This window comes from Corylus avellana, chromosome 3 (genome assembly GCF_965113065.1).
Source record: "Corylus avellana chromosome 3, dhCorAvel1.hap1.2, whole genome shotgun sequence".
Taxonomy (NCBI): Eukaryota; Viridiplantae; Streptophyta; class Magnoliopsida; order Fagales; family Betulaceae; genus Corylus; species Corylus avellana.
The window spans coordinates 32436998-32495737 of record NC_142492.1 but is presented as its reverse complement, the minus strand read 5'-3'; the positions used below and the strand labels follow the sequence as shown (position 1 = coordinate 32495737).

The 58740-nt window shown below is 36.6% G+C and overlaps 6 protein-coding genes and 2 pseudogenes across 7 annotated transcripts; 3 read left to right on the top strand and 5 right to left on the bottom strand.

The window, feature by feature from the left end:
• Positions 1-900: 900 nt before the first annotated feature.
• Positions 901-5424, bottom strand: LOC132174830 (DEAD-box ATP-dependent RNA helicase 30). Its single transcript, XM_059586522.2, has 10 exons — positions 5084-5424; positions 4292-4962; positions 4007-4186; positions 3748-3909; positions 3490-3644; positions 2921-3013; positions 2697-2782; positions 2390-2616; positions 1400-1633; positions 901-1289 (listed from the first exon to the last, which is right to left on the bottom strand). The coding sequence occupies exons 1-10, from the start codon at positions 5137-5139 to the stop codon at positions 1183-1185; spliced, it is 1971 nt and encodes a 656-aa protein (XP_059442505.1). The 5' UTR covers positions 5140-5424; the 3' UTR covers positions 901-1182.
• A 3900-nt stretch (positions 5425-9324) lies between these two features.
• LOC132176195 (U-box domain-containing protein 52) lies at positions 9325-12314 on the bottom strand. Its single transcript, XM_059588332.2, has 4 exons — positions 11887-12314; positions 10988-11106; positions 10715-10833; positions 9325-9645 (listed from the first exon to the last, which is right to left on the bottom strand). The coding sequence occupies exons 1-4, from the start codon at positions 12113-12115 to the stop codon at positions 9414-9416; spliced, it is 699 nt and encodes a 232-aa protein (XP_059444315.1). The 5' UTR covers positions 12116-12314; the 3' UTR covers positions 9325-9413.
• An 8103-nt stretch (positions 12315-20417) lies between these two features.
• Positions 20418-24144, top strand: LOC132175162 (ferric reduction oxidase 8, mitochondrial). Its single transcript, XM_059587009.2, has 8 exons — positions 20418-20669; positions 20825-20918; positions 20993-21181; positions 21263-21500; positions 21813-22140; positions 22235-22493; positions 22913-23592; positions 23677-24144. Exons 1-8 carry the CDS (start codon positions 20516-20518, stop codon positions 23856-23858), a joined length of 2124 nt encoding a protein of 707 aa, XP_059442992.2. The 5' UTR covers positions 20418-20515; the 3' UTR covers positions 23859-24144.
• Positions 24145-31994: 7850 nt separating this feature from the next.
• Positions 31995-34727, bottom strand: LOC132173588 (bark storage protein A). The gene is made up of 5 exons (XM_088514793.1): positions 34485-34727; positions 34308-34375; positions 34067-34222; positions 33583-33834; positions 31995-32477 (listed from the first exon to the last, which is right to left on the bottom strand). The coding sequence occupies exons 1-5, from the start codon at positions 34711-34713 to the stop codon at positions 32133-32135; spliced, it is 1050 nt and encodes a 349-aa protein (XP_088370919.1). The 5' UTR covers positions 34714-34727; the 3' UTR covers positions 31995-32132.
• A 549-nt stretch (positions 34728-35276) lies between these two features.
• Positions 35277-43576, top strand: LOC132173589 (ferric reduction oxidase 8, mitochondrial-like; annotated as a pseudogene).
• On the bottom strand, positions 40189-42634 carry LOC132176412 (L-type lectin-domain containing receptor kinase S.1 pseudogene; annotated as a pseudogene).
• Positions 43577-45869: 2293 nt separating the features above from the next.
• On the bottom strand, positions 45870-48592 carry LOC132176483 (L-type lectin-domain containing receptor kinase S.1-like). Its single transcript, XM_059588708.2, has one exon. The coding sequence runs from the start codon at positions 48047-48049 to the stop codon at positions 46064-46066; it is 1986 nt and encodes a 661-aa protein (XP_059444691.2). The 5' UTR covers positions 48050-48592; the 3' UTR covers positions 45870-46063.
• Positions 48593-57068: 8476 nt separating this feature from the next.
• On the top strand, positions 57069-58498 carry LOC132175701 (protein PAL OF QUIRKY). Of its 2 annotated transcripts, XR_015911783.1 has the most exons (3): positions 57069-57294; positions 57385-58281; positions 58374-58498. XR_015911783.1 is itself a non-coding variant. In XM_059587722.2 (2 exons), the coding sequence occupies exons 1-2, from the start codon at positions 57150-57152 to the stop codon at positions 57837-57839; spliced, it is 600 nt and encodes a 199-aa protein (XP_059443705.2). In that variant the 5' UTR covers positions 57069-57149; the 3' UTR covers positions 57840-58498. The 2 variants fall into 2 exon arrangements, 1 of the variants encoding a protein (XP_059443705.2); XM_059587722.2 differs by having other exon boundaries at positions 57385-58498.
• The last annotated feature ends 242 nt before the right edge of the window (positions 58499-58740 follow it).

The following is a 58740-nucleotide window of genomic DNA, read 5'->3' as shown; positions in this document are numbered from 1 at the left end:
GCAAAACACTAAAAAAAACCCTCTACATTGAATTATACATTTTAAATGCAAAATACATTTTTTTTTTTACATTTGTGAACAATGCACCGCTACACACCCATCTCATTAATATACTATTTCTCTCTCATCTCTTTTTTCCAAAATTTTATCTTCCACATTTCTCTTTTCCCAAAAATTTATCCTACTATTTCTCTCCACATTATTATTATTTTTTTCCCAAAACTTGAAATATACTAAAAAGGATCTTTAGAAAAAATACAATGCTTATAAGAAAAAAAAAAGAATTAAAAAAAAAAGATAATTAGATATATAGTGTCTTTTAAAATTCATTAGCTAAACTAGATAAAGTAAATTTTAATTAGTCATTTTGCATAAAAATATACATAAACCAATATGAATACTCTAACCCCCCTTTTTTTTTGTTTCCTGGTTTAATATTAAGTAACCGAGCAACCCATAGGTTTGACATGACCCCATAATTGTTCGGTCCATGTGACTCGGAGGTAGAGAGATTACATATTGATTACATATTGGAACTCTAAGTAATGCTAATAGTCTCCCTCATGTTTTTCCCGTGTGTCTCCTCAAAGTTAATGTGAATTTTAAAATGAAAAATACTAAAAGTACTAAATCTTTTACTAATAAAAACTTATTAAACTCATGTATTGCTCATTCATTGAAAAAAACATAAAACAACTAATTAAAAAAATATAACAAGTACTAATAAATGAGCTAGACATCAATTTAATAAGTATATGTTAGTAAGAAATCAGTAGTAATTGAACCAAATTGTTCAAAACAAAACCATATTGAAGCTGACTTGGAAAATCTTCCTTCAGATCCGGATTACAAACTAAAGCTTTGCATTATCATCAAAACCATCACCCCACAACAAAGAGAGGAAAAAGAAGCCAAAAGCATCGATTATGGGTCGTCAAGCATGAGAAATATAAGGCTGAAAGATTCAGTCCATGCAACATCTAAAGTGAATCTCACTGGTAGACAATATATAACAACGAATGTTTCTTTCTGCTTTTTTGGTCGTAATAACTCGAACAAGTTCAAAGACATCGAAAGTGACAATAAGCAAGCTGCAATCACGACAGAAATAGTTCTCTACAGATTATCCTATGTTAATATCAAGTACATGGGAGGCTAACAGCGGCGGCAATACCACTCAAACTACCAAGGTCTCCTTCCACCAAGGGGGATAACATTTGAGCCGGAAATCAGAGCCCGATTGCCATACCCGCCTCCTCGCCCTCTGGAGCGAAAGTTTCCCCCAGATCCTGGGAAAAAAAGGACAAAAAAAAAAAAAAAAACCCAAAATGTTAATTTTCCTATTTGCAACTCGGACTTAGATAGCACTGACACTACACAAAAATTTCATTAAGTTTACCTCCCATAGCAGAACCAGCTGATCGGGCCAATGCAGACAAGGCGGGACTCACAACTTGCCCTGCTTCTTGCAAGATCTTGACCAGATCCCTCGCAAACTTTGCATTTGCATGCGTTAAGAACGTGAAGGCAGTCCCCTTTGCCCCTGCCCTACCAGTTCGGCCAATTCTGTGGACATAATCTTCAAGGCTTGATGGAAAATCATAATTGATCACACATTTTATGTCCTTCACATCTACAACCAATAAACCAAAAGTTAAAAGTCATATTAAAAGTGAAACAATATGCAAGGTTTTAAGCAATATCCTTATCCCTGCTCTCCTAAGATCTGAGAGATCAAATTTAAGATAACACATTCATTACATAAATGTGCCCACCTTAACCTTGCAGGGATAAGGAGCAGCTTCACCACCACCACTTCCATATTCAATCAATGTATAAGCATGTGTGAGTCAACCAGGCTGCGACAACGACCAGCTCCATAACCGTGGATGGGCTGCGACAACTTTAACTATGTTAATTGGACACTTGATGATAGGAGCAATACCAAGTCAGTAGCCAACCTCATAAAAGCCAGCTCTACTTCCTAACTTATTATTATCAATTTGGCTTCCACAATGTTAATGGCATAGCCTAAAAAATTTACTCAACTATTATCCAAGCAATATCAGCAAAACTATGCTCCTAGTGTCCATGTAACATGAGCTGTATGAATAAGATAATACCCAAATGGAGTTCTGTTGAGGAACATCCTAGTATGGGAAATCTCACACCTCCATTCAACTCATAAGTAATAAATCCCTTAACAAAGTTGAAATATAATACTCATGTGCAAATAAAATTTTAGCAGTCGCTGTCATGGCCCCTCCCTTCGCACCCAAACCACAATTATATTCTCAGGATACTGGACAGCAGCCGGCCAACTCGCCTATTCTGGAATTTCAAGACCTAGATGCAAAAACCTAAGACTCCTAACACACAGTGATCCTACCAAGACCCCGTGCAGCAACATCAGTGGCAGTCATTATAGGACTTCTGCCAGTTTTAAACTCAGCAAGGACCCAGTCCCTTTCGGCCTGGCTTTTATCGCCATGGATGGATAGAGCTGGCCACCCATCAATTCTCAATTGCCTTGTGACTTGGTCACATCCTTTTTTTGTCTCCATGAATATTAGAATTCGGCTCCCATCCATGCTTTCTTTAAGCAGTTTGATCAGCCTGCATGGACATAATATACTGAGCATAATCATGATAACAAGAACATCCCTCTTTTACTGACACCAGTTATCGAAACAAACCTATTATATTTCTCCACCTCTGTCACAACTTCAACAACTTGAAGTATAGATTGGTTTGCTTTCAGATATGGTGATCCAATAATTACCTTAAAAATCACAATGATTCAAAGGACACCATATAAGCATAAAGTTTTCAGCCAAAAATGCAAAACAAGATGAGCATCGATTTATGGTTATGTGCATCTGTGCATATGTAGGCATCCACACGCATTTTAGAAGTGAACCTTATATGCATTGCGTAAAAACTGCCTTGCAAGACTTTCAACCTCCCTTGGCCATGTGGCACTCCAATACAATGTCTGTCTATCTGGCCGGATCTGCAAGGTCAAAACACCTTTTTAATAATGCTGCAACTTTTAAGGTAGAAAGACGCCAGTTAAACAAAGGAGAGATGAAGTTCATCATGGACCGAAGTATATTTCTAAAAGTAAATTAATTATGGTCCTACCTGAATTTTTCAATGAAGCCTAAGAAAACCCTCTTGACACAGATGAAGATTGCTAATATATCAATTCCTTTAATGCCAATAAAGGTATGAATTTTGTTCATATTTCAACTAAAGGGAAAATACACTACATCAATACTACCAATGCAGCTCAACCTATAACTTCATGATCCTAAATTTGAATAAATTGATTGAATAGAATGACCCAGTTATACCTTGTGCAAAGAAAATGTCCAAAAACCCGCTCTATTACATCAACACCCACAGAGTTTGTCTGCCCTTTAATTTACATAGACTTGCACAAAATAACTCCCAAGAAAAAGTTATTACATTGTGGAAGTGTTATACCTGGGCAACAATTTTCCTAATTTGAGGCTCAAATCCCATGTCCAACATTCTATCAGCCTCATCTAACACAAGGTAAGTCACTCTTCGCAAGTTTGTGTGTTGGGCTTCCAACATATCTATCAGTCGACCAGGTGTAGCAATGACAATCTCCACGCCTGCCATATGGAAAAAGTAAAATGGTTATGTTCCACTATCAATCTCGGTTCAAATAGATTTATGAACAGTGAAAAGAGCTACACAGAAGAGCAACAGAAGCACCTCTTTTAAGATCACGAATTTGAGGCCCTTTAGGAGCACCACCATATATGCAAGTACTTCTAATATTAGCACGTGACGCAAATTTTACAGCTTCTTCTTGAATTTGAACTGCTAATTCTCTAGTGGGTGCTAACACCAGTACAATGGGACCTTCACCTTGTCCTGAATGATTGTAACAAAAGAATAGTGAATATAAGCATAAATTACCGGACAACAAAGAGTGTCAACTGAAACCTCAAGGAAGGCAAACAATACTGACCCAATCGAGGCTGTGCGCTAACATGTACCAAAGCAGGAAGCAGATATGCCAAAGTCTTACCAGAACCAGTCTCAGCAATACCAATTAAATCCCTACCCTTGAGAGCCATTGGCCATCCTTGAGCCTGAATTGCTGTTGGCTCAACAAAACCCAGTTTTGCAATCACCTCAAGGCAGTAATCTAACGCATCAAATTACATAATTCAGCTAAAGATAAATCACTGCAAACTTGATATCAACAGCAATAACCAAATACTAAATTACACACTCATGAGCAAAGACTTACCAGGGAAATTAGCTTCATGAAACACCCTAATTGGCTTTGGGATATCATGCCCTTCAACCATGATCTCCCTTCTCGTCCGATAAGCCAAAGCTTCGTGCTCACTCATCGCCCGCACCGAAGGAGTCTCAACATAAAAATTCTTCTCAAAATGGACCAAATTCCCAAAATCCTGCTTGGGCAAAGCAATGTTGTCCAAATCCCCTCTCGACCCCCCACCACCATGTCTACCTCCTCTTCCACCACCACCACCACGCCCCTCAAATCCCCTCCCACCACCTCGTCCACCGCCAAAACCCGCATTCCCACCACGCCCTCCACCACCAATCTTACTCCTGACACCACCATCACGGCTTGTACCTAGTCTACCACCGCCACGCCCCAAATCAAAGCCCCTTCCACCAGCACCACCACGGCCTACACTGCCCACTCTCCTATCCCCAACTCCCACATGTCCATTCCCCGTTCTTCCACCGCCTCGGCCAATATCGAATCGGCCAACGGGCGGCTCAAACGGCGGATACCCATTGAAATTACCGGCCCCGGCAGGTTGTGCCGACCCACCACCTCTTCCATAAGCCGGAGGAGGGGGACCCCCGTACGGGACGGGCCCACCGCGGCCATAGCCGCCTATCACCGGAGGACCCACAGGAGGCGGTGGCCCTATCAGGTCACTGCAAATAGATATGTGCCATAGTTACGCATCAAAAAACCATGAGCAAAACTTTGAACTTTGAACACCCAATACTCTTAGAAACTAAACGTGAAAACGTGGATCTGAATCAAAAAGCTTACCTTCGACGCTCACGATAGGAACTGGGGTCGGCGTAGCGATTGTCGTAGTGGTTCATCGTCGGTGGTACGATCCTTTGGTGCTTCCGCGGGTGATGATAATAGGAAAAAAGAGGAACTGTTTAGGGTTTCAAAACAAAAGGAGGCAACTTTCTTTCAAGGAAGAAAAGGAAATATCTGTTTGCTTTCGCAGTTCTCTGAGTTTTGTTTTGCCGGAAATTGCTTTGGTTTTTCCCGGTAGAAGATACCGGAGATATTTGCTATGTGGAATTTGGGGGAAGGAGAGGGTGTCTCAGCAATTTATTGTTTGTTGGGAGGGAAAATATCTGCGTCCTCCGTGGGTGCGTACGTGCCCGCGTGTGTGAGAATGATTCCTTCCACACTTAAGCACTCCTTCCGGTCTCACTAAAACTCTATTTTTTTTTTTTTATTATTGGTTATTTTGGAGGGACAATTTCACAAAAGTCAATTAAATCTAATGGTAATCATTCGGTTGTAGTAAGTGGTTAGTGATTAAAACTGTTAACTGCAACCGCTTAAGTGGTTAGTACATTTTACTAACCGTTTCTGTTAACTGCTAAGCAGTTAACTGTTCGATTAGCAGTTAACCGCATCCAGCTAACCGCTTTTTTACTAACCCTTTATTTGCCTTTGTTTAGGCTTTCTTTTTGGGCTGAATTTGAGAATTAGGCTTTTTTAGGCTCACTTTAAATGTTTTTTTTTTTTTTTTTTTTTTTTTTTGCCTTTTGGTCCAATTTTCAGTTTTGAGCATATTTTGCCATTTTTGGCCTTTTGTGCCTTTTTGACATCAAAATATGTACTATTTAACAAGTATATAAGTTGCGATATATCACATTGGGCTTACTCCAAAATAAGCCCATATAAAAAAAAAAAATGTAAAGGGTACCTAAAAAAACTCAAATGCTATATATATATATATATAACCGCTTTTATGAATACCCCTAATTAAATGTCCACTTTTCGAACTCACTACTTTAACAAACAAAAAAAATTGTGAAATAAACAATACTCACCAAATATAAAAAGTATTGTTTATTAACATGTACATTTTTTAAAATAAAAATTATCATTAAATTTTATATCTATTTTTGCTATCACATTAAAGATTATACACTTTAAAATGTGACAATTGAGTATGTAACACTTCTCATATTTCCGCTATGAGAGATTTGGTGTTTTGTATGTAATAGTGTCACGTGAAAAATTTAAAAATTTTTCATTTGCGACTTGTTTATTAGAGCATCTCCAACAGCAGTAGGCAAAATAGCTATTGAAAAAATATAAATTTTTACTTTTTAACTACTCATTTTTTTATACACATTTCAACAAATTCTCTATTCTACTCTTTTTTTTTTCTTTTTTTTTTAATATATTTTGTGAGAGAGAGTGGAAGAAAAAGGAGGAGAGAGAGAGTAAAAGAAAGAAAGTGAGAGAAAAAATATAATAAACAAAACTTATAGTATGAGTAGTGAATAGGCTAATCAACTTATTTACTACTATTCACACTAGATGAAAAAAAAAAAAAAAAAAAAAAGGAAGTTAAATTGCATATTCTGCTGGAGACGAAAAAACACTCATAATAATAAAATTTAACTGTCTCAAATGGGTAATTTAATCGGTTGGGAACCACGCCTTATAAAGGCGGAGGTCACTAGTTCGAATCCTCATTTTCTCTTCTTATGTGGACATGTTAAAAAAAAAAAAAAAGTAGTCAAATTTAACTATTATTAAAGATTTGACCAAATTTTTTGTAAATGCTCTTTTAGTCCAGGAGTTACAATAGAGCCTTTAAAATAGTTGGACATGTTTGCCAATAGCCAAAAAAAAAAAAAAAAAAAAAAGTCTTATACTATTCCTCTCAAAATTAACTCCAAACCTTCTTACTTTTTACATTACATCAATAATTTTTTATTACTATTCAAATAAAAAAAACTACAAAACAATTATTTATTTATTTATTTTTATTTTTTTTACTTTTTCATATAAAACATTCTTACTTTTCTTTTTTTTGGTAAAATCCACTTAATCTCCTCAAATTATCACCTCAATGACAATCTACCTCCAAAACTATCAATTGCGACAATTTAGTATTTTTGTTTTTATTTAGTTAGGGGGTAATTTCGTCATTTTGTTAAAATTGGGGATAAGTTGTCATTGTTTTGGTAGTTTAGGGGGTAAATTGTCACAATTGATAGTTTGAGAAGTAGATTGTCATTAGGGTGGTAGTTTGAGGAGGTTAAGTGAACTCTACCCTTCTTCTTTTTCACATTAATCAAATCTGTTACAGTTTCAAGCCACTTCTTTTTTCCTTTTTGTAAGGTCAATGGCAAACGGAGCCATTGTATTAATGTATCGAAAAATACACACCATTATTAGAAAGTGTAGCTTTTATCAATTTTATAAAATGGATACTTTAAATGGCATTCTTAGTACTTTTGATTGAAATGAAGTCATTGTAATGTTATATGAAATAGTGCTTTTGATTATTTAACAAAATCCTTATCTAAATATTTCATGGGATAGCAATATATGATAACCTTATTACCGTATTTTCTTGTTTTGCAATCAAAGAAACATATGTAAGCCTCATTTGTCTGTCCCATCCACACATTCATCAACGGTTCTTTAGAATCCAAATCTTAGAACTTATATTTGCACGAGAAATGATAAAATTCATTATTTCAACCATCTTTATATATAGTGAATGAATGAATCCACCATTGAATTTGTGTGGGACTCACATTAGTCTATAAATCTAATGGTTAATCTATTAGATTTACAAAAAGAGATAGTTGAAAGATGGTTGTGTAACATGCCTCTATTTATATTACATGCATTTTCTAGTTGTTTCACATACATGAGTGTGGAGCAATCACCAAATTACTATTGAGTATATATGTGTGAGTGTAAAATGATTGAGTCAAACTTAAGAAAGATGTTAAGAAGTGTGAATGGTTAATATAACATAGTTTTATCCAAACTCATAGGCTTAAGTTTTTGGGTTGTGTGGTTTTTTTTTTTTTTTTTTTGATTGTGTGGTGTCTTAACATGCTATATTATATTATTATAGCATGTTAAGAAGTGTGAATGGTTAATATAACATAGTTTTATCCAAACTGATAGGCTTAAGCTTTTGGGTTGTGTGGTTTTTTTTTTTTTGATTATGCGGTGTCTTAATATGCTATATTATATTATTATAAGCTCACTATAAGACTCCACAAGGTGATAATCTCCTGAGCAAGAAGTATCAAAGCCAATGGTGATGTTGCTATATAATGGAGAGGCGCAATTAGAAACTAAGGTCTCTAAAGTAGGGATAAATGTACAATGTACAAGCAAGGATGAGCCTCCTTGGAGTGAGGGGCAAAAGTCCATGGCATGAGCTTGTACAAGGTTACTGGAGCAGGAATAGAAGGTGAAAAATGTGCAAATCGTGACCATGAATGATGGTCCTTGGAGAAGGAGCAAAAATGTTCATGGGATAAGCACAAATGATGGTCCATGGATTAGGGACGAAAATGTGCGTGGCACGAACAAACTCACATAACCTACAAGTGATCTTGGAGAGATCCCATAAAAAAAAATTTAAAAAAAATTAAAAAAATAAATAAATAAATTAAAATAATAAAATTAAAAAAAATTTAAAAAAAAAAAGAAGAGAAGAAGAGAAAGCTTCCATTTGAGGGAAAGTATAGCTATGTGGTGATGGACTCACAAATGATGAGGAGATTGTTGAATATACATGTGTGAGTAAACAAGAATTGAGTCCCACATTAAAAAGATATAAGAAGTATGAGTGATTAATATAGCATAATTGGGCCCAAATCATAGGTTTAAGCTTTGAGTTTATATGGTATATCAACATTCTATATTATAGTCTCACTAAAAGACCTTGCAAAGTGTCAATATCCCATACAATTACTATTGTATCTCCTGAAAATTTCATATAGGTTTTTTTTTTTTTTTTTGTATAAGAGTTTGTTTATCTCAGCCTAGTTAATTATAGCCCCTCTTCTTATGATAATGTATTGCTCAAAAACAAATCCAATTGAGCATTGAGATCTCTAATTGAACCCATTTTTCACACACACACACACACACACACACACACACACATATATATATATATTCATTAATGGCTTAAGGCATATGCTTTAATGTGAGAATTAAGATTATCTATCCAGTTAGTTATATTGAATGGGTATTTTTGTCTCCTAAAAAAGTAAAAAGATAAAAATACCCTTTAATATACTTTTTGAAATGTAGCTTCTGCAAATACATTTGCATTCCTATACAAACTAACGCATTAGTTTCAATTATTGAACTTGCCTGCAAAGCACACACACTCAAAGAATTTCTTTTTAGAGTGGCAACCGGTAATTTCTGGTCTCGCCTGACTGGATGCCGCCGGCGATGAATGAACTGCATCTTTTACCTGTGGACTGTCAACTACCTTCTTGCCATCATGAACAATGATGACCTCACAAAAGTCAGGTGCATTCTTTTTGACAAATTCTCCTGTTGCCATCTTTTTCCCCAGTCTCCTAAAGAATGACAATTTAATTAACTAGTTAATTCTCAATTAATTAAATTCATTGTTTTAGCTACATCATCTTTCACAATGTCAGTATATTCAGATATTTGCTTACTTGAATCAAACTCAAGCTAGAGTTTCAACTCTTCGTTTAAGTTGGTTTAGAGCTTGGTAATCTAAACATAGGCATGCATTGATGTATTAATTAGCAAAAGGAAGAGCTAGCATATTGTTAAACTTTAAAGGAGAAACTTCGTTTACCTCCTCTGATGTTTTAATACTTTTACAATCATATTTTTATAGTTTAAAAAGTTGCAATATTTGGGTTCTAAGTTTTAAAAGTTTGCAATGTAAACAAAAAAAAACCAATAGAACACAATCCGTGAGCCAGTAGACCCACGACCATAGGCCTTTTTTTCAATCAAGGATAGTTTTGTATTTTTGTTAGTTTTACATATATTTCACCTACTTACGGTCTAATTTAACCTTAAACTCTAACGATAGGGATGACGTTGCAAAGTCTTAAAATATGGGAACCTAAGATTGCAAATTTTTAAACTATCAAAATATGATTGCAAAAGTGCCAAAACATCGTGGGATAAGTAAAGTTTTCCCATCTTTAAAATTGGACACGATACTTACCCATAAAAGAATTCTTAGATAGTAACTGAGTATTTGATAGATATGCTCTGAAAAATACTTTATTTGATGAAATCAATGTCTAAGAGCCTGTTTGTAATTGCGTTTAAGAAATAAAGTTTTTAAGTCAAAAAATATTTTTTTTAAGCTTTTACTAAAAGTAAGTGTTGGTCATTTTTGGGCATTTAAAAGCATTTTCAATTTATTTTATCAAACGGCTACTTTTTTCTTCAAACGAACTTTTTGAGTGTTAAACGCACTTTTATACTCCTCAAACGCATACCCAAACAGACTTTAAGGTTAAGAACAATAACATATATAAGAATTAAGATTATGTATTGCTCTAATTAGCTTTAGAATTCTTGTTAGGGTGATCCAAATTCAATCCATCGAGCACAGTAAATCTTCAAATTTGAAAAGTATATCATTTCTCATCGTACCTTGAGCAAGGTGGTCGTTTGGTTCCAATGACAAGGCTGGTAATGTTCAGAACAGGAATAAGATCAAGGATTGCTTTGGCTGTCACATCACTCTCAAGGAGCATTGTGTCCACCGTCACCTGTCAAATGGGAAAAAAAACAAAAAAACAAAAGAAAAAGACAAAAAAAGTTCTCATCATCCATTAATTCTCTGGTGCGTGGAGCTTTTTATTTTTTTTTTTCTATTAACTCTCATCATTTTGCTGGCTGCATAAAGGTTGATCTGCACTGCACCTTGGCCTCATTGCCCAACCGGATATATTTCTGCAGCAGATTGCTTCTCCTGTTATGCTCTTCATTTTTGTAAACTCTCACCTGTTCTTTGCTCAGTTGGCTCATTGATAATCTTCCAACTGTATATCAACCAATGTTTCCAATAAAACACAACAATTAATTAATTCTGTCGTCTTGAATTAACCCATCAAATTAATTTACAGCTAAATTAAATCAATCTCTTTTGATCAGACCTACATGCATTACGTGCCTAAATTTGCCACGCATCAACAAGAGTTCAAAGTTATCTCAAATTCTTTTTTTTTTTTTTTTTTAAGTCTTCTTAGCGTGAAAGAAACAATATTCTCCTAATTATCACATGTGCTATAATTATTATTCCATGTCTAATTAACAAGAGTTTCAATAATTAGAGTACACATAAGCAATTTGATAATTCCTTGTCCAATAATTAAGAATAGAAATTTAATAAATCATATAGAGGGCTTTATGTTTATTCCCATAAAATGGTAGTTTTGTAAACTTTGAAGCTGCTTTGGGTGTATTTGAATGATTTTTTCTCCATTATTAATTATTTTATACTCCAACATTTGTTAGTAAATTTTCCCTCCATCGTCTCCGCCGTTAGACACACGATTAATTCAAGTTGAACTACATAAAATCTTGGGTTTTTTTTTTTTTTTTTTTTTTTTTTTTGCACAATTTGATCCAAAATCTTAAGGGTGTTGATTTAAATTGAGGATATATATATATACACACAGCATAAGTCTTGCTTATTACAAAGTAGTTTTTTTTTTTTTTTCTTTCAAACTAGAGAGAGAGAGAGAGAGAGAGAGAGAGAGAGAGAGAGATGCAGAGAAGATAAAAGGAAAAGAGAAAAAACAATTAAGCATTGGTATTACCAGGAGTAGGTATGTAGGTGATAGGAGGAAAGACATGGACAAGAAAAACCCGAGCAGCGGGGGAGACAGCATGATCAAGAGCCCATTTCAGCACATCCAGATCATCTTTTCCGACAGCCACATAAACATCCTTAACACTCATGTCTTTGCTGCTGATCATACTAGTCTCCTCTACTATCTCCACAATTTCTGCTGACATCATTCGGGCACTACAATTTGCTTCCTCCATTTCTCTCTCTTTCTCTTACACATACATCACAAAGAACAAAAAACTATATATGGGGCTGGCTGAGAGCCAAAAAAACAAGATGATAATTGGGTGTCAGTGATGGGCAGTTTATATGGAAAAAATAAAAAAGAGAATGGGAAAGAGTCGTTGCTCTCAAAGCCACAAAAGAAAAGGAAAAAGAGAGAGAGAGAGAGAGAGAGAGAGAGATTCTCTTTTGTCAAGATTTGCAGGCTAAATGGACATGTCACATAGCAGTATAGCACCCTTCTCTTTATCTTACATATGCATGCCCCTTTAAGAGAAAAAGAAACCTTTTTTTCTTTCTTCTCTTTCTTAATTTATTAGCATAGTTTTAGTCCATTGGGATATTTGACCTTCGTTTGGGGATTTAATGGAGCATCTTTTTGTATCAGCCTCATATTTAGGACAAGGGTCTTCGATGGCCCTACTGTTAGGCATGGGGATGAACTTGAAAAATCAAAAAACACATGGGTCTTACAATGTGGTAGGATTTTATGTTTCCCAACCTTTGGCCTACATTTGCAGCTTTTGTAGTTTGTACTATCTCAATGCCAATATGGTTCCAATTATTTGATCAAAAAGAGACGTGTGTTTCAAGTCCTTCAGATTTTTTTATTTTTTTCTGGGCCCTTTTTCTTTTATGATGGCATAGTTTACGATATTAATTAAAATTATTTTAGATAAAGTAAGCGAAACGTGCAGCAGCAGAGGGCCGGTTCAACAGGCTAGGGAATTAAACTGAAGATGAAGGGCTTGGATGTGAGGAGCTTTAGAATAGTTAATGATCAGTATTGTTCATGAATTCTATGCCAATTCATAAATCTACCTTTGGTGTGCATTTCTATAAAATTATAAATGATTGTCTTGTATTGTTCTTTGGAGATCATACTTTGTTCCAACAGTTTTCAACTCAAATGATGGTAGCCTCTTTGAGGAGCGATTCGCCGATTCCCAATCACTAGTTGCTCTACTCTTACAAAAGAGGTAAAAATGCGACAAATAGTTTGTAGAAGCGGGCCAACAGAAATAGCTTTAATGCCTAAGCCAATTATTTCCATATAAATAGATAATGACTTAAAGTATATTGTTCCGATGGAAAAATGTCAAAAGATTTGTGTACCTGGGTTGAATGTGGTTTATATTGAGACTAAGCATCGAATGTTATCATGATATTGATGACTAATCCCCCTTTCCCCTACATCCTACGATTAGGGATGACCTTAGTAGAGCCAAGTGCTACGTGTCAACAAGTTATGGTGCATGTTCCCCTTGGTTTAAGGGACTGACAGGATGTTAGGCTTTGTTTGGCAAAGCCTTTTTTTTTTTTTGCGAGTTTTGTAGTTAGACGAGTGTGCGATTCCATACTTTGATACCACCAAATAAGAGTTATGGTTCATTAATAAATGATCTTTCAATTGTCTAATCAATTGGCGACAAAATCTTGGGATCTATGATGACCGATAGGATCGATGCAATGATCAAGCTACGAGATTGGGTCCAATCCTGAATCGATATGGAGTCCAAGATCACTGCCTCAATCGATACAGTCTTCGATGAGCAAACTTTATCAATCGTGATTTGGGCCCAAGATCACTAGAGGGCAGTGATGGGCCTCAATCGATACACGGGGTTCGATGAGCAAACTTTATCAATTGTGATTTGGGCCTAGGGCTGACGGGGCCCAATCCCTAACATACTTCATCAATTTTTATTTTTATTTTTTGAAGTGACATACTTCATCAATTAAACTTGAAACATGGAGTTGCTTTGCATTGTTTCTCCTTCACTTTCAGCAATTACAGCTATAGTTTAGTTGAGTTGAGATTTCTATCTTTTTCTTCTTGCATTGTCCAGGGTGATTGATGGGTGCGCGCCCTACCAATCGGTCGGTCACGCAATATTACAAATAGATCATCTACAGTGTTGTAAACATTCAAAGAAATCAATCTTTGGAAATTGATTAAAAAAATACCCTTTTCTTAAGTGGCTAGCCATTCCTTGATATCATATCTTGGTATTTTTATATTTCTGAGCCATATCTTACTTCAAAAGTTGACTATATCATATAGTATTTCAAAATTTCTGCACAGTAGGGGAGGGAAAATGTTGGTGCCTATTGGCTATAGCTACGAATTCGACAAGGACTTTATAGTTGATAGCCATTTTCTCCATAAAGCTACCATTGCAAAAAGAAAATTAAGCTGGTGACGGCCGACGGCCCGCCACCTTTTCATGAGTCATGACACACACAAAGCAAGAAAGGCCTGGTAAAACGAGCCTAGCTACTAAAGCCTTATTATCATACAAGAAATATGTCATTTACATTAAGGAATAAATGTTTTTCAGGAGATCGACCACACAACATCGTTCAAAGTAGATGGAATGACTATCGAAGGTAATGGTTTAATGGCTAAAGAAAATTTTCAAGTGGTCAGGGCATGTATTAAGGTGTGAGTTCGAATCTCTGCAATGGAGCATCCCCAGATATGCCTAATTAGTATTAGCCGTCTTGAATTTTTATTGATTTTCTGGTGGGGTTGAGTTAGATTATGACTCAGTCAGACTTGAGGGAGCGCATGCGGTTCCCACCGTCTAGGCATCTCTTGTGTAGCTCTCAACGTGTAGATGTTACTATAGTCACGTTTGGCTAGAATAGCCACAATTGGTCTCCTTAACCTACCATTTTTCTCTAAGAATGTGTATGTAAGAATTGGTTGTCTCTAGCTTGTTTTATGTTAATAAAAATAGAGATGCGTTATTTTATAATTAAGATTTGATTTTATTTCATTTAATTGTGTACATGATATAATGATATTTAAAAAATGTAAATGATGCACCAACGTATTTTGTATGTGGCATCATATATACAATTACGTATAATAAAATAAAATTTTGACCATAAAATGACTAATTGCTATTTTAAAATGAGATCCGTGCTCGTTGACAGATAAGGAAATTAAGGGGGAGGAAAAAGTAAAAAACCAGAAAATACTTTAAAGGGCATTATTTTGTTAATTAAGTGGTTTAAAGGCCATATTGCAGAGGTTTTTTTTTTTTTTTAAAAATAATAATCAGAGACTCTTATATTGATCAATCATAAAAAAGAGTACAGTGCTACCAGAAAAACCAACTGAATAAACTCCAATTTCTCCCTAATGGCCTTAACAGACAATAGATAGCGCCATCTCAAAAGCTACACCTTCCATTGTCCCTATTAGTTTCTGCGAAATCAGAGCTAGATAAGTTTTCTAGTGTACATTTCTGAATCTCAAACCAGCAGAGCAGAATGCTCCAAACGAATAATATCATGAAGACACTCAGGTGTTACATCATTCCAAGACATATCGAGACCTTTGGAGGCTGCAAACTTAGAAAGAAGATGGGCAGCTCTGTTCCCATTGCAGAGGTTTTTGAGTTACAAAGTTGCGTTGACAATTTATACTGTAATGTCCTTGTAATAACAGGTTTTTACAACACGAGCTCCTCCAGGAGACAAATTTATTTCTAATATGAAAACTTTTCCATAAGGGCATTATTATCTTAAGTAAATTAGGGAATAAAAATTAAATTTTTAATAATTTTAGGAACATGTAAAATGTGATGCAGAATACAATTGGAGTTAAAAAGTTTTGAGGCCACAATATTGTGAATATCAAGGTCGGTACCATTGCCCACTTGGATTTAATCGAAAGTGATATGATGTGTGGCTCCACTATTAGAGTGTTATACCCATGAAAAATAAAAGTTCAAGAAAAATAAAAAATTTAGAGATAATGACGTAAAATAGTGGATATTGACGTCATTTGGAAACGTAGAAAATTAATTATGATTTAAGGAGAAAGAAAATCCATGAAGATCGAAGGGAGATAATCACAGTATTATAAATACCCCGTTGTGTAACTATGCAAAGAATATAGAAAAGAACTATCTATTCTCATGTTTTCTTATTGTCTTATTTTTTTTAATTTTCTTACGATATGAGAGTCGAGGTTTTAAATAAAAATTGGATTAAAGTTGAATTTAAGTTGTGCCTTTATCATTTTCCTTTTTAAAATCCCATTCTCATGTTACTTTTGAAGAGTCAAATGGAATTAAACTTCTAGTTATTTTTAAATTAAGCCTTTTTACGTACCTTTCCTTCCCTTCTTTCTTTTGAAGTTTCAAATGGAAATTAATAATTAATGAATGTGCTTTTGCAATTTGTCTGCCTTTATCCCCTCCAAATCTACGATCAACGATGGCGGTTCTTTTGATAATGCTTTTCAACATAAAAGAAAAAGCATTGACAAATAATTTAAATAAAAAAATATTTAAAATTACGTTCACTTTTATATTATATCTTGATTAAAAATAAAAAATACCATCTAAAAAATGTTGACAAACAAATATATTATTAAGAAATCTATCATATTTTTCAGAACCTTTGAGATGCGAAAATTAAAAAGAATGCAAAAACCAATAAACAATCACAAAAGCACAACGATTTATGTGAATTTTACGATATTATAATACATCATTTGAGAATTAATTTTTGAAAAGAAAATTTAAGATTAGTATCACTTCTCTTTTGAGAATAATGATGAAAGATTGGTTCCCATGTGATTGTTAACATATAATATTGTATTGTGCTCCATTATCATTTTGTTTTGACAAGCACCACGATTTCATTAATTTTGTGCCTTCCTTGTAAGCCTCCACCATACATATTGCCACGTATGTTCATGCCTGTTTGCACACGTCAACGCACTTTAATTAACATATGTGGTATGATGAAGGTACAATTTTGACCAAACTTTTCTCTTATTATTTGTTTTTTTTTAAAAACAAAATAATAATAAAATTTTGAAGCAATAATATCCAATATGATCCTTTTTTTATTTGGTATTTTTCTTCATAAACATGGTCATTTTTTAAAAAACAAATGGTCATTATTATGAAGAAAAAGACCATTTTTTTAATACAAAAAATACCAAATAAAAAAGGGATCACATAGGATGTTATTGCTTAAGAAATTTTTTTTTATTTTTTTAAAAATGACGACATAAGATAAACATTGGACCAAAGTTGTGCCTTTATCATTTCTCTATATATATATATATATATATACTTTAAATAATGTGATAGAACATTAGTGATCAAAGGATGGAAACCCTACAGAGCTTTTGAAATGAAAAATTGATAGGAAGTTGATTAAACTCTCCTAAATGGATGAACTGTAGAGCCGTCATTCCACCCAAAAATTATATATATAATACCCTACTGATAACAATGTTAAAATAGTAATTCAACCTAACATGAAAAGAACTATTTATTCGCATAATTAGTTGTCGCGTTTTGTTGAAAAATTAGTAACGCAAAACTATCGTGCGCTGAATTATGACTGCACGTCTCTAAGTCAGAATTCAGGCTAAAAGCAACATGTACGCCCGTTGCCCGATTGCCAACCTATTGTCATTGGTGAAGCTATCTAGGCAGGCCAGCCGCATGGGCCACCTTGAAGTACAATTTTCACCGAACGGCAAGTAAAATTTTTTGCAGATGACTTAAATACTCGACGTATATATATAGTTTCCTCAATAATTTAGTCCTAGAAAGTAATAATGTTATCTGAAATCTGTCCAAAAGTGTGGTCACTTTTGAATTTTTTTTTATTTTTTTTTATTTTTTAAATGGCTTTCCATACCTTGTGGTGTTTAGACTTTTTGGTCTTTGAAATTAGGTGATTCCCGAATAATCCAAATGTATGGATTTTGTAGTGAGATGCAGTAAGAGGCCGGAGTCAAAAGGTTTTATAATAGAACGATGAATCATCTAATATAATAGTCGAAAAATATTAAGGGGTGGTTCACATCTATCTACCTTTGACCAAGAGCACTCGAGGGCATAGGAGATAGATTAATTTGAGGTCTAATGATGTCCTGGTCGTTTCATGTCATCTCATCATCATCATTTCGTGAACGAAATTCCTGCATATTTTCCTAATTTCTGTTTTTCTTATATTAGAAAATGACCTGCTTGTTTGTTTATTTCTCGCCTGTAATGTAATTAAAATTGAAAAAACTTCTCTGCACTTTGATCGATCTTGTTGATGAGATGCCCCATGCTGATTATTTGTACTCTCTCTCCTCACATGCATCATGCATGTCATATGTATTCATCCATGTGAAACATAAGTTTAGACCCCAAGTTCTTAAACAATGAATATTTCGATCCTTACAACAATAAAGATTAAAAAAGTTATCAACTTTTTTTTAAAAAAAAAAAAATTTAAGTAATACCATTGAAGCATATGGGATATGCGATGATTGTAGATAAGTTTAATGTGGCGGACCATTAAGTTTTTGAATGAAATATGAACGGAAAAACCAAATGTGTTTATAAATTATTTATATGTACTATTTGTGATACTTTTGAGAACCGAGAGATTTATTTAATTTCGTGTCAAATCCCAAGAACTAAAAAAAAATAGTTAACTCATCCAAAAATTTATGTAGCATGTGTCATGAACTTTTTCCTCTCTCTTTATGGTTGAGGTTTATTGTGTAAATGCTGCTTGAGGAATACGGCTTTTGCAGTGAATGCGCCCATGTCAAGATGAGAGATGAGGTGAGATAAGATTCAACACAAATTTGGTTTAAATCAACATTCTCACGTTTTTTTTTTCATATTAATTTTTCGTACCTAACATTTTTATTTTTTTCTACATCAATTCACGTAAGCTACAATAACATTGTAGCGAAGAAAAAATGGTTTGTCAAACAAATTGACCAAAGACAGTTTCAATGGTAGCTCAGCCAAGTATATCATCCCTTTGACTGCAGGCTGTAATTAAAGGTGCGTTAGGATTGCGATTTTGCAAAAAGAATAATTTTCGTTTTTAAAAAATATCGCAAAATGTAAAGCATTTGGCATTACGATTTAAAAAATACTTAATTTAAAATAGAAAAAAAAAAAAAAATCTGCGATTTTTATAAGCAAGTAAGTAGGCTAGGGGTGCTTATTTGAAAAAGTGCGAATTCAAACCAAAATTACGATTTCGCATAACAAATATTTGGTAAAAAAATACTTTTTAACATGTTTTACCAAATACTTTTGTGATTTTAAAAAGTAGCGATTTCAAATACGCTATTTTTAAAATTACACTTATTGAAACCGCAATCTCAAACAGACCCTATACTCAAACCAAATCAATCAAGGAAAGATGTAACCTATAAGGCTTTAACATGTAAATGTAAACCATATGCCATACGATCTTAATCTTTGTCTATTTTCTCTCTTTCCTTTCTCTCTCTTCATATTATTATATAAGCGTTTCTATATAGGCTATGTCGGTTAATCAATAAAAGAATAGTAATCCTACAATCTCAATAATGAGCTCTATCTTTCCTTGATTATCTTTTATAGTATTACTTACACTGTACAAGCACTGGATTATCTTTTTCTAGTAATCCCACAATCTCAATAATTCATCAAGACATCTAAAGAATCTATCTGACACTATGAAAGCTCAGTAAGTCATCTGCATCATTGATTTTTGTTTCATCTAATGGTGAAACTCTAAGATCCATTTCTCAATCCCCCTGTCTTTTCGGGTGTACTCAGTTTCTATCTCCAACTAAAGGAAATAAAGTAGAGCATATAGAGATGAAGAAGTAAAACGGAAAGCTTTAGAAGTGGTCGGACCACGAGTCCACTTTCTAATACAGGGACCATTTACTAGAATATATAGACAGGCAATTGTAACAGAAGGCTAAGCTCACGATAATATCTCAGACTTGAACAGAATCTTCTGCTATCTGTCATATGTATGACATATGTATTATGTATATTCGCACTTGGTTGGGGAAAGTCAATATATTCTCCCCATAAACATCAATTGATGTGACGTGTTTTAAGTGATTTTTATTTTGTTTTGTATTTTTTTTTTAAAAAAAAAGTCACTTAAAACGCGTTATATAGTCGGTGTGAAATGAGTGTGAAGAGTAGAAATTTACTCATGTTCTAAAAAGAAGATAAAACAAAAAGAACTTACATTTAGCTGTCTTGAAAGAGACGAGGTCATTTTTTTAGGGAGGGCGGCAAGCTCTTTGTGACCCTTCAAACTAAAAGCAAATTTGATCACATCTAAAGCCAGAAGGTCAACTTGATCTTATTGTGGAATGTAATGATGAAAACTTTGAACATCAAATGATACTGCAGAGATCTCCGTATATCATTTACCAAATTATGAGAGTGATGGGCACTCTTGGAATTGTGGTGGGGCGATCTTAAAACTCCTTTTTCTCCTTGTGGTTCCAATCTCTCTTCAAAGTTCTTTATATATGGTGACCCATTTCATACTAGAACTCAAGATCTGCACACGTGCTATAGCAGACAGACATGGCGAAGGCCATTCTTCTTGTTCTCAAAATATTGATGATTCTAATATTCACTGGTTGGATTTCCATTTGGCTTCTAAAGCCGACAGACCTGTGGACAAGGAAATGGAAAGGAGCTGAAGAGAGAGCTAGGCCTACTCTGTTTGGATATTATGGTACATACTTGGGACTTCATAAAAAAAAAAATATTATGGGTTTTACCTACTTCCAAGAATTTCTTCTTGATTCCCTTATATGGGTTTCATTCAAGGTACAGAATTATGATTGTGAATTATGTTATAAATACTAATTCATAGTGGATATGTTGCAGGTCTTAACTTTGCTGTGTACACATTTCCTGTAATTGCCCTGGCTATAATTGGACTTGTTTACTTGGATTTGAAGGCCAGGGAGCCAACCAGCAGGTAAGAACATCACAGCCATAAATTTCATTCATTGATTTATTTTGTTTTCTCCTGATTAATATGGATGATAACAGACAAGCAGCAAGGAGTTCACCTGCAGCTTTCTCAAATCCACTGGTTGTGAACACTTTTATTGGTGTTTTATCTGGTGTTGAAATTCTGGCAGTGCTTCTATTTATCCTCGTTTTAGCATGGACTTTCTATGCTCGCATCTCTAATGATTTCAAGAAGTTGATGCCAGTAAAATCACTGAAGCTGCAATTGTAAGTACTGTGCTTGATATTTTGAAACACTGAAAACCAAAAATTTCACCAATGTTAATTGATGCTTCCTCTGTATTTCAGATGGCAACTCAAGTACTTAAGAGTGGCAACCCGGTTTGGTTTGCTAACAGAGGCCTGCTTGGCTTTGCTGCTTCTGCCTATTTTAAGGGGGCTGGCCATATTTCGCTTGGTTGGCATCCAGTTTGAAGCTTCAGTAAGATACCACACATGGGTTGGGACAGCAATGCTTGTTTTTGCCACTTTACATGGTGCAAGCACTTTGTTCATCTGGGGTGTCAGCCACCACGTCCAGGATGAGGTAATCAAATCATCACTTATTGCAAAAGTTTAAACTCTCACATGTGATCTCAAATACCCCTTTCTTAATAAGTGAGCTCTGACACGTAAATATTTAATTGAAATGAGAGATGAATAATCAAGACAAAGTTCGATCTCAAGGCTTTTGCTTTAATACCATATTATATCACTACTTATCCCAAAAACTTGAGCAGATAGAAATGAGTGAATATAATCATCTAACTTATATTTTAACATACCATTTAGGTACTATTTGGTATTGCAGTTTAACTTGTTTACTGTTTTTCCCTGGCTTGTGTTTCTTGAACAACAGATATGGACATGGCAGAAAACAGGCAGGATATACCTTGCTGGGGAGATTGCTCTTGTTACAGGGATAGTAATCTGGATTACATCTCTTCCTCAGATAAGGAGGAAAAAGTTTGAACTCTTCTATTACACGCACCATCTATACATAGTCTTCCTAGTATTTTTCTTATTTCATGCTGGAGATAGGCACTTCTATATGATTTTCCCTGGGATTTTTCTCTTTGGCATTGACAAGATACTCCGAATCATACAATCAAGACCAGAAACTTGCATTCTTTCGGCACGAATCTTCCCTTCTAGGGCTATAGAACTTATTCTGCCCAAGGATCCAAGTAATGTCTGTAGTCCCTTTTCAGTTACCAGAAAATCATGTAGAGAAGGATTGGAAGTTCACAGAAAGCAATTAATTTTTCCTACTCGTTGCAGGTTTGAAGTATAACCCCACAAGTGTTATATTTATGAAGATTCAAAGTATATCCACAACTCAATGGCACCCCTTCAGTATAACCTCAAGCTCTAGTATTGACAATGACTCCATGTCTGTAATGGTTAAATGTGAGGGATCGTGGACAAGTTCCCTCTATGACTTGATACAAGCTGAGCTGCACTCTCATGCTGATAAGACAAAGTGCATACCAGTAGCAGTTGAAGGCCCTTATGGACCTGCCTCAGTTGACTTCCTAAGGTGCAGAAAATGATCATACTATATATTAAAACTTTTTCTTTGATTGTTTATAGGAGTTGTTCACAAATGCTCATCGGTTCACTATTGCCTAGAAATCATGTTTTGTTAAAAGAAAATTTTCAAAATTAGTATAATTGGAGTATTTTGAAGTTGGCATTTATACTACTCAACTCACACCTATTGCTTTAAAGCAACCGATTTTGGGGTGTCTGCATTTGTGTGTATGCTCTAGCACGGTGAGAAGCACCGGATGCACACGCGAGTTGTTTTAATATACAGAAAATTTTCTCTTTTTCTGTCTCTCTCAAAACCTTTGTAAAATTTGAGTTCGTAAAGAAAGCGACTCAGTAACGCACCTTAATACCATTTAAGATGTTTAAGGTAGATTTTCAACTCTAATAACAAATCTTTTTTTGCAGATATGACAGTCTGCTTCTGATAGCAGGTGGAATTGGGATAACTCCATTTCTGAGCATTTTGCAGGAAATTGCTTCAGCACAAAACAGCAGCAGATATGGTCTCCCCACAAGAATGCAGCTTATATTTGTTGTTAAAAAGTCTCAGGACATATATCTGCTGAACTCAATCTCATCTCTTCTCCAGAACCATTCAAGTGAAGGACTGCATCTAAAACTGAAAATTTTTGTGACCCAAGAAGGGCAATCTAATCCAACAGTAAGAGAATTTCTAAGCGACTCATCGCAGATTCAAACAGTACACTTCAGCACAAAATGTTCGAATCATGCAATATATGGACTCGAAAGTTTCCTTCGGATTGCTGCCTTGGCTGGATTCTGCTGCATCATGTTTCTTGTTTCTCTTATTTGTTTGAATCATATCTTTGCTCCCAACCAAAAGAAGACATCTAAAGCCTCCAAAGAAAAGACTCCATCTTGGGTTGTTGATCTGCTTCTCTTATCTTCCTTTCTCATAGCTTTAACATGCAGCAGTTTATTTGCAATAATTTTGAGAATGAGAAGGCTGAAGAATGAGAACATTCCACAAGTCTCCCAAAAGCCAGGCAAAGCCATGGACACAGAAACAGGGAGCTTCCTTGAGGAACATGAAATTCATTTTGTAGGAAGGCCTGACTTTCATGGTACTTTTATGTATTCCTTTTTCCATGCCTTTACTTTATATTCTTAGGATTGGAAGTATGGATTCTAACAAGTGAATTGAACAGATATTTTTGCAAAGTTTCCAAATGAAACGGGTGGATCAGATGTTGGAGTCTTGGTCTGTGGACCTGGATCAATGAAAGAGTCAGTAGCATCAGTATGCCAGCAGAAATCTGTGGGTTTCCAGACGGGTGCTAAGAAAAAGAAGCCACGCTTCAGCTTCCACAGCCTCAGCTTCTCCCTCTAGTGCTCAATCACAACATATAATGCAAATGTAAGGAGACTTGTACTAGCTAGGGGTCATGGACGGCTTTGGCTTAGGTGCCGTAAAAAAAACACTATGAGAACATATCTGCTGTAGTTTTTTCAACGGTCTATCTAGATTGCCTGCTTATGCGATTGTCATTTAGGCTACCAAATACTGGAATTTGGGCATGTACATTTTTAATCTAATACTATTTTGTACTTGGAATGTCATCAAAGGACTTGGAACTCTTTCTAGAACATAAGAATCAGTGGGTGAATTTCTGTCACAGTAGCACTAATGATGGCCACTCTCCTGATGTGGATTTCTTACCCTTTGTTACATAATTCTGTTCTCTTATCTAAATTTCAACTTTTAGGGTTACAAATAGCTTATACATAATCATTTAGGTGAAATCTTTTCCTTTAGTGCCCATGCATGACAACTGTGGAGAATAGCCTTCGCATCTTCTATTAGAGCATTCCCAGCAGCTTCCTCGTCATTTTCCCTATATTTAAGGATCCAAACTACTTTTTGCTTCCTTATGTCAAAATACACCCCAATAGCTTCCTTTAATCATTCCCTATATCATTAAAATATTTGTTTTTTTAATTATATTATATATATGAGAGGAGAGAGGAGAGAGAATTGTAAGAGGAGAGAGGAGAGAGGAGAGTGTAAAGAAGAGAGAGAAATGTTTTTTTTTATTTTAATAATCATAAGGATCGCAATAGTGGAGCCCTATACTTTGGGTTCTACTGTAGCGATCCTCATGGTTGAGGCTCGTTTAGGGAATCTGCTGTGGGACATTTTTTGTGATTTTTTGGGCATATTCCCTACACATAGGGAACAGACTCCCTTATAGGGAGTCTGCTGGGAATGCTCTTAAGTGCCCATAGTTTGCCCAGCAGCTTTCCTCCCTAAGTAGGGCTTGAACCACTTCAAGAGAGTTTCCCTCAAGGATGACATTACTTACGCCATGTTGGGAAAATTGATAATTAGTTGGCAACCAATTTCTCACTAGACTCAAAAAAAATAAAATAAAATAAAATAAAATAAAAATTCCCACTAGACTTTTATGCGAAAGACAAGTTTGAAAAGAAAACAAACGAGATCACATACGTACACAAAGAGTTTATGTGGTTCGGCAATATGTGTATGTCCACGAGGTGTGATCCAGTCTCCTTTACTATTGAGAAATATTGAGTACAATGGTACAAGCTTGAACCACTCAAGTTTAATATCTCAAACCTAAGTCCTTAACCCCCTTGTACACCCGACTCAACTGTCCCTCTCAAATATCCAGTAAAGAAAAACTCTCTACACTATGTAAATGCCACAAAGTGCTCTCACCAATTTGGATTTTCTGGGTGATCTCAACTGAGGACTACATGTCCTTTTATAGAGGCTTAATCACGAAAAATAGGAGAACAATTTTAATCCAATTACTGTTGGAAAAACAAAACCATCATGAATACAAAGTCTTTTCCATGATGAAGATAAACATTACGGCTCACATGTTTACCCACACACGTTTTCTCCAGAAATCTAATTCCAAGTTGTTCTTGAACTCCTTTTAAAACTAACCTTATCCTCTTATAGATAAATAGGACTTGAGCCCACCAACTTAAATATTGATATTTTTTAGGAATTATCTTCACACTTGTTGACAATTTAAGCCATTATCAACAATCTCCACCTTGGCGAAAATTTCACAACCTCCACCTGAGACCTCAGGTCCGCATCTTGACCAATGCCCATCCCCACGCCCTAGGATGTCGTACAAAACACTGTCTATACCAACAGTAATAATTCTACAAGAATTATCATGCTCCACCATAAAGAGCACATGCACTTAGAATTAAACTATTCCAAGAATTTTCATTTTTTGGCACATGTCGAAAAAATCCTGCCGAAAAATATGGTACAACTTCCATGTTTGGTTCCCCCGGAAGTTCATCAGCCATCGACACCCTTTTCCACCACATACCCGACATCAAAAAACCAAACCAATGTCTCGTATGCTAATGTGGACCCGCTAATAGAACACATCCATTATCCTGACATTTTTAGCCGTCATGTCAAAGAATGTACATGCCCTTATCAAATAACATCATCATTTCTTTCTGTAATGAGAGAAACAATATTAGCATTTTTGGAGCATTCTGTCGAACCTGCTCCTCTTTTTGGGCAATTTCTTTTAAGATGTCTAGATTGCCTGCAACCCCAGCATACAAGATTTCCCTTCATAGAGTTCTTTTCTTCCAGTTTGCAACTACCAACGCCTAGTTCTCAAGTGTAGAATTATGTCCACCACTCAGCCTTTTTTCCTCTTACAGAAGTTTGCTGGTAACTTCTGAGAAGAAAATCTTCTCTTTCCCATGAATCAAAATTGGCTTCATATGTTCATTGGAAAATGGAAGAGACAAGATAAGCCTCAAGGCCTTATCTTCATCATCCATTTTAACTCCTAGAGCTTTGAGCTCAGAGACGATTTCATTGAGAACACTCAAATGGTTTGAAATAGTCACACCCTCAGTCATTCGTATTGTATGAAACTGCTTCTTCAGGTACACCCGGTTAGAGGTTCCCTTCATTTGATACATCTCCTCGAGCTTCTCCCAAAGCTCTTTTGCCGTTGACGTACCTTCCATATTAGCAAGAACGTTCTTAGCGAGACACAACACCGCCCTCAGATCCAAATCCTCCCAATCTACGTCGCTAGTACCGGATTCTCCGGCACCATCACTAAAACTAGAGGCGGGTATACCTCTCAACGTTCTGTGTAGCCCAGATTGAATTAGGATGTCCTTGACTTGTATTTGCCATAAGCCAAAGTTCATTCTCCCGTTGAACCTTTCAATCCCAAACTTCAAGGACTGCATTTCTTCTTAACGAATAGAAATCCACAATTAAGATCTGATACCAATTGTTGGGTGGTCTTGGGCCTATCTCAACCCTAAAAGCTAGCTCAAGAGGTGAGGCTTTCTCTCAACTTATAAACTAACCACTAGCTCCTTCCACGTATAAATTTGTTGGGGTTATCCCACATCGGTTTTGGAAGGGGTTGGTGGTCAGTTTATAAGTGTGAGGGAAAGCATCACCTCTTGAGCTAGTTTTTGCAGTTGAGATAGGCGTAAGACCACCCAACATTGGTATTAGAGCCTAGGTTTGCCAACAAATCTCGGCTTAACTGTCCACAGGAGAAACGAGTTGTCGCTGCTCAAACTCAAGGCCCGATATGTGAGGGGAAGATTGTTGGGGTTATCCCACATCGGTTGTGGAAGGAGCTGGTGATCAGTTTATAAGTGTGAGGGAAAGCTTCACCTCTTGACCCATCTTTTGAGGTTGAGATAGGCCAAAGATCACCTAACACTCCCAACTGTCGAATGAGGTCCACTGCAGTCCATGCCCCTAACGCTTCTGTTGTTGTAGAATCGCAATCACTGATAAAGGGTCTATTGCACACTTCATTTCTAGCACATGACCAGCATGATCCCGCACTACTATCCCAATTCCCATTGTCTTCTTATGTACGTCTACTGCCGCGTCCCAGTTACATTTTACCTTCCCCACTGCTCGTGTAGTCCACTGCCCACTTTGCTACTGTTTTGGTGGCCTTGTTTCAGAGTTCTTTCCTTGCTCCGCTTGTGTGTGTGCCTTCATCTGCTCCTCAGCGATTTTAATGATTTTCTTTGAGGGGATGAACTCACCTCTGAAGACCAACTTATTTCTCCTCAACCAAATTTGTCTTGCAATGTATATCACCTTCTCTATTTCCATTTCCTCCAACCGCCCCAACAATTTTTCAAGGATATTAAGGAAAGCATCCTCATCACTGGTGCATTTCTGAATTTTAGTACTAAACTCCAGCCATACATCCCTTGCATTGGAACAACTCCACAACACATGTCCCACGGTTTCCACTTCTTTCCAACATATTGGGCAGAGAGGATCATCTGTGATTTTCCTCTTGAATAGATTCTCCTTGGTGGGTAAGATGTTATTACATGCATGCAAAAGAAACATTTTACCACTCTCGGCCCTTGGATTCTCCAAATTTGCTTCCATAAAGATTTCATGGACTCTGTGTTTGAGCTGCCTCCTACGTCTTGTTCACTACCTACCGAAAATATTCCACTCCTATTGCCAACCCATAATAGGCCTTTTCGGGTATTGGGGCAAATAGCCATACCACAAATTGTTTCCACTTCTTTTGGATCGAAGATTTCTTGTATGAGGGGATGTTCCACCATTGAGTCTCGTTATCAATCAAGTCACACATCTTTGCTTCTCGATCCAAAACTCGGATTGGGGATTGAATTTCATAAGTTGTAGGTACCGGTATCCATTTATCTCCCCAAATCTTGATGTTCCTCCCATCCCCTACTCTCCATCGCATGCCTACCTTCAATAGGTATCTTGCATTCCATAGACTGTGCCATACTTATGAAGGTTGTTTAACCATAGGGGTGTCGAGAAAATTCCCCATAGAGTGTGGATTTTGTACAATTCTCCACCCTTGTTTAGCTAATAAGGCTTCAAATCCCAGAAACTCAAGCCCCCAATCTCCTTAGCTCTCCCCATTTTATTCCAACTCATCAAAGCTACTTTCGACTCATTTCCCTTATGCCCTCACCAAAACTTTGCCATCATAGAGTTAATGTCATTGCATAATGTCTTGGGCAATTGGAACACACCCATTGTGTATGTGGGTATGGCTTGGATTACTGCCTTCAACAAAACTTCTTTCCCCGCATGTGAGAGAAATTTTTCTTTCCAACCATGTATTATGACGTATATGCGCCAATTAACTCCTGAGAAGGAACGAATCTTGGATTGTCCGATGAGCTGGCAACCCTAGGTATTTTTCATTCCTTTGGGTGGAATTAACTTCAGCAAGTGACAAAATATTCCCCGTTACCTCTTGTTTGGTATTGCGGCTAAAGAACATAGATGTCTTTCCTCTATTCAACTTTTCCCCTGATGCCTTCTCATATGCTTCTAACATCTGTTGGAGACAGTCCCACTCATTAGGGTTGGCCTTATAGAATAAGAGACTATCATCTGCAAAGAAGAGGAGATTTAATTTGGTGCCTCCACGAGTTATGGGTAGCCCTGTAATTCCCCATTCTTTTTTGCCTGATTTAATGATGTACTCAAGCCTTCTGCACACAAGATGAAAAAATATGGTGAAAGTGGATCGCCCTGTCTCAGTCCTCTTGAAGGGGTAATCTGCCCAAACGCCTGCCCATTGACTAAAACTGAATATTTTACGGTATTAACACATGTCATCATCATTTGTACCCAGCGGTCAGCAAAGCCAATCTTCTGCTTTACTTTTTCTAAAAATTTCCACTCCACCCTGTCGTAGGCCTTGCTTATATCCAGTTTTAACACCATGTACCCCTCCCTCCCTTTCCTCCGAGTATCCTTAGTGTGTAGAACCTCGAATGCAATGAGAATATTTTCTGTGATCAACCTCCCTGGGATAAATGCACTTTGGTTGGGAGATGTAATATCTGCCAACACCTTCTTCATTCTCTTTGCTAACACTTTAGCAATGAGTTTATACATGACATTACATAGATTAATTGGGCAAAATTCAATGATATGAGTAGGGTTTTCACTCTAGGAATCAGTGCAATGTAAGTATTGTTAATGTCTGCATCAAAACCACCCCCATTAAGGAATTCAAGCACAGCGGTACATACCTCATTTTGAACCGTGTCCCAGGCTTTTTGGTAAAAGCAAGCTGCAAATCCATCAGGTCCAGGGGACTTCAATGGATGCATTTGGGAGAGAGTCGTCTCAACATCTGCCACCACAAACGGCCGCAACATCCATGCATTCATCTCCGGCGTCACCCTAGCCTCCAAGCCCTCCAAGCAATCCCCTGCCCTTATATTGCCTTCAGTTGTGTACAAAGTTTGGTAGAATTGCACAAAAGCTTGACTGATATCTTCAATTTTTGCCCATTCTCTTCCCTCCTCATCTTTAACACCAAGACTATTTTATTTCATCTTTTTCCATTCTTAATAAAGATAATTATTTTTTTGTAATGAAATAGTTATTCCACGTACCAAACAAATCTTAAAAGTTTGTTTGTATAATGTTGAAATTTTAATACAATGTTATGGATAAAATAAAAACAAAAATATATTAAAGTAGTATCCTATTCCTCATCGTTAATCGAGTTTGAGGGTATATATATATATATAAAGGGATTTGAGGGAGCGATATCCTTCGAAATCCCTCAAATCCTATTCTCCTCCAAAAATATATGGAACGGGAAGAAGGATAACCGTCCTTCTCTTCCATCCAAACATACCCTTAAAACTCTTGGCCATAGAGAAATGGTAGGTAGGGGTGAAAATGAGCCGAGCCTGAGTGAGCCTTACTTGTTTGGGCTCGGTTCATTTAAATTTTACTCGAGCTCAAGGACGCACCAAAAAATCGAGCCCGAGCTCGAACTCATAATAAGAGCTAGCCCGAGCCCTAACTCACGAGCTAGCTCTTATATTTAATTAATTTAATTTTTTTATTTTTTATTATAAATTTAAATTTCAAGTACTATGAAACGGCTCAAGAAACCAGCTTGCATATGAGCATTTGCTTAGCTTGACTAGCCGAGTATGTAGCATGAGTCAATATAGCAAGGCACTAAGTTTCAGAGAGAGAGGATATGCATTTTTTTTTTATAATAAAATGATGTTATTAGAAAAAAAAAAAAAAAAAAAAAACCATCGATTTTTAATATTAATATGAGCAACTATGTGAACAACTACCAATTTGAACCTTATACGAGCTGCTCTAATCGAGTCAAGCCTAGCTTGCTTTGTTTAATATTCGAGGCAGTATTTGTATTCACAAAACGCCTCATTTAATAATAAAGTCGAACACGAGCCGAGCCCAAACTCGCTCGCGAGGGCTTCGCTCACTTAACACCCCTAATGGTAGGTTTATACACTTCATGGTTTGTGATCTGCAAATCAATGAACATGAAATGTACTTATGAAAGTGCCAATAGCTTCGCCATCATAAACTATAACCATGAGATTTATGTAATTGTTGGAATACAAGACATAAGACAGATTATATGATCAATAATATTATAACACCTAAAGAATGGTTCAACCGTTTATTCAAACCTTTCAAGACGGATTAAATGATCAATTTACCAATAACATATATAAGATCTTAAGAATGGTTTACATAGTTTATTACAACATCTCTTTTGTTTTTTTTTTTAAATTTTCAAGATGCCTCTTACTTACCGACGTCAAAGTACACTAAGGGCTTGTTTGGGTGTGCGTCGTTTGATAGGCCTAAAAGTGTGTTTAACACTCAAAAAGTTCGTTTGAAGAAAAAAAAGAAGAAAGTATTTGTTTGGTAAAAAAAAAAAATTAAAAGCGCTTTTAAGGGTGCAAAAAGCCCAAAAATGGCCAAAACGCATTGGCAAAAGCTTAAAAATGAAATTTTTGCCAAAAAATGTTTTTTGACTTAAAAGTTTTATTTCTCAAACGCAATCCCAAACACGCTCTAAATAAAATTGGTTGGGGACCACGCCTCATAAAGCCAAGGTTTTAGTTCAAATTCTCATCCCCCCTTTCCCTCCTCTTGTGTGGATATGCCAAAAAATAAAATAGTTAAGTGCAACTCAATGGGCTAAGTGTGAGGAATGTCTGCTAGATTTATGGACCTTTTTAGACTCAGTTTGTTTCAGTGTAAAATGGTTTCTAAAAAATATTTTTCATATTTTCTGGTATTTTGTACAACGAAAAATAATAGTCAATAGAAAACATTTTCGATTTGACCAAAAAAACTTCTTTAATTTTCATTAAATGATTTTTCTTTTTTAAAACCGTAAATCATTTTCCAATTTCGAGTCTCTCATTCTCAAATCACCAGACCAGTACTGTTGGAACCCCGTTGGACCACCATCGGACCCCATCGGGCTTTTGCCGGAACCCAATCGGGCCATTGCCATGAAATGTTAGTGTTGATTAGCTTAGTTTGTAGGTCATTGTAGATGGAGGGGTTGGCCCAGTACTCAAAATTGGCCATTACTTATAATCCGTTCATTCATACAATACAATTACATTCCATTGTTCAAACTTCAAACAATTCGTTCGTCCATTCAATTCAACAATAATTATCAATTCATTACAATTCCAGCATCATCACCGAATTGCGAATACATATAGAAAACATAGGAAAATAGTAACAGGCTTGTTAAATTCCAAAATAGGAAAATACACAAGATTGGCAAGGCTTCTATTTTGCTGACAATTGCTTTATAAATTCCAAAACAACAGAGACTGAATTATTGGCGGCGAGCGTGGTGAATGTGTCAGCCTCATTTGAATCGGCAGAGCCTCCGCCGGCCAAGTCAGAGAGAGCCCTAATGGCAATGAAGGGTTTCCTTTGCTGAAGACATATAAGCGCTACAGACGCGCTTTCCATGTCTACCGGGCTTACGTTAAATTTATGATAAATGAAGCTCCGGTAAGCGGAATTGTCAAGGTAAATGCTCCCACTTGTTCCTCTTTCAACAATGCTCACTTTCGGTGTCGCCGAAAGACAAGTTGTTGAGTTAATGCACCCTTCTAGTTTTAGGTGCTGAGCATCCATCATACATGGATCGTTAAAAAAATAAAATAAAAAATTAAGAATTGGTCGGAGTTGTCACGTCATTATTATGAAATAATTATAAGATACAAATATAGTATATAACATTACTCCTCTCGGAATATATATATATATATACACCCTTACATGGATGCATAGAACTTGGGTGACGAAAATTAACCACTATTTCTCAAGTGGAATAACTATTTTCAAGAATAAAAATCTAATCCAATTATCAAATTAACAAAATTAATAGCAATAACTATGTATTATATTCCAATGATGTACGTATTGTGCATTTCAAATTAACGTCCAGTGTTTAAACTATAAAATATGTCACCGTATTTCTTTAAGGTAAATATTTGAGCAAGACTCATGCTTTTGACTTCACTTAGGTACGTACCAGGTAGCCATTTCCATTGGTTGTCTCATCCGAAATTCGAACATGTGATGTGTTGCATGCTTTGATATCGAATGTTAAGTAAATAACAAATATGCCAAAAGCTCCAAAACTTAGAAGGAAAAAAAAAAAAACGAAAAGTTAATTCCTTAAATCTATTGCGTACTAAGTTAGCTAGCCCAATCTAACATACATACCCCAAATTAGACCCTACTATAATCACAACATCATGGTAGGTTGGGGACATGATGAGGTTAAGGGGTTTTAGCAAGCACAACATGTGTGCAGGGGGGAACCAAACATTTAAGGGTGGGGGGACAAAATTTTAAGAAGTAAAAATTTATGGGTAAAATTTTAGTTTTGGGGAGGGCATTTCATAAAAAAATCATAAATTTTAGAGGTAAAATTTAAAAATTTTAAGGTAATTTTAAAATTTTTCTCAAAACTTTTTTACAACATAGAAAACAATAACCTAATAAAATTATACTCAATTCTCGACTGTAACATACACATTATTAATAAGTGATATTTTCCAAGCATTTCAATGCTTAATTAAAAACTGCAAAAATTACGTAATTTGAGAATATACTATTTCTTTAAAAATAGTAGGGGCATGCAACATTTTGTCCACTTGTTATAAAACTACATACAGAGACAAGAAACAAATTAAGAAAAAGAAACGTGAGGAAACCTTACCTCTAGCTTTTTGGAGATATTGAAGTAGTGGGAATCCACAGAGACCCAAAAGGCATGCTCCCTTTGCTCAGGAGTCCCATCTACGGGGAAAACTTCCTCAGGTTGATACCATACATGGTTCAAGAGGTTGTCAACTGAGCTAGTGTGCGTGGTATTTACAGTAAAATTAGCAAATTTTAAGTAGTCAATTTCCCTTGTGTAGTCTCCATTTGATTCGAGGGGTAGCTCATCTGCAGGCCCTAGCCCGTACCTCTGCACAATAACATCCAATATTACTTGACCTTAATTAATACAGCCTATTTTAAAGGCTCAAGTTCCATTCCACTCTCATTCTACTAAGATATGAGGTGTCGGTGCCTATCAGATGTCCTTGAATTGTCACATTTTAAAATTCTTGCATTTATTTGAACCGTTAGATCTAATAGAAGAAGATTCAAATTTTAAAATATGAGAATCTCGTGAGAGTAAGTAAATTGTTATATACCTGCCAACTCCAAAGAACGGTATGGGACCAGTAGCGAGGGATGACAACATCTCCTATGTTGAGGGATGGGTTCGCATTTCCAGCAATGCCATAATGTACTACTCCCTCTACGTTGAAAAGGCTCAACAAAAGCTGAGTAGTTATGCCTGCATTTATCTATATACAAGACAAGTATATGTATATATACATCATGCTAGCTAATTATTAAGGATGTTGGAAAGAAAAATATATAAATTAGTACCATGCTCAGTCCTGTCATGACTAAGATGACTTGCTTTTCAGCAATGCTTCCAAACCGAAATCTCCTTCCTTAATTTGAACAAACGAAAGAAATACATATATAGTAAGTATGATGATGAGCAATATTTAGGTAGGTACATACGTAAAATTTGTTTTGAGTAACAATAAAAATAATTACCAGCAAAATCAATGGTGAGGTTAGCACTGGTGAAGTTTGGAGAGAGAAGAAGAGGGTTCATTTCAAATAGGTTTGGAATCACCAACCCCAAATAAGGACCCTTTCTGTTGGCCTTACGAATTATTCTGTGTGTCTTTGCTGTTAATGCTGCATTGATTCCTTGCTGCGCATTAAGCAGCATCACAGCTGACACCAGTATTGCGTATAAAACTCTCAACCCTCCACCCATCTCTCTCTCTCTCTCTCTCTAAATCTAAAATCACACTACGCACTCAGGGGAGAGATAGATGAAGATATATAGGAGTTGAGAGGCCAGAATTTATGGATAAGGATCCCCTCAAATCCTGCAATCCTGTCCGTCCATCTTCATCCAACGGTCCACTTAGCACTACATGTCCTACTAATCAAAAAATAATAAAATATTATTTAAATTTTAAAAATTAAATCAAAATTAAAATAATAATAAAATTCAATTTGGATGGTCAGCTACCTAGGTTGAAGGATGTGATGGCCGAAGTCATCCCATGACCTTCCGAGCCACCCCAAAGACTAAAAATATTTACAATTTTGTTTAGATTTAGCCTTAGAGATGGTTAAACCCGGTTGAGGGCGGCTTCCATGACTCTTAAGGGTGAATTGGTCACCCTCAAAGAGCAAAGCCACCAAACCCATTTTAAGAAAATAATGAATTTGACCTTTAGGGCCAGTCCCTCCAAAGGCCAGGAGGGTGGCCGAATATTGATGGGATATTCCGATGAGCCAAAACCCTATACATGTCAGGGGATGCGACAAATGGGTACGATGTCTGTCAGCCCTTTTAAACATGTTTTTTAAAAAAGAAAAAGAAGAGGATTAGTAACCACACACGTACACATGTACTATTCATGTGGGATACTGTAATCGATAAAGACAAGCACGACAGTTTCATTTACCACGTATGTGCATGCCTGTATGCACACGTACGTCAACGCGCTCAAGCATATATATTATATATATAATTTTTATATACGGTTTCCTAAATAATTTAGTCCTAGCAACTAACAAGGTTATCTGAAATCGATCTGTCCAAAATTATGATCACTTTCGAACCTTTTTTTTTTTTTTTTTCTTTTTTCCGAAATAGCTTTCCATACGGCCTTGTGGTGTTTAGACTTTTTGGTCTTTGAAATTGGGTGATTCCCGAATAATCCAAATGTATGGATTTTGTAGTAGAAAAGTGGTAGGAAGTGAAATAAACTAACGTGACAAATCATAAGTAGTAAACAAAGAAAAAAAAATTATATTTTTTTAATTTAAAAATTCTTTTTATGTCAGTTTAAATCTTTTTTAAAAATTAATTTATTTGATTCTATAGCACCTTGCCTCGGAGGAAGATGCAGTATGAGGAGTCAAAAGGTTTTATAATAGAATGATGAATGATCTAACATAATAGTACAATGATGAATTGCATTTTTTTATTACTAATGATGTTATGGTCGTTTCATGTCATCTCATGTGTTGACATCATCATTTCCTGAACCAAATTCTTGCATATTTTCTTTTTCTTTTTTTCTTTTTTTCTCTTAGAGGGCGGATAATTCAACAACAAACCCGGATCGAAATAAGCTGTGCTGGTGATGCTGATGGAGAGGATGGCGGGGCGCGTTTGCTGGCCAGACTTGCGAGGAAGAGCGGATCTAGTTTTATGGAAACTAGATATAATGAAAAACCCAACAGATCCAAGACAGAGGGAGGAGGTAGAGAGAGGAGAAGAGACGGAAGATGGGCTGAGAACCACATTGAAAAGGTGGAGGGTTAGGGGGAGACAAAATGACCTGTTTGTTTGTTTATTTCTCTTGACTGTAATTAAAATTGAGATAACTTTTCTGCACTTTGATCTTGTTGATCAGATGCTCCATGCTGATTATTTGTACTCTTTCTCCTCACACGCATCATTCATGTCATATGTATTCATCCATGTAAAACACAAGTTCTTAAACAATGAATATTTCGATCCATACAACAATAAAGATTAAAAAAATTATCAATTTTTTTTTTAAAAAAAAAATTAAATAATCCTAATGTGGCATATGTGATACGTCACAATTGCAGATATGTTTGATGTGGCGAGTTATTAAATTTTTGAATAGAATATAGAAAGAAAGACCAACTATGCTTATAAATTGTCCTAATATACCATTTGTGATACTTTTGAGAACCGAAAAAAAAATTTATCTAATTTCGTGTCAAATCCCAAGAGCTAAAAAAATATTTGTAACTCATCCAAGCATTTATATAGCATGAACTTTTTCCTTCCTCTTTATGGTTGAGGTTTAATTCAACACAAATGTGGTATAAATCAACATTCTCACTTTTTTCATACCACTTTTCATTTTTTTCATATTAAATACTTTTATTTTTTTTCACATCAATTCACATCAGCTACACTAGTAAAGAAAAAAGGGTTTGTCAAACAAATTGACCAAAGGCAGTTTCAATGGTAGCTCAACCCAATATATCATCACTTTGACTGCAAACTGTAATTAAGGGTGCGTTTCGGATTGAAATTTCACAAGAATAATCTGCGTTTTTAAAAGACAATACAAAATATAAGACGTTTGACATTGCAATTTAAAAAACACTTAATTTAAAATATGAAAAAAAATGTGATTTCTATAACCAGGTTAGAGGATATTTATTTGAAAAAGCGCGAATTCAAACCAAATTACAATTTTGCATAATAAATATTCACCCGACATGCACCAATTTCACATTGACGTGTTTTAAGTGGCTTTCATTTTGTTTTTTTTGTTTTTTTTGTTTTTTAAAGAAAAGTCACTTAAAAAGCGTTATATCAATCATACCTAGCTTTGCTGCTCTGCCTATTTTAAGGGAGCTGGCCATATTTCACTTGGTTGGCATCCAGTTTGAAGCTTCAGTAAGATACCACACATGGATTGGGACAGCAATGCTTGTTTTTGTCACTTTACACGGTGCAAGCACTTTGTTCATCTAGGGTGTTAGCCACCACGTCCAGGATGAGGTAATCAAATCATCACTTATTCAAAAAGTTTATACTCTCACATGTGGTCTCAAATACCACATTCTTAATAAGTGAGCTCTAACACGTAAATATTTAATTGAAATGGAAAATGAATAATAGAGGCATAGTTCGATCTCAAGGCTTTTGCTTTAATACCATATTAAATCACTACTTATTCCAAAAACTTGAGTAGATAGAAATGAGTAAATATAATCGTCTAACTTATATTTTAACATACCATTTGGGTACTATTTGGTATTGCAGTTTAACTTGTTTACTGTTTTTCCCTGGCTTGTGTTTCTTGAACAACAGATATGGAGATGGCAGAAAACAGGCAGGATATACCTTGCTGGGGAGATTGCTCTTGTTACAGGGATAGTAATCTGGTTTACATCTCTTCCTCAGATAAGGAGGAAAAAGTTTGAACTCTTCTATTACACGCACCATCTATACATAGTCTTCCTAGTATTTTTCTTGTTTCATGCTGGAGATAGGCACTTCTATATGATTTTCCCTGGGATTTTTATCTTTAGCATTGACAAGATACTCCGAATCAAGACCAGAAACTTGCATTCTTTCGGCATGAATCTTCCCTTCTAGAGCTATAGAACTTATTTTGCCCAAGGATCCAAGTAATTTCTATAGTCCCTTTTCAGTTACCAGAAAATCATGTAGAGAACGATTGGAAGTTCACATAAAGCAATTAATTTTTCCTACTCATTGCAGGTTTGAAGTATAACCCCACAAGTGTTATATTTATGAAGATACAAAGTATATCCACAACTCAATGGCACCCCTTCAGAATAACCTCCAGCTCAAGTGTTGACAATGACTCCATGTCTGTTATGGTTAAATGTGAGGGATAGTGGACAAGTTCTCTCTATGACTTGATACAAACTGAGCTGCGCTCTGATGCTGATCAGACAAAGTGCATACCAATAGCAGTTGACCTGCCTCAGTCGACTTCCGAAGGTGCAGAAAATGATCATACTATATATTAAAACTTTTTATTTGATTGTTTATAGGAGTTATTCACAAATGCTCATGGGTTCACTATTGCCTAGAAATCATGTTTTGTTAAAAGAAAATTTTCAAAATTAGTATAATTGAAGTATTTTGAAGTTGGCATTGATACTACTCAACTCACACCTATTGCTTTAAAGCAACCGATTTTGGGGTGTATGCATTTGTGTGTATGCTCTAGCACGGTGAGAAGCACCGGATGCACACGCGAATTGTTTTAATATGCAGAAAATTTTCTCCTTTTTTGTCTCTCTCAAATCCTTTGTAAAATTTGAGTTCGTAAAGAAATCAACTCAGTAACGCACCATAATACCATTTAAGATGTTTAAGGTAGATTTTCAACATTAATGACAAATCTTTTTTTGCAGATATGACAGTCTGCTTCTGATCGCAGGTGGAATTGGGATAACTCCATTTCTGAGCATTTTGCAGGAAATTGCTTCAGCACAAAACAGCAGCAGAGATGTGGTCTCCCCACATGAATGCAGCTTATATTTGTTGTTAAGAAGTCTCAGGACATATATCTGTTGAACTCAATCTCATCTCTTCTCCAGAACCATTCAAATGAAAGACTGCATCTAAAACTGAAAATTTTTGTGACCCAAGAAGGGCAATCTAATCCAACAGTAAGAGAATTTCTAAGCGACTCATCTCAGCTTCAAACAGTACACTTCAGCACAAAATGTTCGAATCATGCAATATATGGACTCGAAAGTTTCCTTCGGATTGCTGCCTTGGCTGGATTCTGCTGCATTGTGTTTATTATTTCACTTATTTGTTTGAATCATTATCTTTGCTCCCAACCAAAAGAAGACCTCTAAAGCCTCGAAAGAAAAGACTCCATCTTGGGTTGTTGATCTGCTTCTCTTATCTTCCTTTCTCATAGCTTTAACATGCAGCAGTTTATTTGCAATAATTTTGAGAATGAGAAGGCTGAAGAATGAGAACATTCCACAAGTCTCCCAAAAGCCAGGCAAAGCCAAGGACACAGAAACAGGGAGCTCCCTTGAGGAACATGAAATTCATTTTGTAGGAAGGCCTGACTTTCATGGTACTTTTATGTATTCTTTTTTCCATGCCTTTACTTTATATTCTCAGGATTGAAAGTATGGATTCTAACAAGTGAATTGAACAGACATATTTGCAAAGTTTCCAAATGAAAGGGGTGGATCAGATGTTGAAGTCTTGGTCTGTGGATCTGGATCAATGAAAGAGCCAGTAGCATCAGTATGCCAGCAGAAATCTGTGGGTTTCCAGACGGGTGCTAAGAAAAAGAAGCCATGCTTCAGCTTCCACAGCCTCAGCTTCTCCCTCTAGTGCTCAATCACAACATATAATGCAAATGTAAGCAGACTTGTACTAGGGGTCATGGACGGATTTGGCTTAGGTGCGGTAAAAAAAAACACAATGACAACATATCCGCTGTAGTTTTTTCAACGGTCTATCTAGATTGCCAGCTTATGCGATTGTCATTTAGGCTACCAAATACTGGAATTTTTATAAATAAATTTGGAGTAAATTATCCGATCAAATTTGTAAGAAAAATATCTTCAACCCTCAAGATGTGGGAAATTGGTAATAGTAATAATACCCATCATGCTCCATATAACTATAAAAATAATGCAAAATACATTACAAAATGATTAACAAACAATTAAAAAAATAAAAGAGTCGTGGAAGATAATATTAAATAAAGTTGACTTGTCAAAACTCTGCTGTCAAACTATCATTCACAAAAATTCTTTAGAGAAGAAAAAATTTTTGCATTCACACCGGAGGCCGGAGCATTGCAGCCTCTTCCGACCCACCACCGCCGGTGCTTGTGTCACCGCGGGCCAACTCCGACAACAAGTCCGCTGGCGCAGCGGCCAACTGTGCGCCCAGCAGCAGGGCCACCACCTCCTTCATGGTGGGCCTTCTTTGCGGTTCGGGGTGACAGCAATCCAGCCCAAGCTTGAGCACCATCTCCATCTCCTCCACCTCATACCGCCCCCTCATCGTCGGGTCCGCCGCCTCGACCACCTTCCCCTGTCCGTACAGCTCCGTCACCCACTCCATCAACACAACCTCCTCCGTCGCCGCCATGTCGATCGGTCTCCTCCCACACGCCACTTCTAGTATCACAACCCCAAAGCTATACACATCGCTTGCTGACGTGGGCGCCGCCACCCTAGCCAGCTCAGGCGCTAGGTAGCCTAAAGTACCGACCACACGTGTGGTGTTAGGGACTTCGCCGTGTTGGTAAAGCTTGGCGAGCCCGAAGTCTCCGAGCCGGCCTCGCATGTCGGAGTCCAGCAATATGTTGCTCGACTTAATGTCTCTGTGAACGACCACTTGGTCCCAGCCGTGGTGGAGATAGGTTAGGCCTTCGGCTACGTCGGCAAGGACTCTGCAGCGCTGTTGCCAGTCGAGTACTTTGGTGGGCTTGTCGAAGATCCGTTTGTTGAGGCTTCCGTTGGGCATGTAGTCGTAGACGAGCATGAGCTCGTTGCCCTTTGTGCACCATCCGCGCATTTGGACCAGGTTCTTGTGCTGCAGCCTGCCCATGCTTGATATCTCTGCCATGAACTCTCTCAGCCCCTGTTTCGAGTCGTGGTTCACGCATTTGACTGCGATTTCGGTTTTGTTTGGGAGAGTTCCTTTGAAGACTCTTCCGAATCCACCCGAGCCCAGAAGGTTCTGATTGGAGAACCCATCTGAGGCCTGGCTTAGCTCCTCGTAGGAAAATCTATGCGGCCAGTATTCCAGTTCCCAATCCTCGATCTCCTCTTCTTCATCTTTCAACTTGGTCGTTCGCCAATACAAGTAAAACCCAGATGCACAAATCATCACAAAAGCAACGCAACCAATGGCAATCCCAGCGATTTCCCCAGCTGACAACGAATTAGACGACGATACAGGCTCAAAAACCGGGAAATTTGTCGTGTTTATCTCCCTAGCAACCCCAACGTCGCTGAAGCTCCAAGCCAAAACCCTCTGTGTCTCTACCCACTCAGTCTTCGACGCCGAAAATCCAACGTACATCTCAGCCGAAACGTAATTAGCTATAACCGGATCCTTGAAACTAAGAGTAGGCGTAGAGGGGCGCGGCACACCAATCGGCGCTACAGTAACATTGATTTCGAAGCTCGTGCCATTGAAATCGATCCAAGCTCGTACATTCTGACCATTCCGCATCTGTACAGGGACGAAATCCCCCATCGAATTATTGTATCCGGCCGGCGCGGTCGTCGTCGATATGATATTATTGAGATTGACCCCGATGTGATTGCCATCTGGGTCATTGAACTCTGGGCTTAGACCCGTATCAAATTCAATCGCAAAAAGGGGCGCCACGGCAGGCACAGTAGCGTTCGTGAAGAGCCCGAAGTACTGGCTAGCAAGCGCACCGGGCGGAGAAGTAGTATTCGATAGCACAAAGGCGAGGCCGAAGCCGGGACTGGAAGAGATCTCGGGCAATATCGAGAACACGAAGGAGGTTGAGAAGGAGGAGATCACGGTACCGGAGGAGTTTGAGGTGGGTTTGATCATGGTGAGCCTGGTTGGGTAGAAGGCTCGCCCGAAGGAGAACTGGTTGGAGTCGTTGGTGAGGCGGACGACGGAGGAGTCGAACCGGGCGTCGTTGATGAGTGTGACGTTGGTGGCATTGACCATCCCATTGAAGGAGTTGTAGAGGAAGTCCACAGCAAAGGCGGAGGGGGAGAAGAAGAGTTGGAGTATGATGATGGGCACGAGAGGTAGCATCCGTACAGGTTTTGGTGAACACAGAAATGGTCGGCGGGCGGCTGCGAGATTAGAGGCGGAGGTGCGGTGGGTGTAGAAGATTGGTCAAAGATCATTTGTATATCAAAACCTTCCGAAAGCGTTGTTCTAAGCCACCATTTGTGTGACATTTATTACTTTAATTTGTTTTTATTTTGCAATCCTTTTTGATCTGGGTGCTTTACCCACCCAGAACGCGACAGGGCAGCAAAACGGGTGGCTTGACTAGGCTGTCCGAATCACTCCTGTGATCAGGGAGAGTGTTTCGGCCACCTGACTTTCAGTAGTCAAACCATTTTTGTGTCTAAAAATGTTATTTGCTCAATAGCTTTAAAGGGTGATAAAATCATAAAACCAGCTTTGAGAGTAGTGAACGTTTACCGCTTATGGATCGTCTATTCATTACGGCCAAACTGACATTATCACTAGAAGTCGGTTCGTAATTAGTTAAGGATTTTTATACCGATGTCAATTCTGTTCGGTTACTCGGTCTAAATATTTTTTTATCGGTTAATCAATAATGAGTATTTTTTTAGTAGAATGATGATTACGACAGTATTAACTAAGTTTTTTAGTAGACCATATTAGTTGGTGGATTCTAGGACCAATTTATTAGTAGAACATATGTATGGTTAACTCTTATAGCTTTAACATGCAGCAGTTTATTTGCAATAATTTTGAGAATGAGAACATTCCACAAGTCGCAGAAAAGCCAGGCAAAGCCATGGACACAGAAACAGGGAGCTCCCTTTTGGAACATGAAATTCATTTTGGAGGAAGGCCTGACTTTCATGGTACTTTTATGTATTCCTTTTTCCATGCCTTTATGTTCTCAGGATTAGAAGTATGGATTCTAACAAGTGAATTGAACAGATATTTTTGCAGAGTTTCCAAATGAAACGGGTGGATCAGATGTTGGAGTCTTGGTCTGTGGACCTGGATCAATGAAAGAGTCAGTAGCATCAGTTTGCCAGCAGAAATCTGTGGGTTTCCAGATGGGTGCTAAGAAAAGGAAGCCATGCTTCAGCTTCCACAGCTTCAGCTTCTCCCTCTAGTGCTCAATCACAACATATAATGCAAATGTAAGCAGACTTGTACTAGGGTTCATGGATGGATTTGGCTTAGGTGCCGTAAAAAAAAAACACGACGACAACATATTTGCTGTAGTTTTTTAAACGGTCTATCTAGATTGCCTGCTTATGCGATTGTCATTTAGGCTACCAAATACCGGAATTTGGGCAAGTACATTTTTAATCTAATACCTATTTTCTACTTGGAATGTCATCAAAGGACTTGGAACTCTTTCTAGAACATAAGAATCAGTGGGCGAATTTCTGTCACAGTAGCACTTATGATGGCCACTCTCCTGATGTGGATTTCTTACCCTTTGTTCTCTTATCTAAACTTCAAATTTTAGGATTACAAATAGCTTAAATACAATCATTTAGGTGAAATCTTTTCCTTTAGGAGGAAATAGTTGATGAGCTTCACAAGTCAATGAGTACAAGCAAGCCTAACCCTAAGATACTTAGGTACTGGTGGGATTGCATAAGAATCATAAGATCAATTAGTTGTTTTGCTTTGTTTATTTCCTTGTCATGTTTTGTCTATTATTAGGCTTAATAAGAACCGCCTATATGTGTGGTGTTAAAAGGGGGAGTTAGGTTACATTTTGTAAGTAGAAAGAAAGTTTAATTGAAAAGGGAAAAATTAGAATTTAGTATGTAGTTTTTTTGGGATTTCAGAATTAGGTTCTTAAGTTTTCATATGGTTTCAAAGAGATTGTTCATTTCACAGTTTAACTTACCGCTTAATTAATTAACAACATGACCTGGCTAATCAATTAATGCCGCGTGGCTCTCGTTTGAAACGTCATGCGTGCGAGTCACAATTACTTTAAATTATAGGTATACTTTAAATAAAAAATTTAAGAAAATAAAATCTAGAGTTCGTTTGGCAAAAGTTTTTAAGGGTATTTTTTGTTTTTTTGGTTGTTATGTGACAAACCCTAAGTTGTTTTGTTAAAAAAAAAAAAAAAAGTGGGGGATGGCCAGCCAATTTTGTCACATGACACTTATAATTGGCAAATGGCGTGTCAAACTAAAACAAAATGGCATTAATTGATTGGTTTATTGTAGCATATTGTTAATTGATTTGACGATAAGTTGACGAATGAAACTACTTGATATCAAAGGAAAATCAAATGACTTATTAATTGTCGAATTTGAAAATCTAAAGAAAAAGTTGAAACTGCATAAAAAATCCAAAACACTAAATTTGATTTTTCCCATTAAAAATTTGAGGTTTCCTCTACCCCTAAAGGGAGATTTCTCTTCCTTGCATGCAATAGCTGGTAAAGATGGCTTATGAATGCATATATTAGTCATGTTTTAAGGGTTTTAAAAACTCAATTCATTGCAATTGTAGGTAGAGATATATCTATGTGTCTGCTCTTTAGCACCCTCTTAAAAAGGACGGATTTGGATCACCTTATATTTTCTAAAATATGAGATTCTCAAATTTTAAAATTTAGCCATCCATTTTATTTAACGGTTTAACTAAGTGCAGAAATTTGTGTTATCAAGACAAGTGAATTTTATATATTAAAAACTGAAATTACTCGGTAACACACAAACTTCTATGTTTATTTAAACCGTTAGATGAAATTAATGACTAAATTTTTAAAATATAAGAATCTCATATTTTAGAAAATATGAGAAGATTTCAATCCCTCGAGTTCAAACCCCTACAATTTTCATATTAGATGTAATCACTCAATTACCATAGGTGCCACACGACTCATTAGTCATTACTTTTCAAACGGTCCATAATTATTTTAGAAAAAAAAAAAAAAGTTAACTATCATATTAAAGACATTTCAAAGGAAAATTGAAGTGAACTTGGCACCAACATGTGGATTAAAATATCATCTAATCAAGAGTGGTTTAAGACCATAAACATTCCACGGCCTCCACAATGGACCTTTTCATTTCCAGATTCTTCAGCTATTTCACAATTGCTCCCCATGTGCCTACATTTCACCTTATTTCTCTTTTTCTTTTTCAATTGGATATGGTCAGAAAATATTAATTGCAATAAGGTCAAATCAAATTAGTTGACCACGACAAGACAAAATTTTGTACGGACTTTGCCAAATCTTTTATAGAGTTTAGAATTGCGTTTAAAAATTTTAAAAGTATTTTTAACATTAAAAAAGAAAGAAAAAAATACTCATTTGATTAAAAAAAAAATTAAAAGCGTTTCTAAAAATTTAAAAAGCTTAAAAATATCAAAATATACTTTTGACAAAAACTTAAAAGTAAAATTTTTGTTTAGAAGTTCTTTTTGACTTAAAAGCTCTATTTCTCAAGTGCAATTCCAAACAAGCTCTTGGTAGGACAAATTTTAATAAATATTTCTTTATTTTTATTAATATTATCAAAATATATATGTATTTATCATGTAGTCAAAAGTCAAAAACACATGACATTTTATATTTTTATAAATAAATTTGGAGTAAATTATCCGATCAAATTTGTAAGAAAAATATCTTCAACACTCAAGATGTGGGAAATTGGTAATAGTAATAATACCCATCATGCTCCATATAACTATAAAAATAATGCAAAATACATTACAGAATGATTAACAAACAATTAAAATAAAAAAAAAGAGTCGTGGAAGATAATATTAAATAAAGTTGACTTGTCAAAACTCTGCTGTCAAACTATCATTCACAAAAATTCTTTAGAGAAAAAAAAAACTTTTGCATTCACACCGGAGGCCGGAGCATTGCAGCCTCTTCCGACCCACCACCGCCGGTGCTTGTGTCACCGCGGGCCAAATCCGACAACAAGTCCGCTGGCGCAGCGGCCACCTGCTCGCCCAGCAGCAGCGCCACCACCTCCTTCATGGTGGGCCTTCTTTGCGGTTCGGGGTGACAACAAGCCAGCCCAAGCTTGAGCACCATCTCCATCTCCTCCGCCTCATACTGCCCCCTCATCGTCGGGTCCGCCGCCTCGACCACCTTCCCCTGTCCGTAAAGCTCCCTCACCCACTCCATCAACACAACCTTCTCCTCCGTCGCCGCCATGTCGATCGGTCTCCTCCCACACGCCACTTCTAGTATCACAACCCCAAAGCTATACACATCGCTTGCTGACGTGGGCGCCGCCACTCTAGCCAGCTCAGGCGCTAGGTAGCCTAAAGTACCGACCACACGTGTGGTGTTAGGGACTTCGCCGTGTTCGTAAAGCTTGGCGAGCCCGAAGTCTCCGAGCCGGCCTCGCATGTCGGAGTCTAGCAATATGTTGCTCGACTTAATGTCTCTGTGAACGACCACTTGGTCCCAGCCGTGGTGGAGATAGGTTAGGCCTTCGGCTACGTCGGCGAGGACTCTGCAGCGCTGTTGCCAGTCGAGTACTTTGGTGGGCTTGTCGAAGATCCGTTTGTTGAGGCTTCCGTTGGGCATGTAGTCGTAGACGAGCATGAGCTCGTTGCCCTTTCTGCACCATCCGCGCATTTGGACCAGGTTCTTGTGCTGCAGCCTGCCCATGCTTGATATCTCTGCCATGAACTCTCTCAGCCCCTGTTTCGAGTCGTGGCTCACGCATTTGACTGCGATTTCGGTTTTGTTTGGGAGAGTTCCTTTGAAGACTCTTCCGAATCCACCCGAGCCCAGAAGGTTCTGATTGGAGAACCCATCTGAGGCCTGGCTTAGCTCCTCGTAGGAAAATCTATGCGGCCAGTATTCCAGTTCCCAATCCTCGATCTCCTCTTCTTCATCTTTCAACTTGGTCTTTCGCCAATACAAGTAAAACCCAGATGCACAAATCATCACAAAAGCAACGCAACCAATGGCAATCCCAGCGATTTTCCCAGCTGACAACGAATTAGACGACGATACAGGCTCAAAAACCGGGAAATTCGTCGTGTTTATCTCCCTAGCAAACCCAACCCCAACGTCGCTGAAGCTCCAAGCCAAAACCCTCTGTGCCTCAACCCACTCAGTCTTCGACGCCGAAAATCCAACGTACATCTCAGCCGAAACGTAATTAGCTATAACCGGATCCTTGAAACTAAGAGTAGGCGTAGACGGGCGCTGCACACCAATCGGCGCTACAGTAACATTGATTTCGAAGCTCGTACCATTGAAATCGATCCAAGCTCGTACATTCTGACCATTCCGCATCTGTACAGGGACGAAATCCCCCATCGAATTATTGTATCCGGCCGGCGCGATCTTCGTCGATATGATACTATTGAGATCGACCCCGATGTGATTGTCATCTGGGTCATTGAACTCTGGGTTTCGACCCGTATCAAATTCAATCGCAAAAAGGGGCGCCACGGCAGGCACAGTAGCGTTCGTGAAGAGCCCGAAGTACTGGCTAGCAAGCGCACCGGGCGGAGAAGTAGTATTCGATAGCACAAAGGCGAGGCCGAAGCCGGGACTGGAAGAGATCTCGGGCAATATCGAGAACACGAAGGAGGTTGAGAAGGAAGAGATCACGGTACCGGAGGAGTTTGAGGTGGGTTTGATCATGGTGAGCCTGGTTGGGTAGAAGGCTCGCCCGAAGGAGAACTGGTTGGAGTCGTTGGTGAGGCGGACGACGGAGGAGTCGAACCGGGCGTCGTTGATGAGTGTGACGTTGGTGGCATTGACCATCCCATTGAAGGAGTTGTAGAGGAAGTCCACAGCAAAGGCGGAGGGGGAGAAGAAGAGTTGGAGTATGATGATGGGCACGAGAGGTAGCATCCGTACAGGTTTTGGTGAACACAGAAATGGTCGGCGGGCGGCTGCGAGATTAGAGGCGGAGGTGCGGTCGGTGTAGAAGATTGGTCAAAGATCATTTGTATATCAAAACCTTCCGAAAGCGTTGTTCTAAGCCACCATTTGTTTGACTATTATTACTTTAATTTGTTTTTATTTTGCAATCCTTTTTGATCTGGGTGCTTTACCCACCCAGAACGCGACAGGGCAGCAAAACGGGTGGCTTGACTAGGCTGTCCGAATCACTTCTGTGATCAGAGATAGTGTTTCGGCCACCTGATTTTCAGTAGTCAAACCATTTTTGTGTCTAAAAATGTTATTTGCTCAATAGCTTTAAAGGGTGATAAAACCAGCTTTGAGTTTAGGGAATGTCAGATTAACCGTTTACCGCTTATGAATCGTCTATTTATTACGACCGAATTGACAGTACCACCAGAAGTCAATTTGTAATTTGTTAAGGATTTTTATTTCGACATTAGTTCGGTTCGGTTACTCGGTGTAAATATTTTTTTGTCAGTTAATCGATAATAAGTATTTTTTTTAGTAGAATGATGATTACGACAGCATTAGCTAAGTTTTTTAGTAGAACATATTAGTTGGTGGATTTTTTGACCAATTTATTAGTAGAACATATGCATGGTTAAACTCTTATTGTGTTAATTAATGGATCCATTTAAAATTTGTTTGGTTTAATGAGCTGTTTTAGGCCAAAAATAATAATTTGGGCCTTCAAAACAATCAATTTTAACCCAATTAAAAAAGTTCACAGTTAACCGATTAATTGAACCGATTTTAACAAAATATCCGTTTAACTAAACTTTTCGAAATAAATCTTTATTGAAATGTAATTGGTTAATCAAATGATTTAATTGACAATTTTGGTTAACCGAACCGAAAATGGCTCTACCAAACCAAACTAATAGACGCCCCTATTTGAGAGTGTCAAACTATCCCATGATTCGACTACCTCCAACTTAGTCTTTGAATGGGTTGAATTATCTATGCCGTCGAAGGACTTTTATAGGTGGGTCTTTGTGTTTGAAAATGAACCTATACCAATTAATCAAACCAATGCGTGGAATTCATATTTGAATGCGACCTAGGCACAGGTTAGACTATTGAATGTATGCCAAACCATCACTGGGGATCTGTTGTTCTTCAAGGAAGAACAAGTTATGCTCTCACTTCAACTTCCTTCCAAGCTAGTTGGCTACTGACCCATTAGATCCTCTGGCTTTTCCTACAATTCGAGATTAAAAATCAGAGAAAAAAATATATATACATTAGAAATGAGTTGTTAAAGAATTTGTTGTATATTACAAAAATGTGGTTGAGAGTGGGCAATCATGTAACTCTTCAAGTTTGAATGGGGACCTTTTTGTTGGACCAATGGCTGATTAAGCTTTGATGGGCCATCTAACCGTGTGGGCTGTAAAGAGCCCAGTAACTCAAGTTGGTCGTGAGAGTTGAACCTTTCAACACCATATCTCCTTGTGAAAAGCAACAAAAATCTCATAAACAACAAAAATCTGAGACTTTTTCTAAAATCAGATGTTGATTTGCACCAATTCAAGCAGATCTACCAGTTCTAGAAAATATTTACCAATTCTAGAAAATACATATGTCGATTTGCAAAAAAAAAAAAAAAAAAAGCATCCAACATGAATAAGACCATATCTATATAAACTTATCTCTAATGGTGGTGATTTAATGGTCCAAAAAAAATTTTAATTAGTCAAGACATGTAGTAGGGTGTGAGTTTGAATATTCGCAATGGCGAATTTTTACATATGTTTTATTAGTATTAGCCTTTTTAGATTTTTATTGATGTTTTGGTAGGGCTAGGTCAAGCTATGGCTCAGTCGGATTTGAGAGAGCGCCTGCGGTTCCCATCGGTCCGTCTAGGCCCCTCCTATGCGACTTTCAGCGGATAGGTACTACTATGATCACGCTCAAATAGGATAGCTACAATTAGTCTTCTTGGCCTACCTTTATAATTAGAAAATATATATATATATATATATATATATATATATGCACTGGTAAATAGAACTGTTGATTTTTTGTTTAGGATGATCAGGGATGGGAAGAGATAGGAGAGTGCTAAGTGGAATTATTATTTCTTTCTTTATTTATTTATATCTATTTCTTTCTCTTTCATCAAAGAGAGAGTATATGATTGCAAAATTAAATAAAAATAAAGGGGCTAAAAAAAAACACCCTAATCTTATCCCTATCAAATGCTGTATGGGGTGCTGTTTTACTTAGATACATAACTTAAGTGTTTATGTTCATGTTATTCTCTAAAATATATATTTTAGGATTTAACCTTAAAAAAAAATTAAAATTAAGATAGGATTAATTTTTTTTTTTTAAAAAAAAAAAAAAAAACCCAATTCATAATTTAGTTCCGTCCCCGTCCATCTCTTTTTTCTCTCATTTACATATTCCAACAATTCTCTTTCATCTCCCCTCTCTCGAATGATAAAAAAAATAGTATTTAATTCATAGAAGAAAAAAAATAAGAGAATCTATTATGAAGTTTTTTTTTATAAGAAATTAAAAAGTAATTTTATTTCTTAAATCCAAGAAAAATTGTTAAAAAGTTAGTGCCTAGTGCTCTTAGTCCTTCCTGAAGCATCTCAGCAGTTGACATAGGAAACAGAAATTGATAATTTCGGTCAAGAAAAAGCATTGTTGGTTGGCAAGTTGGCAACTCCTCCGAAAAAGAGGCTTCAATCTACGCTCATGGAACACGGCAGAAGGCTAGAACTAGAAGCCTCCAAGGACTCAGGACCACTGATAAGAGCCGCCTCATCCTTTTTTTTTTTTTCTCTCGTATAAAATGATTGTATGAGTATGTTACTTTCCTAGATTGCCGACAAAGCCAAAGACCAATTAGCCCCATTAGCCAAACATGGTTGGGAATCATCTGACTTCAATTCTTGTGATTATTTGCGGCTACAATCAGCCAAACACGTGCTGTCAGCTCTAGGCAAATGAGCTAAGGATAATCTGAGTGGTGCCACTCATCCATAGTTTCTTTCCACGTGTCCTCATATTCCGTATTGCCCTCCATCTGTCCATCTCTATCTTTTGTTTAGTTTGGTTGGGTGTAAAAAGGTCCACTTTCTTCTTCGTCTCAAGCTCCCTTTGGAACTTATAACGTAAGGCTGGTCGACACTCGACAGTCCCTTTACTTTCTTTTGGTTTTCTTTTTTTCTTTCTTTTTAACGTTTAATCCAGGCCCTTCATTTTTAATAAACGGTTTGGATTGGCTAATTTTAGATCTTCGATTTATCTTTTATTTTTTTTCTCTAGTTCTTTTTTGAGATCAAATAATTGACAGATGGCGGAAGAATTATGAAATTTTTTGCCAATGATGATAGAGGAATCGAACGGAATTGCAATTAGGAATGTACTTTGTAAGGAAGATGGAAAAGATGGCAAAAAATCAGTGTCTAGTTGAGAAAATTCTAATGAATCAGGGGGTAAACAGAGACGTGATTTGTCAAAAAAATGTTGCAGATTTAGAAATTGATTGGGACGGTAATATTAAAAGAGTTATATATGAGCAGTTTTCTTATTTAGTTAGATATGACTGGGTGTAATCTCATCATCTTCCCTTAACTTGTTGGCCTGTGATGTGGTATCTAGCAAACAAAAGACCGTTAAACAAAGCATAAATCTGATTTGAATGGAAGAAATTTTTCATTATATTTGTTATAGCAATTATGAAATGAATGAAGAAGAATTGTTATAAAAAAATAAATAAAAAATTAGTTGGTTCTCATGGACTTTTATGAACATTTATATAATAGAAATGTTTCTTTGCATTATAAGGTGTAGAGTCTTGCTATGCGGCTGCCTTTTTGTAGGACATATATTAAAAAAATAATAAAAAAATAATTGTATATATTTTTTTTTTGTTAGTTAAATTTTTATAAGTTAATATTTATTTTTTAATGCCTCAAAATTTGTTTTTAGATTTAAAACTAAAATCTAGGGATGAAAGGTTAACCTTTTAGAAATTTGTATCATTTAAAAGGGATTCAATCATCATAAATTTAGTGCTAATGCTTCAAATTTAATGCTAATAATTTAAATTTAATGCTAATATTTTAAATTTAGATTTCTTTTTAATATCCATTTTCTTCAATTGAAAAAAAAAAAAAAATGCCCACGTAAGATTTGACAAACGCTGGGATGACCCCAGACTGCCGAAAATCTTAACTCTAAAGTGTATGTCTCAACAAAAATGCATCGTTGAGATTTACACAATATAAACGCGGAAATAAAAAGAAACATTTTTCTTTTTATTTTTCTTCGTTTCACACAACTTTCGGCTATCAATTGGGGAGACGTAAAAGAGAAATGATTATTGGCACAATGGTTCATATTATGCTGATGCCATTATTTGCCTTTACTCTTCCTATGATTCTCTTTCTGTTAAGAAGGCAACAAACTAATCTTTGCTGTTACTTTTGTCGTGCAAGTTTGTGCGTCATAAAGGACAAGTGCACCCTTCGGACCCATTGATGTTTGATAATTGATGCTTCAACTGAAATCACCACCGTTAATCTCTCAACCTCCTTCCCACCAAATTATTTTCAAGCAAAAGTCAATCTAAATGAGGTTTTTTTTTTTTTTTTTTTTTTTTGAAGAATTCCTTTGCTATTCTTGTTTGTTTCCCTTTTGTGTTTGATCCTTTCTACGAAGTTGTCACATCAAGACAAACCCACTAAAGGAGTTGTATAATAGCATTTAACAAGACAACCCTTTTATTAATGGTTTCGGTTCACACTACTTTTTACAGATATAATGGTGTATATGTTGTTACATGATGTACATAGTTCCACGTTATTGACCATAAAAGTGAACAAAACAAAATGTTGCATATTTTTTACAAACATGCAATTTAGTTTGAGTTTCATTTTGTATTTTGTATTTTGTATTTTTCTTGAAAAAAATTTATATTGTTCATTTCATAAAACGATAGCAATCTACTCTAACGAAACAATATCATAAATACAAGTAAGAATGTCCTCTATTCAAACTTGATCTACGACTTGTTTAACTAACGCTTTAGCTAAACCATAAGTAGAAGAATTTACCTCCTTTCGACATGAACCATATGCCAAACACGAACCATTTTAAGCACATCACTGGCTAGTACCTTCCATTAATTGTCCATAATAACTCCAATTTTGAACACTAATTGATTTGACAACATTAATTATTTTTGAATGCATCATCCTCCAGAACTATTTGCCTCAATCCTAGGTCTCTACAAAACTCTGCAGCATATAAAACTCATAAAGGTTCCACAGCAAAAGGTTCAAAGTTCACTCAATTGGTCAAGCTTTTCACCATTGTAACATCTTTTTTATTTATTTATTTATTTTATTGAAAGCGGGAGAGGGGGAAAAGGGTCTCACATCTCCTTTATGATCCCTTATTATAGCACCTAGCTCCATACGTCCAATAGTCTTGTCAATCACCCCATCCTAATTAATTTTGTATATATATATATATCAACTTTTATGAAACTTCTTCTCCCATGCTCCCCAAAATGATAAAAATAAATAAATAAATAAAATTATACAATATGTTAAATTGGTGGGGCTAACAAGGACAAATGACTAAGAATAAGGACTTTTAATTTGGAGGCATCACAACTCCTTTGCTTTTAGAATACGCAAAGGCCAAGCTGTAGCTGGGCTAACCCGCTCTTGAAGCAATTTAATGGGGGGGGTTTTAACTCCATTGAGTGTACCCCTTTTAATCATTTGTTTTTAATAAATACTATCATAGTCTGAGCATAAAATTAATGGGTTCAACTTCGATCATTTTATTATACAATTCCTGTGGAGGAGATGTCGAATTTGAATCTTATTATTTGTAACAAAAAAATATATATCATGTAAAATAGAAAGAATAAAAAAGAAGAAGAAAAGAACAAAAGAGACATGGATATAATCCCTTCAGATGCCATGACTTACAGGCAACACAAGTAATTATAGGCCCTGTTTGTCAATGGCCCTGGAACGGTACTGTTCCAGAGCTGGTACTGTAGCCTTTTTTCAGGGATAAGTGTTTGATTGGTTTTAGTGAAAATGTTTTGTGGGGAAAAGTGAAAAAAAATATATTTTATATGGAAAAATGTAAAAAATTTGTTTTGTAGTGATTTTTTTATTTAAATAATAATAATAAAAATAATTGATGTGATATAAAAAGTAGAGATGTTGAGATTAATTTTAAGGTGAAAATAATTTTTTTTGAGGATTGAGGGAGGCCTTGGAACAGTACCGTTCCAGGGCCATTCGCAAACACACCCATAAATACTCATCTTTCACTTTTACATCATTGGGTTAATGTGACAGTGTCCATCAACCCTTAAATTTGCAGTGTTTTAATAAATGTTGATTCAATAATTAATAAGCACCGTCACATCAGTCCAATTATTTTTTTTTTGATGAAAAGTAGCACTTTTATTAATAGATCAGAGAGTTAAAACTCAACCATTACATCCCAATAAATCAGACTAGTAATACATCCAATACCCTCTATCCACTCTCTCCCTACCAGATAGCAGACAGCAATGAGCGCCACCTCAAGGGCTACACTCATTGCTGTCCCCGATAGGTTCTTCGAGAATGGACACAGGAGCTACTGCTCGTCCATTTACTGCAGAATAGTCTTCTACCGCCAGTCGAGCTTGGTGAACCAGCACATCCGGGTGGGTGAAAATGCCCTCATGAATGAACATATTTCTGCGCAGCCATATACGACGCGTAATCCCAACAAACAGCCGAATTTCCTCCTTATCACACAATTGGATCATCGCTTCTACCACTCTACCAAATGTAGGTCCAGTAAGAGAACTCTTGTGAAATTTCTTGATGCTCCCACACCACACATCTCTCGCTGAGGGGCAGCCCCATCAGTCCAATTATTACATATTATTTCAAATCGCACATTTTAAACTTGCTAAAATGTGTTCAATTCTTTTTTAAAAAAAAAATCCTGAGCAAATAAGGAAGTGTTATATGAGATTAAAAAATCGGAAAAATTGGTGGGTTCTCATCAACAAACTCAAAATTGTAAAATTATGGTGATTAACTGCTCTAAATGCTTGTGAAAGCTATCTGCTAACTGCCTATATATATATATAGAGGCATGATAAATGCATAATTTTTTGGCACAACTTTGGTTCAACATTTCTCTTATTTTTTATTAAAAAAAAATAATAATAAATAAATAAAAATTTCTGAAGCAATAACATCCTATGTGGTTCTTTTTTTATTTGGTATTTAAAAAATAAATAAATAATACCAAATAAAAAAAGGAGATGTTATTGCTTAAGATTTTTTTTTTTTTTTTAAATGACTATATAAGGGAAAAGTTTGGTCAAAGTTGTACCGAAAAGTTGCGCCTTTATCATTTCTTATATATTAGATTTGTAGGGTCTACTATTAACTTATGTAGGATGTACATAAGTCTACAAGTAATGAAATATGGGCCAAATTGTTAGAGATAAAGATCAAGATCAAGATCCACAAGAGGAACCACGATCACGTTGTATTACCTATAAACTATTAGAGATAAAGATCAAGATCAATATCCACAAGAGGACTACCACATTCAAGAAGGAGATAGTATTTATCTAGGAAATTACTTTGTAATCTAGTTCTCTTAGTGAGATTAGATATTTATGGAGATAGTATTTATCTAGGAGATTACTTTGTAATCTAGTTCTCTTAGTTAGATTAGATTTTTTTTTTTTTTTTTTTTTGAGAAAAAACAGAAAAACTTTATATTTATTAATACTCAAACTGTAAATGTTATACACCTTTCAAACTCTGTACAAACTCTATATATTGAACCTGAATGTGTGCTGTTTAGGTATTCAAACAATGCGGTTTTGATTTTTTTTTTTTTTTTTTTTTCATTTTAAAAAGTGGTTAGCGGATAATAGCGATTTCCTCTTATTTAATAACTGCTAATTAAGTTGTTAGTAGAAACGGTTATTGGATTTTACTAACTGACTAAACGGTTGTGGTTAACGGTTTTAGCCAATAACCGTTAACACTAACCACCTTTCCACCCTTATGAAAAACAGTGCTAAAAATACAACAAAATAATTGGAAATGTGAAAAAAAAAAGAAAAAAAAAAAGACCCAATTGTCTTTATATTGGACTAAATTAAATCAAGAGATGGGCTGCACAAAGTAGTAAAATAAGGGGAGTGGTACAAATCACGAAAAGTTCCTCAACCCCATCCAAACTCTCTTTATGTAAAGAAGAGGCACGAAAAATAAAGACAAACTTCAAAAGGTCTCTTAATCCAACCCGAACCCCTCTATGCAACTACAACACAACAAAAATATAAAAAATAAAGCAAAATATAGACCAGTAAAATTCTATTTATTGTTACCAACAGCTTTTAATTTGAATAAATGAAATGACATTTTTTGAATCATTTATTATGATCCAATTTATTGCAGTCGAATTTGAATTAGGTGCCATAAAAAAACTATAAAATATGTATTATATTATTTTTTTCAACTGTATATATTTAATTTTACTTTCTTTTTTTTTGGTAATATAATGATCTCATGGTTTTACCGCCAATAACAACATTACAAAGCAAATTACAATTATAGAGATTTTGGACTAACAATAACAAAATGAGATTGGTCTGTGCCCGTGGGCCATGGGTCGGACCCACTGAGGCCCGCGCTACACTACTGGTCACCACCCCAACACCCCCATTTTCTTGTTGGTTGTTATTTCTTTCTCCAAGGAAATCGAATATCCGAATATTAAACGGAATTGGTCACGATGAGTAGGCAGATTGGTTGCTTTTTCGTTTCCAACAAGTTTTTAAAATTTCGGCCCCCTATTTGCGCGTGGGGCCCTACCGTGACGTCAGCCCTCTACTCTCTCTTCTCCTATAAGTAGGCAACGAAACCACTCCCCTGAGGTTTGAAGCTAAAAGAGATCCCTCTCTCCTCCTCTCTTTCGAAGTTTCTCCTTTCTTTTCGCAAATTCAAAGAGTGAAACAGAAACTGTACGAAAGCAGATGGAGTCCAACAGAGCTGCCGAGACTATCAAGTTTCTTTGTAGCTATGGCGGAAAGATTCTCCCTCGCTATACCGACGGCGAGCTTCGTTACGTCGGCGGCCTCACCCGAGTCCTCGCTGTCGATCGTTCTATTTCCTTTGCAGGTTCGTGTTTTTCGCTTCCAGCATTGATATTTATTTCAATTTCGTTAAATCTGTTAGTTTTAGTGAACTTATTTTGTTTCTTTTTAGCAGAATTAATGGTGAAGCTTGGAGAATTCTGTGGCTATTCTGTGAATCTGAGGTGTCAGTTGCCGAGCGGAGATCTGGAAACCCTAATTTCAATCTCCTCAGACGAAGATTTGGCGAATCTCGTTGAAGAGTACGATCGCGCTTCGTCGTCGATGTCTCATCCTCTGAAGATCAGAGCCGTCCTTTCGCCACCGACGTCTCTCAAAAAAATCTCTCCCCCTCCGTCGATGACTCCGAGCGTGAATTTCTCCATGCCTGGATCGCCGTTCGTATCCGTCGATTCGTTGAAAAACTCGTCACCCTACCGGTTCGTCCCGCGGAATTGTTTGCCTGCGGTCGGGTATCCCGCCGGCGCTCGGAATTGCTCTGGAAAAGCCTATCGGTATAGCCGCCATGTCCAGGATAACCCTAGAGTTTCGTCTCCGTATTATGTTCCTCACTGCAATTACTGGCACTGAGGCCCCTAAAAAAAAAACGCATAGTTAATGAACCTATACTAGCAAAGAAAAATTGATGATGACGAAGAACGAAGAACTTAAAAAAAAAAAAAAAAAAAGTGAGTGTATAGTTGCGTTGGATATTGTGATTGATTATGAATTTTGAAGGATTTGTGGTTTTTAAAAAATCCTTATTGAATGGAGATGATAGATGAATTTGTGCCTGCAACTTTTCTGCCCTGGCCGGGGTTCCATATTCGCTGCAACTTGTTTGTTTGGCACAAAGATGAGCCCGTTAGGGTTCCGTCATTCGCCGTTAATCTGGACAAGGCCGCGTTCTTTTCTGTTTGTTCCACGTACTCGTTTTTTACAGACGTGAATTCCAGTCAAAGGTCTTACTGTGTCAAACTGTGCTGTTGACACGTTTGGGCTTCAGAGTCAGTCGGCCGAGTTGCTAACACGTGTGAGTTTTTCTGTTGTGTATAAGATTTTTTATTTCTTTATTTATTTGAATTAATTTGTATTAATAAGCGTGAGTTGTTTTCTGGTTTGCAGGTCAACAAGGGAGGCATCAGATGCCATTTGGCTCCTTTGAAGGTTCCAAGGAGAGCACTTGCTCTGAACTTTCTTTCTGGGAGACTATTAACTTGTCCCGAAATTAACGGCTGGGATTGCTTAGTGGGAACGATAGAATTTTATAGGCAAACGTGAACTTAAATAATAAATATATTCATGGAATTACGAAATAATCTAAATTTAATAGTTAATTGAAGCAAGATTTGACTGCTTAATTTAAACCCAAGGAAGGGTTGAAACCTTGACTGTGTAAAACATGAATAGTATTAGTATACAGTGGTTTGAAATGGAGGAAGAAAGGAGTCAAAAGTAAATTCCAAGGCAGAACTTTCTGTCTACTTCTCGA

Coding starts and splice junctions, on each gene's coding strand:
- LOC132176195 (XM_059588332.2), bottom strand. CDS start 12,115: ATGGAGGAAGCAAATTGTAGTGCCCGAATGATGTCAGCAGAAATTGTG. Junction 11,107..11,886: donor CACCTACATACCTACTCCTG/GTAATACCAATG, acceptor GTTGATATACAG/TTGGAAGATTATCAATGAGC. Junction 9,646..10,714: donor AAACGACCACCTTGCTCAAG/GTACGATGAGAA, acceptor GTCATTCTTTAG/GAGACTGGGGAAAAAGATGG.
- LOC132173588 (XM_088514793.1), bottom strand. CDS start 34,713: ATGGGTGGAGGGTTGAGAGTTTTATACGCAATACTGGTGTCAGCTGTG. Junction 34,376..34,484: donor CCTCACCATTGATTTTGCTG/GTAATTATTTTT, acceptor GTTCAAATTAAG/GAAGGAGATTTCGGTTTGGA. Junction 32,478..33,582: donor ATATCTCCAAAAAGCTAGAG/GTAAGGTTTCCT, acceptor ATGGATGCTCAG/CACCTAAAACTAGAAGGGTG.
- LOC132174830 (XM_059586522.2), bottom strand. CDS start 5,139: ATGAACCACTACGACAATCGCTACGCCGACCCCAGTTCCTATCGTGAG. Junction 3,014..3,489: donor TTAGGAAAATTGTTGCCCAG/GTATAACACTTC, acceptor TTGACCTTGCAG/ATCCGGCCAGATAGACAGAC. Junction 2,617..2,696: donor GAGGTGGAGAAATATAATAG/GTTTGTTTCGAT, acceptor ATGTCCATGCAG/GCTGATCAAACTGCTTAAAG.
- LOC132175701 (XM_059587722.2), top strand. CDS start 57,150: ATGGAGTCCAACAGAGCTGCCGAGACTATCAAGTTTCTTTGTAGCTAT. Junction 57,295..57,384: donor TCGTTCTATTTCCTTTGCAG/GTTCGTGTTTTT, acceptor TCTTTTTAGCAG/AATTAATGGTGAAGCTTGGA.
- LOC132176483 (XM_059588708.2), bottom strand. CDS start 48,049: ATGCTACCTCTCGTGCCCATCATCATACTCCAACTCTTCTTCTCCCCC.
- LOC132175162 (XM_059587009.2), top strand. CDS start 20,516: ATGGCGAAGGCCATTCTTCTTGTTCTCAAAATATTGATGATTCTAATA. Junction 21,182..21,262: donor AAATCACTGAAGCTGCAATT/GTAAGTACTGTG, acceptor TCTGTATTTCAG/ATGGCAACTCAAGTACTTAA. Junction 21,501..21,812: donor GCCACCACGTCCAGGATGAG/GTAATCAAATCA, acceptor CTTGAACAACAG/ATATGGACATGGCAGAAAAC.